Below are 72,089 nucleotides of genomic sequence, written 5' to 3'. Positions count from 1 at the left end.
GACCACCTGCACCCTCCGCCGGGACTGTGTGTCCCCTGAGGGGTGTTCTGGCAATTGCCTGGGGACAAGGACTGCGCCGAGGCTGCTGTCACCTCTTCAATCTCTGTCGCCGTGTGACCCCTCGCTGCCGGCAGCGTTTCGGCTCTGCCGGTTGAAGCTGCTGGTTGAAGCCTCGGTTGGTCGACGAGCTGCAGGGAGAGGTTATGATGATTTCTGTTTCTTTCAGTCCTCCCCAGTAAGTCTACTAAGGACTGCACACACTTTTTATAAAGCCCATGTTTTATACAATTTCATCGTTGGATACTTTTCAAAAGATATAGTATATAGCATTTAGTACCTAGTGTATTTCGTACGGCCCAAAGTGTTTGGGTAAATAAATTTGAAGTGGCTTTCCTGTTGCCATCCCCTAAAGCCTTTTTAAAAAGGCTGACCTGCCGTTTTCAAGGATGGGTTAAGGAATGCAACAACGAAAGAATAAAGAAAAGCCAGCAACCCTCCTCACCCTAAGCCTCCCACCAAACCAATGCTTAACGCCGTTTGCGCATCCCAGAAGTCAGGCTGGTGCTCTGCCAGCCTGGCAGGCTGGGCAGCGGGAGGGAGGATTTCTAACGACGACGATGCAAAAGAACAAAATCTCCAGCGAGATGGTGCGGTGGGAGTCAGAGCGGCCGCGCTGCAGCGATGCTGCTCTTGCTGCAGCAGCATCGGTACGGGGACCCGACAATCCCATCCCCAAATGAACCTGGCCATCGTTCAGAGATGCTTGGGTGTGCCGAGAAAACAAATACAGCTTGATGATTTTTTTACAGCTCTAGCAAATCCTTAATTAAATGGGTGTCGATCTAAAAATCTCTTGATTCACAGGGAAAGGGGGATGATTAGCATGCTCAGAGTGCAGCCCCAACTGCTCTTTTGGCAGAATGGTTGCAGAAAACCCATTCCCTAACCCTGGTCACCCCTGGAAACCCCGGGAAGCTCTTTTTTCCCAGATACCTGTGGGACCGGGTAGGGTAATCTCCGTTTTGTTCCCGCTCTACACTGAATAATTAATTTCAAGACGCAAAATGGAAAACACCGGGGATAAAAAAAGGGGAGCGGTTACCATGGCACCACCGGAGGGGCTGGCTCCATCCTTCCCCAGGCACGCTGCCCGCGCCGGCGGCTCCTCTCGGCAGCGACTCGAGGCCAGGAGGCAGCTCAGGCTTCCAGGTGGTGAAGGACCAGCTCCAGAGCCAGGCGTGCCCCCCGAAAGCTGGGCTGGGAGCTGCGTACCCCACGGCTGGGCAACGTCCCTGGACATGGTGTGGTACCCGGGGTTGGGGATGGGGAGGGGGACGATGCAGCGCTGGCCGGTGCCTTGCAGCAAGCGCAGGTTGGGATGCAGTCGGCAGCCCCCTCCCAGTTACGCAGCTCAAAAAACCAAAAAAAAGGCTGAAATTAAGCCTTAGAAGCCGACGCGAGGTCTGACATTTGAATTTCTCTCCTTTCCCTTCAGCTTTGCACCAGTCAAAGGCTTGTGCCTAATTGCTGCGCTTCATGCTGCAGCATGCGATATGTCAAGGGCAGGGTGCCAGTGCTGTGCGAGGATAAATTCGCATCCATAAATAAGGGCTGTGTGCTAAAATTCTGTACTATTAATATAGTACATTATACCAGTCTCTTAAATGCTGTAGTGCGTAGGTCTTACATACATAGCTAACAAATCGTACTCCTACTTTTCCATAAGCACATGTACTGCGCTTATTGCTCCTCCACTATGCCTTTTAAAAAATCCATCTGGTATATTAGCATTTCTTCTAATTAATGTCAACTCTAATCACAACCACCTACATAAAAACACAAAATACTGGGAAAAGCTCTTTTACAAATAGTGACAACATTTCAAATTGGCCTGGCTGTGCATAGCAATGCACCCGACAAAAGTTTTCATCGAGAGCAGAAAAAACTGGGAAGTACAAGTAACGTTTCATCAAATGTGAAACACTTGCTACTGCTTTCCCTGGCATACAGGTGAGGATGAATATAAGAAAACTGGACAAGAGTTTTAGGAAGTCAGATAAGGATTCATTAGTGTTTATCACATATTGATCACTTTTACCAGACATGTCCTGCGTTCCTGCCCTAAGTCCTTCATTTATATGTTATAACGTTAACTTTTAAAAGATCTTAGCAAAATATTTGTGGGAAATATCTACACAGGACTGAAAACTGCGGACCTATAGATTTGAAGCCTGGAAAGGATCTCGGTGATCAGGTGCCTCCTGCTGAGCACGTGCCAAAAATGCTGCCAGCATCTCCACGCTGAGCCTAGAGCTGCTGCTGTTAAGAATAGATGAGCCTTAATTTAAACACTTGAGGTCAAATTCTCAGGAAGGTTGTTCCAATGGCTAACTGCTTCCCCTACACCCCACCGGGAACAGTTTGCATTCTTCTACTCTGCTGATACTACACCTGGCAATGATTTTTGCCTGTCGGCCCCCTGAAAGGTCCATGCTGGGCACCGCAGAGCCGGAGCTGTGACAGGACCTGGGACAAACGCTCCCCGACAGGTTTTTTTTTGACTTTGCATTCCCCATGTGCTGTTGCAAAGACTGTTGCAAGCAGGGAAGCAGCAGCGTTAACGCACGTCCCCTGCTCCGGCCGTCGGGCAGTTCTTGGCAGCATCCCGGGCACGGATGCGCCTTCATCCCAGCATCCTACCGGTGATGAGGGTTACTCCTGCTGTTCCACCGAAACATCGAGACACAAATAGGCCATAGGAAAGGGTAAGGCAGAAAAAGGTCTGATCAAAAGAAATACAGTTGTTACTTGGTCAGAATAAACATTTTTTCCACCCCAAGTCTAGCTTATATAGGCATGTGCAAATACATGCAATTGTGTCTGTATTGTACTTCCATAAATGATGACGCTGTTATATATATATATATATGAATAGATATAGGACATTTCTCATTACAGCAGCTTGTTGCTTATCTACAATTGTTATTAACATCAAAACTTTCCAAAGCAAAAAGTGCTTCACTGAAACAGTTAAACATTAAATTTTACCTTTTAAAGACTGGCTAGACGTTACACAGCCCAAAGAACCGGCACCTCACATCTGCTGTTTGTGGGATCTTCGGCAGGCGGAACTTTGATGACAAATACCCTGTGTGAAGTGGAGATATTCCTTCAGCACACTGCCTTTGTTTGCTGCTTTGTTTTGGCTTTAATTGATAGAGTTCATCTTTGTACCTCACTCCAGGTAAGCACGGACACCTGCCACTGAAATAGTGAACTCTCCTGCTCCGTAGAACTGTAGTTTTCCAGTCACTCCGTGACTTTAGTAGTTCAGGGACTGAGTAATCATGCAATTCACTTTTCTATTATTTATTTCTTATTTCTACAAGTGAGGCGAGCGGTAAGCCAGCATTTGGAAGTGTAGCACATTTAAATCTTTCAATTCTACCTCAATCCAAAGGGCAATCCTCCTGAGTGCTACGCTGAGGTTTCTCCTATCAAGAAAGAGGTGTCTAAATATGCATTTGAAATACTAAAGATTTAGGAGAGGCATGATGATATCCACTGTGGCTGCCAGTTGTGATGTGAATCATAAGAGGATAGGAGGATAATCATTCGGTTTTTACTCCAGCAAAACTCACATTCCCGGATTTTAGATAACATTAAGAGCAACTTCAGTTCCCAGTGGTGTTTACAGGTGTATAAGGATTTGATAGTATTTCCATTTTAAAATCTACCTACTCCACAGACAGTGTCGGAAACGCTCCTGGTGGATGCACAGCTCCCACTGGTAGTGCTGGCCTTTGCATATTGATGTGGGAGCCCAATTTGGAAACGGCAGATTTCAGATCTAAGGACGAAAGGGGGACATTTTAGAGAATACATGCCTTTTTTTATTCACTCCCCCCCAAAATAATGTCATAGCTTTTACAACTCATGTCTGCATTGGCCTCCTTTTTTATTACTATGTAGGGCATCTGTGGATTTTCCAGTCTCTGATCTGCCTGTGACAATAGGATATTTCTGGCTCTACAAGACCAAAATTGAAAAACATCTTTTTTCATTTTTTTTTTCTCCCTTATAGTAATTCCTATGTCCCTGGCATCAGGAAGGTGGTTATTATTAACTGCGCCTGTACAGCCTATAACTTTCATATGCAGTTTTGCCACAGTGATTTTTCACGGGCTAAAGCTTGTGATCTTGTCCATAAGTCTCAGCTGATACTCTACGGGGAATTAGATGCTGTATTTTTACTGTTGATAACAGAGACCTTGCAGAAAACAGGCAGCTGAAGGCAGCCAGGACCACAACACATTTATTCCGATCTATCACCATAGAAACAGATAATCCACAAATGGTCCATTTCTACAAAACTGGTTTACAAGATGGAGCAGTAAGCAGGCTGCCTTATTAAACAGCACTTCGCACTCTGTAGCGAGTGCACCTGAGGGAAAAAAAAAAAACAACTGGAAAAAGGTGTTTACATATATAACTCACCTATGCATGGGTGAAGCAGGGCACACACACAGAGCTGGTGCGTTTTACTTGCACTGGTCACCCACTGGTGACAACAGGGACAAAGAAAATCCCCGTGATGTTCCCGTGTATGAATTTCTTTGTACGAGACCCAAGAAACTCTCGCAGGAGAGCGGCCGTCGCAGCCCAGGGCCGGTCCAGATCCCGGTCCAGGTACGTTCTGCTTTTCTCCTCGGAGCCTGGGGCTGTCACTGAAAGCTTTACTCACATTTTACCCAGATGCTGCAAAACCGTAGAGCCTGATACAAGGCATCCTTCAGGAGGAAAGTTCATGGGATAGGGAAGAAGGGACCTCTGCAGCCTGCACTGGCTTGTTTAAGCTGTAATACAGCCGCTTGCAACCTTACTAAAAAGAGGAAAAAAAGAAAAAGGCAAGTCTAGAGCAGGAAGGAGGGTGAGAAATTAAGTTACAAAATCTTTTCCTCCGCTTTAGAGAAATATTTTGTGGAGAATAAATGAGATGAAAGGAAGGATGCTCTGCTGGAGCATCAGGGGTTTGCACGGCCGCGGCCAGGCTGGGGGACCCCCCCCCACCTCGGCAGCCCCCGCAGGGCGGCCTGGGCTAATGGCATTGCAGAACGCTGCTTGTAACGTGCTTGTGGCACCCCAGACCAGCTGTGGAAACCTCACGGCTCGGACGGAAAGCCCCTGGCATGTTAGTCATGAGGTGTTAGGCTGGACGGGGTGGGCAGCCTGCCTTGAGACAGAGCCTGGGGAAACGCCGGCTGTCTCCTTCTCCAGCCTGAAGCAATTCTTCCAATTATTTTTAATATGCTAGCTCCTAAAAATTTGGAAAGGAAGTTCAGCTCTCATTAAAAATACCCTATCAACGCTACTACTAGTTCTTGACTCTTTAGAGGCAGCCTGTATGCTCCAAACTACTTAAAAGGCACCAAAGCCGAGAGCTCGAAATGTAATTCAAGTTTTCATCTCTTAAATCCCTTCCATTTTAATATGAAGATTAGGTATTTATGGAAGCAGCAGCAACCTGACTCCTACAGCAGTGGGCCTACCCAGACTAACTGAACTGTTTACCACAGCAATAATTACGTTAATATTTGCTTACTTATATAAAAGTAAGGAGCTTCACCGGAGACGCCCATGCCGGCATGTCCTGCCAGAGCGGAACGCCCGACCGCGGCTTGCCTCCTTCCCTCCTGGGGACCCTGTGCGAATATTTTTTCCTTTCACTGTAAAAAAGGGCCTTAATGAAACAGAATCTATTTTGTGCTCTGTGCCCTGCCTGGGATTGCTCACCAGCGATACGATGACAAACAGGACAGGAAACTGAACCCCACCATCGGGACACACTGACCCGCTGCACCAGCCTGTCCGCCTGTCTGACTGCCCGCCCGTCAAGGGAGGTAACACGGAAAATTTAAAAATATCTTTTTTTCACTTCTTAAGAAATTGTTAATTCCTACAGCAAGGAGTTTTATGAAAAAAAAATTTTAAAAAATCCAAAACCCCAAACCAAAACCCAAAGGGATATCAACAAGCTGATTGCATATTATTTAAAAAGGGCATTTCTGAACCAGGGCAGTATTTTGAGCTGAAGCTGGAGGAGAAAGCTGTGGCGACAGGCAGGAGCCCCTTCACCCCGGGGCTGCTCCCTGCCATCTACCCAGGACTCTCCTTTCTTCTTTTCTTTTTTAAGAAAAATTTCAATTGTATCTATTTGACTAGAAGCTCATTTACAGACTCATTTAAATAATTTTCTTTTTAACCACTCAGTACCCAAATATCGTAGAGCCTCAAGTCACTGGCATTCCCGAAGCGCCTCTGCAGAAGGAAGTGAATGGCTCATAATCTTATTACCATGCTGGGGTTTTAAGCCCAAGGCAGAATGATGTGCAATGCTTGGAGAGCGCCAGAAAGCGCCCGAGCACTTCCAACTCACTTACCGCTGGAACGAAAAGGCAGCCTGAGCAGAGAGGACAGGGACTGACAGCTAAATCAGCATTTTTTTTGCACATCCAGTTGTTTACAAGTTAAGATTTTGATGTCTAGATTTAAGACGACAATAAATTGCCTTCACAACACCTAGACCTACAAGCACTTAAAAACATTCTTCCACTGTTGTCTTTCTGCTCCATTAACTTTGGTACTGAAGCATCAGAGCAATATCTGACATTTCGTACAGAGTGTGCCATTTCCTTAGCATAGATTTCCTGGGGGCTAAGCAAACTAAGTATGTATGCACAAGGAAAAATATAATATAAAATACATAAATTATGCAACAGTATTAAGGTATCTGTATAGAGGCCTCGTGGTCTACTCGAATATTGTGTGTGTGCAGAATTGTAAATGACTGCTTATGAAATATTTGCACCGTGCAGGACCTGCAGTGGAGCTGACACACGGCACCCTGATTTTATAACAGATAGTTTAGGAATATTATATAAAAATTAAGAATAGGTCTTGTCAAAGAAACTGTTGTTTCTTGCTTTTTTAATATTAAATTCTGAATTATGCATTAGAAAGGGGCCATTGAGTTTTTTGAATGTTTATCAATGAAGCCTAGCACGTATTTTAAATTGTATTTTGTGTCCCCTGCGAAGCGATATTCCTTCCTGAACCCAGCAGAGCAAAGCTGAGTGCTGCCAGCTGTCAGGTGAGATCCTCCTCCCTCTGCGGGCAGGACGACGGGTCCCCTCCCCGAGAAGGAGGAGGAGAAGGGACCTTTCCTTGGAGAACGCAGCTGGCGTTTGTAGCCCTGCGGCATCACTAAATATTGGCGATTAAGGCAGTACAACTGTTGGCATTAGGGCACTTCTGCTGAACCAGAAGCAAAAGGTGCTTGAGCAGGGTAAGCGAAAAATAGGAGGAAATTCAGTACCCGGAGATAAAGGTGGCAGTGCTTCCCAGGGCGTAAGTATTCGCGATAGTTATAGCTGTGATATTGCAGCGCTGGAGATACTGAACAGCTCCTTCAGAAATGAGAAAAACCGCATTCGGACTAGTCGTTGTATGAAACGGATAATTTTGCGCGCTGCGGTTTTGCACGTGCGCTTGTGCGCGCGTTCGGAGTCTGTATGATCCGAGTACACGTACGCTCCGTGGGTCATTCCCAAAGGGCTTCCGCGGCCCTCGTGAGATCCCTGAATTCCCCTGAGCTGGTGGGAAAGCCTGGAATGCCCACAGGCCAAGCCTAAGCGTGCAGCTGATGGAGTAAAGGTGCCCCGGGCAGCATCCGCAGGGACGATGCGCTCGCAGGGCAGAGCGCTGAGCACTCGGGCGCTGGATCCTGGGATCCAGCCGGGCACAGCCTGGCACGCTTAGGGCATTTGGGTTTTGCCAACAGCTGGGTTCCCAAAGCTTTACCTGGTGCTAACCCTGTAGCTATCATGCATCATTTTTTCACCTCCATTTTCAAATCTTCCATGTCGCAAGTACCATCCTGTTTTTAGCTCCTCACATAAGGCAGTTCGTGTGTTGTCCAGCTGCTGCCCAATATTTAAAAAAAAGTTACTGTCTTGAGCTTTAGTGAGAGTGAGCTGAAGTCTGCTGCTTTTTGATTTTCCGAAGGGGGAAAACCACATAAATTTGATTTTCCAGGGAGCCAGCACAACATGGCTACCTTGACTTGCAGTGTTTAACCACTGCTCCATGTGCACAGCCTGCCTGGCTCTCCCCCCTTGCATACCATCAAAAGTCAGTTAAAGAGAAATCAGTTATCTTCACTTAAAGTTTTTCATTCACTTATGCCACAGGGAATGGCTGAAGCAGAATAAATGACTATATTCTTATAAACATCGATGGGAAATTATATTTATGCGCTCTTCAGATGCACATTTGTATTTTAGGATTTGATAATCTCATTACTGGGACTGTAAGACTGAACAACTTTGGTAGAAAGATGGAAGAGACAGACGTGTTTATGAGATTTTTTTGTGTCTGAACTCGTCTCTTGCAATGCCTTTGGCACCTGGTACCACTGCTGTGATGCTTTATGTCACGTTGCTGCCATTTTTACCCTCTGTGTCCCCTGGAGATGGCAGAAGCATTGCATCGCATTGCATTGCCTTCACTTGCAGTCACCCTGATGAGAGACTCTATCGGCAGGCTAGGGGATTTCTGCGGCCAGTTTAGAGCATGCATGCAGCAAACATTGCATTTACACAGTGCTCTATTAAAGCAATGTGGTTCGGGCATCTAAAGACATGGTTAAACTGTAATGATAGCCAGAAAAAACATTCCTACATTGACTCTCTAGCATTCCACATTTACTTTCAAACTGCCTCAATGTACAAGCGTTGCCATTTTTTCTTATTAGCAAGGAGAATTTTGTGACTAAAGGAACAAGGAATTATCAATTAATATATTTGAGGAAGTATGTTGAGAGTTTTCCCCAACTTGCATGAAATGAAAAACATAAATTTGCAATGTACTAATTAAAAAGAAGAACAAAATACTTTATCGTCTCAAAGGGGAGCTTTGCTAATTTATTTAAAAAATTAAATTAATTTTGCTGTAAGGCGTGGACTTATCACTTTTGTCAATTAGTATAAAATATTTTGTATAGTTCCTTCTCGAAGCGGGGTGTAAGGTCATGTTTATATTCATCCTGAGCATCATCCCAGCATAGGGCTTAATTTTGTCCCTATGTTGGGACATGCATTAATTTGGATTTTCTTTTCTTTTCTTTGTTACTGATGAAGGTTCCAAGAATGCTTAAGGAACCGATGCCTGGAGCCTTCCCAGGGAAAATCTGGAGGATGCCAAGAGAAAAGTCTCCCCAGGTTATTCCAACAGCAAGCGATGCTGCCGTGCCCGCGCTCTCCCTCGCTTTCTCTCTTTCACACGCTCGTCCATCTGTCACGAGCTTTCCATCGCACGCAGTTGGTGTGGAATGAGTCCAAAGACCCGATTCCCAAGGCAGTGCCCAAAAAGCTTATCTAAACCTACAAACATTGTAGACAGAAATAAATGTAAAAGTTTGGAGAGTGGAAACGGGGAATAAATCTGAATTAGCAAACAGCTATCTTGACTGCTGTCACCTTTAGTGTTATGGGTACAGAGACATCACAGATTATACATTTTCTTAGGAATGTATATGTAATTATTAGGTGCACACTGTATATTTGCTTACCTGTGTATTGCCTTACCTCCTGTACCTGGATACACAGACGAAGCTCTGCTGAGCCCACAGCATTTGCAGTCACCAGCGCATCTCATCCTCATGCTCATCCACGTCATGCTCCTGCTGCTCGTCAAACCTCCACCAGCTTGGCAAAGCCCCTTACTGGGGGGGACGGAGACAGGCACCGAAGCGCTAGCTGCTGCGTGGGGCTCTGCCGAGTGCCAGTGGACCTCCCTGCGTGGGCCGGCAAGCAGTTTTCAAAGACAAATTGCTTAACTGGTTGTCACGTGCGGTGTTCTGGTCGTGTCTCATGAGCACCCCCGTCCGATGGGAGGAAAAGTGATGGCAGCCTCCGTGGTTTCACTGAGCTGCCCAATTGTCACGACCATAAGCTGGGCTTAACAGTGCGAAAACGCCCGTGGCACTGGGGTTATCTCCATTATTCCCTTGGAGATGCCCACAGTCCCTGAGTGCTCTGAACAGAGCTACGGGCTTGGGAGAGGACTCTACATGGTGACAACGCTTGGGTCAAGGCAGACTTTCCCCAAAAGGGAGATGCGTGTGTCTGCTCCCGATGTGGGTCTCTGGTGGATGAAACGGTCTCAGCCGGTGGATGTATAGCTAGTTAATGCCTGTAGTCCAAATATATATAGGTGTGAAACGGGAGAACCCCATTTCCCTGCCTTGCTCGTAAAGAATGGCAGCCGGGGGGGAGCGACAAGCTGCCCGACCGTCCCCAGCCCGTCCCCAAACTGAAGCCCATTGCTCCCCCTCAGCCGCGGTCGGTCGGGTGGGCCGTACCGGGCGCGATGCTCACCGAGCGCATCGCCCGTCGGGTCTCAGACCGCACTCCCCAGCGGCAAAACTCATGGGTGCCGGCCTTCCAGCCTCTGATGGATGAGGCACAGATGTTTGTCTTGGGAATAATAATTCAAGTGCATTTCTGCAGCAATCAGAGAGCACTTGGAAGTGGTGTAAACAGATTAACAAAACCAGTATTGCACTCAGGCTAAATAGTACTTACAACCATACAAAAATTAGGCTGCCGTAAAAGGATGAGTGCTCTCTCTCTGCCCCTCTCCTTCTCTTTCTCTTCCTCACTCTTTCCCTTTTTTTTTTTTTTTTCTGTTTTTGTAAAGTGGAAATGTGAGAAGCATAACTGTAAATCACCTCAAATCCATGGAAGTGGTAATTCTACGTATCACACGTGAATACTGAACCACCCTTATTGGCCCCCCCCGCGCGCTCCCACTCGGTCACAGGGTGGCTGGTATAAGTGGCAGCACGCTCAGGAGCTGCCTGTCACCTCCATCTAATATTCTTAAAAAATATATGGATGCAGCTGCCTTCAGAGGTGACCTGATCCATAAATCCTGCCCATGCTGGGGTTTGCAGCTCAACCTGCCGGCGGGGCCAGGGCTGCTGTGGGGCTGCCAGGGCACAGAGCTGCCCCTCTTCCCCAGCAGGTATGTTTCCTATGTAGGTATTTAAAACCTACCTGCAATTTCATTTTCATATCTCCAAGTAAGCCCCGCAAATTCACTTTGTTTCAACCACAGCTGAGGAAATAAATTCAAATGTATTCTGCACCTGATGCTGCGGGATGATTGATACAGCCCCGTGCTGTCGTGCCTCTGTCCTGCCGCACGCAGTAATTCAATTACAGCAAGCGCAGCACCGACACCTCGGTTTGCAGCGGTTTTAACGCAGGCAGCAGCAGGACGGCTCCTCGATTCCCCAGGGATGCTCCTTGCAAGCCAGGATATCCACTGGCTGATACAGGCATTCCTGGGACTCCAGTTATGCTGGATTGGGGGATGTGGAAATAACACCGAGAATAAAACTGAATGGAAACCAGGTGCGGGAGCAAAGAAATCTCCAACTTCTACTATCTCATCCCTTCTAAAAGTATGGAAAAAATACATTTGTATTAGCATATAGGGAAAGTGTATGGTGGACCAGCAATATAAGGTCAGGACTGAGAGCAAGGCAAGTGGTTAACAGGGAAAAACAAAATACGGTTATGCTCTAGTAACCTTCATTCAGCAGCCTCTTGAGGGAAAGGAGTTAAAAAGTCAGCTATCATCACATATCTTTTGTCATTTTTTAATTATTTTTATTTTGTTAGCACAGAACATATTTTGCTCACCCTGAGTGGTGATCCCCAGGCACCAATGGGGCAATTTATAGTAAAAACCAAAGAGGAAGGTCTGGTCTACTCATGGGGAGAGACCTGATAGCCTCTATTGATTTCTGGAGCTTTAATTCCGGAGGCTGGATGGGGGAGATAATGACAAAAAAATCCTACTTCTCTATGCAAAGGGAAAGAGAGCTCCCCAGTCTCTGTGCTACAGAGGAAATGGCATTTCATAAATTAATGTAAAGTTCAGAAATTCACCAGGACATTGGCATATCAGGGGTGCCTGAATTACAGAGTCTACGGGTTTTCAGCACGTACCTTGGGCTCTGCTCTTCGCTGTCCCTCAGGAAGGAGCCTGCGGACTCCTGACTTGGATTTTCTGTGCCCGGGCTCAGCCAGACCGTCTCCAAAGACCCTGAAAATGCAGCTCAACTAAACTCAGGTTTTAGTTTTGCTGCTCTTAACAGCAATCAAGAGATTGGCCTTTTGCACACATTAAATGTGAAATCAGGAGCCCTTAAACAGCTTGAATCCATAGTCATTTATTAAAGTAATAAAAAGTGGATGGGATAAAAGACAAACACATTTAAACCGAACGATTTTTTGAAAGTTTAATATAGCTTTAGATAAAACTGAGCTTGCAGTATTAATGAATACAAGAGTTTGTTATTTTGTATAATTCAAATAAACTTGTACATTTATACAGTTATAGACTGCATGCCAGAAAATGCATTTAGTTTATTCTAATTTGAATATGTACAATTTACAATATAATTCAAGCATAAATTCAGCAGTAGAGAACACAGACCGGCTGTGCAATCAGTTACTTTTTCTTAGCATAAGCATTAGGGCTGGGCTAAATGTTAATTAGGAAAAAAAAAAAGTGGCCACAGCAATAAAAATGAAATATTAATCAGAAGTAACTTCCTAAAATAAATAACTAAAGAAAGTTATCATCCATGTTTGTACTTTCACTCTTATTAATGAAAGACTCATACATTGTCACCTTAACATACATAATGCATTGCAAGACAAGCCACAAGCCTCAGAAATCTTGCATCCAGCAAGGACAGGTACATATTTTGATTTAAAAAATCAAACTTTTCAGTTAATCATAACTTAATATTTTTTATGGCATTAATTTAATAAAAGTGAGGCTACTTCTCCAGTGTTTCACATACTTTCAGATATTTTTACACAGGCACTGAGTAAGCTGCAGCCACTCAGACTGCCAATATATTTTACAGCTACAGCACTTCTCCCTGTCACCTATTTTAAGTTCAATTTGTAGAAAACATCCACGCTGCTCCTACTTAATTCAATCTTGTACACAGTTTCCCAAAGAAAAACACCACTTGGCTCTCCTGAAGGCAGGACTTTGCAGTCACTGAGCAGCCACCTTGCCAAGGCACGGGAAGCCAGGCACCTTCCCCACAGTTTTCGGGAGGGAGGATGCTGGTGGCCCCAGGGCACGGCTGGTGAAACACCATTGCTCTTAGTCTGGGGACACGTCACATTTACTTTTCCATAAAGAAAAGTCAACCGGACCATGAGCCGTCCCCCAAGCTGATGGCAGGAGAACTCAGCAAAGATGGGCAACCCCCAGGGGACCCCACCTTGCACCAGTGCTTCCGTACCAGAGCCACAAAACTGGGGGTAGCACAGGGGAATAGAATAGAATAGAATAGAATAGAATAGAATAGAATAGAATAGAATAGAATAGAATAGAATAGAATAGAATAGAATAGAATAGAATAGAATAGAATAGAATAGAATAGAATAGAATAGAATAGAATATTTTCAGCTGGAAGGGACCTACAAAGATCATCTAGTCCAACTGCAGTGTCACAGCAGGGCAGTGGGTTGGCTGGGTCATGCTCCAGCCGCACCCCGGGAAGGAGGCAGTGGTCCCCCATCCACCCCAAAAAGGAGTTTTTGAGGAGAGGTCAAGCTGCTGGAGACCCTTCTTTCAAAACCAGACCAATCTGCTCAAGCCTGCTGGCAGGACTCATCACTCGGCTGTGGCACTAGCTGAGTGTTTACCATGCCAATTAACGTTCTCGGCTCTCTGGTTTGGACTTGGTGCGGTTTTTACTGTTGACACCTGGCAATTGTACATGGCTATTTTTGCTGTCAGTCAAGGACTGGTAGAAGAGTTACGTGTGGTACAAAAGTCAGCGGTATTTTACAAGACAACCTGAGGAAGTGTTAGCAAACAGGGGAACAGGAGTCCAGTTTTTACCTTGCCACATCAGCAATCTGCTCACTGCGCACGTAGAGCACAGGACCAGCACACAGGGAGCAATGCACGCCCTTCCCTTCAACAATAACGTGCAGAGAATTGAAGTATAGCCAAAGGTGTAAAAAGCATGCAGTGCCACTCAAAACCCACGATAAACCATGAAGAGAAACTTTGGAAGTTAGTATAAAGTCCTTAGGTGTACAACTGACGGGTCCTACGCTGCAACTTCCAGGGAAAGCACTGAGCCACAGCGGTGTCTGAGCCAACCCTCCAGCAGTGCTGAGTTTCTGAGTCCTTACTCCATGCCAACATTTATAAAAAAAACAATGTTTTTTCCTCAAAGATCATCAGACCTGTTGTTATGACTTACTGTAGCAAGCGTAAGCATTCGTGCAGGACAGTCCCGAGCCCGCGAGTCAGCAGTGCCCGTCCATGACCGCAGCTACATCACACGCATGTCCGCGTCTGGGACCACCTGGCTGTAGTCTCGAGGGTTTTACGTACAGACAATGTCATGCAGAGCCCTTCTCCTGGCCGCTCTTGGCGGTGGCTTTCGTACCTGGCTCGTCCCCCACATCACTCTGTCTCATCCAGACCCCCTCCTCCAAGAAGGAGCCCCTGAGAAGCCATCGTGACCTGGCCCCCAAACACAGACCACAGACCACAGACCACGGGTGCCCCTGGGCATGCGACAGCCGACCTTCGGCATTTTGGGGAGGGTCCGGGGTGGCTCGGGGTGCTCCAGCACCGCAAGCCACGATGACAGGAGGGGGGGTAACCCCCCAACACCCAGCCCTCCCGGCTCGACCCCGCCGGAGCAAAACAAGATGGAAAATGAAACCCAAAGACAAGCACAGAAGGATATCAAACCAAACATTTATACAAAGTATTACTCATTTTGAAACCCACAGGGTCAACTTCAGTTAAAGAACGTGTTTAAACATTATTTTCACCATAGAGAAAGCAGTAAGGAGCGACGCCAGCAGCCAGCGGCCAGGGAGCCATGTGCCTGCCCAGGCTCGGGACTTGCCACGACTCCACACAGCTCCGGTTGTGAGACCGCGGCTCCCGCAACCATCACCTGCATCGCAACTGGCCCAACTGGGCCATCAAAGCAAGAGGGAGCGAAATCCGGGTGCTGCGGAGTTAGGGGGAATTGCGATTCTGCCTTTGGAGTGCAGTTCATCCAGAATAAATGCCTGCTTGGCTTCATGGAGACATTCAGCTATTTTCATGTTTAGCTACTCTAGCAACATGAGAAATCAAGCACGTCCTGCTTATTTAAAATGGTTTTCTTGCACATATATTATAAATCACCAAGATTTTTAAAAAATTTTACTAACCGTATCTAAAGTGTGAACTTTATTCATTCATTTATTGTTTTGCCTAGGCTTATTCATACAAGTTTCTTCTCTAAACAATGCCTTATGAAATACATTTTAGTTTTTTTCTGGTAGCCTAGAGGCAGGAAAAGAAACCCCAAGAAAATGTTAAAGCAAAATAGAAACCAGCAGTTAATTTAAGGCTAGCAGATTTGCTGTTAGGAATTAACTAATACACCTTCTTTTAAGAAAAACAGACATGCACCAGAACTACTTTGTTGAACAAAACATCACGATCCACATCAGAAAAAAGAACCCCAAACCCATTTTCAAATCAAATTATAACTTACCCTGAAAGTTACCCACTCGCATGTTTTACCTACTACTTACTCTTAAGAAATACAGGGGAAAGGAACGCCCCTTTCCCTATTTTTCAGAATATACAGTATAAATATAGTAGGAGTCATGCCATAAAACTATATGCAAAAATTGCACACTATTATTGCATGCGTGTTGTGATACTACATGCCAATGAACATCAGCTCGCCGATCGTCCCGTTGTTCGTACTTACAGCGCAGCCACCGCTACCGAGGGGATGCTCCTGCCTCCCGGTGCGCCGGGGACCACAGAGTTTAGCACACATACGGCTGGTGGAGGGCCTGCTCTCCTGCCCACACTGCCCTTGCCAGTAGCAGTTCAAGCTCTAAACGGTAGCTAGAAGTCCCGTCGGGTTATGTAAAGCGGTCCGAATTCATCTTTCGCAGTTTGGGTGGAAGGTTCCCTTCCATCCTGCCACCGCCTGACAGCTTCTGCAGCTTGGGCGGCAGGTCGGCCACCGACTGGCTGATGGGATCCGACATCATCTTTGTGGTTTTAGACACCAGTTTCTCCTCCGAGTTCCCGGGGACCGAGCTGATCCGCTGGAGTTTCATGGGTAAATCCCCCATGCTGTAGGCCTTCTCTGAGGTGGTGGAACTCATCCTGAGGAGTTTTTTGGGGAAGTCTTCCCTCCCAGTTATTTTCTGCAGTTTTGAAGGTAGTTTTGTGCCAACTTCGTCAAGACCATCCAGGCACTCCACTGAGTTATTCCTTTCCTTGCTGTTGCTCACTGCGGGCGCTATCAAGGGAGAGGACATGAGCAGCATTTCCTCCTGCTCCTTCACGCTGTACGGTGGGGTGGGGACCTCAAACGTCGCGTGGAACTGGGAGTAATCGACTTTAAAGAACCCCTCTTCCAAGGAGATAACAGGGAAGAACCGATGACCCCAGAGCACCTCGTCCTCGGTATAGGATGTCCTGGCTTGGCACGTCATCCCTGCAACGAGCAAGGGAGAAAAACTTCCACGAGTTATGGACAATTGGGGATGCACATAAAGCTTGGGGTTTTTTGCACATTTCAATGAAACACATTTTATGTTTTTAAATGTATAAAAGAAAATGTATAAAAGAAAAGAATGCCTGCCATTTACATACAGTAGCTATTAAATTGTTATCCTCAAGGTGAAAGGAGCCAACAATAGAGGAAGGAATGTAACTGAATAATTCACATCTATTATTATGGTCACTTTTGAAGGTGCTGGTGACATAGGGAAACACAGGGCTAACCGATACCCCTGGCAGTAAATTAGCAAGAGCTGCTAACTGCAATGTAAAGTTGGACTTGTCAGGATGCTAAAGTATTACTAAGTTATTCCGTATTTTCATCATACTGACAAATGCATACAAACCCAGACCCTATGCTTTATGCATCTTATGCACAAACCAAGCCCATATTAGTGGATTCCAACCCACCAGCGAGCAGTAGGTATGTCCTATGAAATACATTTACTCCTCTTCAAGGGCTTCACCAGCAATCTGCTCACAGATCCATTGCTGCCAGGCTGAGATCCAAGCTTCAAAAAATTAGCAGGGGAGAAGAAATATGACTAAGAGGCACAACACTGCCCTTCCTCTTTCTCCACCGCCTCCCACCGTGAAGTAAAAGTCCTCCTCCCGAGCACCCAGACTTGGCCGTCCTGGTGACCCATCTGACCTTGGAAATCAGAGGGAAACAATGACCGTGGATTGCTGCAGGCTTCTAGAAAAAAAATCCTGCTGCTGCTTTTATAATTTTTTTTAAAATGGTATCTGTAGCAATCTGTAAATAGAATTACCCTGCCATTTTATCCTAGTATAGCAAACTGGAAATATGACATTTGGTTTTCAGGAAGCTAAATCTACCTCTGCAAACACATCCTCTGCTTAGCTGGCAAGAACGCCTTTAAGTCAGGAGAAAATTAAAGGAAACTTTGGAAGGCACAAGAAAAACAGTGGGGCTGTAGCGAGGGGGAGCGGGGGATGGATATGCGCCTGGTAACATACAGCCAGAAAAATAAAATTTTATTACTCTTTCTGTTACTGCTAATGGAATCGAAGTTTTAGTTTCGCATAGTGATTTCTACTGCTAATACGTCTGAATATATCACGAGACATAAATCTCAGTTTTCTGTTTTATCTCTTAGGAGAAAATTATGAACCCACAGGGTTTTTTGCACATACCGCTGCTCCCACTGCCTGTGATGGCACCTCACCTGAGCTCAGACACCTGCAGGAGCACACCCGGAGACCAAGCAATCCTACCCCCTTCCCACAGCCTCAGACAGGACACTGGTTTATACTTTATGGTGTATTTCCACTCAGTCACCATGTGTTTCAGTTCTGTTTACAAAGTTAAGTGGAAGCAATCACATACCTAATGGGTTTAGAAAAAAACATGCAATTTTTAGAAAAATGGTAATTAGAACGAGTACTTCTTCCATCTGTGTCCTTTAGTCTCCAGCCATTCATTAGCCGTACCTTCGCCGCGAAAGCCCAGACCTTTCCCCCTCTGCTTCTTCAGACCTGACTTCCGAGGGAGACCTCATTAGCAAACGAACACATCTAATAACGCATGCAAATGGTGAGAGCCGTGTTTGGAATTGGGTCTACGGTGCCTGTGAAGCAGATGGCCGGTTAACTCCGGTGACCTACGCTTTAGATAACAAATTGCTTAAAATGCAAATCACTCTGTATAGAAAAGTTGATAATTGTCGACCTCACTGCGCCACAGGCTTTGCTGAGGGGGGTGAGCTGCACCTCCGGCATCACCAAAGGGCTCCCGTGGGAACACCGCCACGGTGGCCACCACGGCCACAGCAATGCTGCTCTGCAAAGAGCTGACTGTTGGGTGGAAATCCCTTGCACGGCTTTTTCTTTGCATTGGCAACACTACAAAAAAAAAAATAATTAAGCTTTATTGTGTGCTATCAAAATGCTGTGGGGAGTGTAATAAGGGGCGTGGGGGGAATACGTGGGTCAGCAACGCTGCCAGGGCACGGGGAAGGGGACCAGTGCACAGGACCGGCCGGCACCTGCATCCACATCCCCACCTGCATCCGCATCCCCATCTGCATTCGCATGAGTTCCCACAGCTGATGCTGCACACCCGCGGCAATGCCAGGGCATGGGACCTGCCGGGTTAGGCTCTCCCATCCCTGCCAGCCACTGGGCTGCAGGGCTATTTCTACCTCCTGATCTATCAACCTGCCAGCTCCCAAACCTGCTGCTGCCCGTAGGCTTTCAAAGGAGGAATTTTATACTTGCTTCCTATCAAAAAATGTATCAGCTGAATCTCAGGAAAATCAGCGTCACAAGTTGTTCCATAGATGCAACCCTTTGTAAGCTCACTGGAGAGATAAATATTTGCAGGTGTATAATTTTTCTTTAAAATCAATCTGTCTTATTCACTAACAAACCCGAGGGTGCAAATTGTTTAATAGTCTCTCAGGATGAACAGCAGCAACTAATACACTCGTCATAATAGGGAATACCTGTCATGCTAAGCAGATGATGCTAAGAGGTGCTAACGTGCTCTGATGAGCCCTTGGACAAGAAATCAATTCTTAGGTTTTCTTCCAGCTCTGCCGCGTTTCCCAGCAAAGCCTCAGACTCGCAGCTATAAGCTCTGCAATGCCTTTCTGCTATTACATGCTTCGAGCAGCCAGCTCACAACCACCCCGGCTGAAACCATCTCTTTTGTATTATTCCAGCAATAACAGAGTTGCATAAGGCACTTGATGACCGGAGCCATTACCCACGTCCTTGCGCAGAACAAGCATCGGCTCTTCGCAAGTGTCCTAACACATGGCCCAGGCTCCCTCCTTGGGAGAGTTAAAGCTGACAACAGTGCTCTCCCCTTACTTGCACCACGATCTGCATCTTCAACAGGCTGCCTGGACAGCAAAGCACCAAACAGAAAATCAGCAGGTATTCCCACGTTTTCCCATAGAAAAAGCTGGAGCAGCTGGGTGCAACCCGCCACTGATAGCCCTTCTTGATAACTACCTCAGGATTATTTTCCATTAATTTATGCTCAGATAAATATAGGTCTTTTATTTTAATGCAGATGTAGTTTCTTTCTGGACCTTTAAAAAATAAGATGCATAAAGCAGCAGGAGGCTGGGAGCCATGCTGGGCCATGCCAAGGCACAGGGTCCGGCTGCTGCTGAACACCTACCAGGGGACCGCACGCTGCGGTGGGCATGGGCTCGCGCCCAATGGGCTCTAACAGATCAGGCCATTAACGTCAGGCTAATAAGTTTTCCTCTCCTGTTGGTATGAAGGGCTTTTTGGGTTTTGTGCTTTTTTTTTTCCCCTAAGAAGTTATTCATCAGCAGGGTACGCTGCCAGCAGATCCTTCGATGCCTTCATCATGTTAATGGGCCTGTTAAAATTTTACCAAGTTGTCTATATTATTAATATTCATTTGCAGTATAAATTTTAAACTCTCGTTTGGAAGCAAACACGCTGTATGCAGTGCATATAATTAAAAAGCCATCCATTTGTCAAAGTAAAAGGTTTCAATGCATTTTGTTCATCAGTCCTAACACACGCTTCCATCACGAAGTGCTCTCCAGAGCTGTTAACGGCCGGTGATTGCAATGCACATTAGCAAAGCTCTGCCTGCATACAAATCGCAACAACGCACCTGAAAAAGAGGTACCCTTACGCACATACTCCAGCATAAAACCCCAATCAAATGTCCAATAAACCCCCTCTCTATTATTTCGAAAACAGAGGCTGCAAAACCATTGTTCACCAGGTCCAAGGGAAGAAATTTTCATCCAGAAGCACTGCTCCTAAGGGGGCAAGCAATGCTGCCTTGTCTGAATACCCCGTACCTTCACAAACCTCACCCCTGCGTATTTGGGACCACCTCTACCCAGATTACCTCTCGCTGTTTCCAGGAGTTACATTCCTTCTGCAGAAACCAGGAGCTGACTCTGTTTTCAAAGTATTATGAATAATGAGCTTAAAGGAAGGCAAGGGGAAAGTTTTGGGACTCATCTCCTCACAGGCAGAGGCTGAAGTGGTGTTAGAGAGAGCTTTAGTATTAGACATTATTAGAAACATTGCTACTGATTAAATTCAGTCATTTATACCCACCCGCAGTGGTCTGGCATCCCTCTGTAGAGGCCGGTACATAATGCCACAGTTCGTAACACAGGAAAATCCCAGCCATGCCTATCTAGGAAAATTTTCCGTTAACTCCCTTGAATAATATACAGCAGAGCAGCTCTGGAGAATGAGCATGGGTTAAACTGATATATTTCTCTCCTCAAGTTTGATATGAAAGTATCTTTTTTTTTTTTTTTCATAATCATGCCTTCTCCTTTCAGCATTCGCTCTATCTGAAGCAAGTGCTATCACTGGAGAAAAATGCATCTATCTGTCACATCATGAGTTATTAATTACAAGTTGTTATTTCTAATGAGGTAGAACTCTTGGTTTTAGAGCCCTAGCTGAGCTGAAAAAGTGGATGCAATTATCCCAGCCTCAGCCAAGCAGCAGACTATTTAAGCTTTTATTTTTTTCTCTGTCTCTGGCTAGGGCAGGTTTAGACTCGGTACCCCATTTCCAGGAAACACCAACAAGAAACAGGGTTGTGCGAACACTTCGACACGGCGGACCGGGACCGGAGTTCCCACCATGCTCGCTCAGTAAGAACATAACACAGAGGAGGTATGGTGCCACTGGGATGATGCTGGGGTCAGAATTCCCCGGCATCTGAAATCCTAATAATTCAGTTAACGATCCTGATAGCTTCTAGCTTTGCTACAGTACAAGGCCAGTTCCCCAGGAAGGTGAAGGTATCCCAAAGGACAACAGCTGCTGCCACCAAACCCACCCAAAATCCAGCATCACGTCACATCACCCAAAGTCCTGTCCCACGTATGTTGGCTACGACGTCCCCATCGCTGGCTTTGGGTTGCCATGGGCACTGCATACCCCGCTGAAGTTACTGGACACAGGTGGATGTGGACAACCTGTCCTTCATCCCCATGCTGGGCTCTGTAAGCCTGAGCTCAGTTACAGTCATTACTGTGATTAATGCTGGCTTTAGACAATTAGATGTGTCCTAAAGTACCCAGGTACACGGTCCCTCCTGAAGCGACCAGAGAATGGTGAAAATACAAAGCATCCTACCGCTGTGACTCACTGTCAGCACAGCTGAGAGCTGCCTCCCCGAATTAATAAGGGGGCAGATGGAGGACAAAAAAAATCTGTAAATAAGTGCTTTGACTAATTCTATCCTATAATAACCCTCAAATTATTTCTAAATTTCTAAAGTACCCAGATGGAGCTGGCTGCATTCAGGCAATTTCTAGAACTCGTAATATATTGCCTTGATAAAAAATCACAGGCGTGCTGTTATTTATAGGACCCTCTTATATTTTATTACAGAAGTTGGCTGATAGTTGACAAATCATAGATCACTAATAAGCTTTTAACAGCCCCCCCCAAAGTCTTTAGAAGCAATTTAGGCATACAAAGGTTATATGGCTCTTTTCTCCTTCCAAGGTAATGCCAGAAATTTCACCTTAAATCTTTTTGTGTTTCTGGGCTGCAATTTGCTGGCCAAGGGCTGGGCACAGGGAAGCCAGGAGGTGTCCTTGTTAACATGGAAATGTTAACCTTAACCAGTCGGGGAGAGAGTTCATTATTTTGGCATTACGATGACTCAATAGCGCATCATCCCGAAGGCATCAAAAAGGGCATCTTGGCATCCCACCCTCCAGGACTGGAGCGAAGAGAAATCTTCCAGCAGAAGTTACTGGTAAAAATGCACAAATATGCTGACATTTTGTCAGATTTTTTCCTTTTTTCTTATTAAGATCTAGGGCCCTGCATGTTAAAATGCCTGGACCTGAGCTGGGTCCAAGATGCTACCTGTACAGCCAGGTGACTCTTCCCTTCACATGTTTCTCTGTGCATTTTGGGGGTGTTTACCTCCCTTAAACCTACACTTTATCTGTAAAGCCTCAAAAATATGTGTTAAAAATTAATCAGCCAGCAATGTTAAATCAATTACTAAGAATTAAGCTCATTCACAACTGCAATCTAAGGCTCATGAAGGCAAGAGTAAAGCTTGATGTGAGAATTGATATAAAAATATACCACACTTATCCTGCACTCTTGCAGGAATAAGGGAAGATACACTGCTGTAGAAAAAAGGAGTTGCATGATTTCCACAGCAATCTTTCCTCTTCCAGGACTGTGGAGAAAATACAGGAAGAGAAGCTGGTTTTGTCACATTTAGCTAAGTAACAGCGTGATATCCTGATGTTAACATCTGGCCCCTGCACCACCCTCTATCTGAAATGCCATTAGCTGTCTGAGTTCTGCGATAAGCCAGAAAATGGGTGCCCGAAATTGGAGGTCAGAACCAAAACTTGAAGTGAAGGATGCTCTCAAGCTTTTCCTCTCAACGTTCATTGCCAGATTATTTTTTTAATGTAAGTTAAAATGACAAGCTGTACTGTGCACGGCTGAGAAATGTACAGCCTGATGGAAGGGTTTCTAAGCAGACAGAAAGCGTGGTGTCTAAACTCTAACACTTCCCATCTATTTGGAAAGAACACCTATTTTTAGCATTAACATTTTCCCATCATAATTTCAGGGGGTATTTTTTTTATTAAACTGATGATAGTTTGAAGTGCAATAAAACTTTGTGTCAGTTTATGGTTGCCAGCCTCTGCTGCTGTCTGCTGTCAATGTCTGCTTTAATGTACTGGTATCTTTGGAGCCTGATTTTCTTTAGTAGAAGGGAGATGGGCAGCCACCTTGCTATCTATGCATTTAATGCTTCTGATTACTTTTAAAGTAATGTTTCGATAAAAAAACCTTTTTGTTAAAGAGAAAAAAAATATGGCATTTCCTGAAATGCAAGAGACAAAAAGAGTCTTAAAGGTAATAACTGTAAAAAGGTGCTCTGTGAATTCATGAAAATACAAGTGTGTGAATTCCAAGCCCTGCCTGAGGCTGCTGGGGGATGTTGCGGGATGCAGGCAGTGACCGAGGAGTGGTTCAGCAGACGCGGGATTAGGGAAAGGCATGGAACACAACCTGCTCACCCTGCCCCTGCCAGCACTAGGCAAGGACGTTGCCCGTCGCCTTCACGGCCACAGCCCGCTCCGAAGCCAGCAGTGGGAATGCCACAGAGCCAGAGGAGAGAAATGAGAGGGGGATGACGGCACTGGTGAGAAGAAGAAAATAGTTTGGATTTTGGTAATTGTGGATAATCTGAGTTTGTTCTTTCTGTAACAAGTGAACAGATACACTGCCCATTTTGTTCTTTAAGCTTATCACTGGTTTCTTACATCACGACACAAATAGGTCCTGGGATGAGACACAAAGCAAAGCAGTGGCCCTATGGATCAGCTCCACAAGAGCCGCATCCCTTTTTCATAGCAGAAAGAAAAAGTGGGAAAAAACCATGGAGAGCCTGCCGTTGCCCACAAGCTTGTGGTACCAGTGCAGAAGACGGTGGAATGGAGGTCCACACGTGTCCCCAGGCACCCACTCAACACACACAGAGCTGGGACAGACTGCGGGTGACGGGTAATTCAGGGTGTCTGACATACAACAGGACAGGGTCCAGTGGCCAACTCAAGTGAGAGCATTGTTTCTCTTGAAATTTCAACCTGCAGCAGGCCTTTCTAGAACACTTAATGCTTAATCACCATTTATTCCTGAGATCTAGAAATTGCCCCAACAAGAGGAGGTCAGAGATTAAACAAATTAAGCACATATGCAAAAGGGAACCAAGGGAGCAGAGCAAGCCAGGGAATGCAATGCACGCATTTATGCAAGAGTCAGACATCAGTCTTATGCTAAACATTTTAATTTCTCATCACACTGAATAGCAAACCCAGGCTTCTGCTCTGCTACTCAATTTAGACACGTTGTTTATGCTCTGGCACTAAAAATACCTCCTGGTTTATTCAGACTGTGCTGTTCTCCCAGGAGCTATCTTGACACTTAAAAAATAGCGGTGACAGCCAAGGTATTTTTCTTATCAGCCGGTCCTCTTCTTAGGGCAATTTTTAATCACTCATACACACATAGTTTTCTGACATCTTGCAGACAGCTCATCTTGATGCTTACCAGGACCACAGCTACCCTTCATTAGCACGTATTATAGCAGGTTTCGAAAATGTCATAAAACCCGCACGTAAAAGCAAGGCACCACCGCACATATTAATACTGTTCCCATGTAAAGGAATGCAACAGGCTATTGTCAGGTGAGCTAACCTCCCCTCTCTTCTATTACCCCCTTACCCAAAAAAAGGGGAAAAAATAAAAGCACTGCAGCCTTCAGTGCTGCCCTCCTGTGCTCAGCCCGTAGATGTCTGCAGCAATATTTTCCATTCTTTTGAAAAAACAGGACCAGAATCTCAGTTATCTGAACAAAACTGTCCAATGTACATTTAATGCAGTGACAGAAATTTATACTATCTGAAATCTGGCCTGATATTTTCTTATGACCCAAACCCCCATATTATTCTGAAAGACTCTGATCTGCTCCCTTCTACCTACGTGCAGGAGTGCGTCAGGGCTGATTTCAGCCCCTTCAGCTCCTTTCTTTGAGCAGATTTTTTTTCCAGAGCCATCTGCCACATTCCCATTTTTGCATCATTTCCCTCCTACTGGGATGTTATTGAATAAGCAGCCGCACCGCCAAAATGGAAGTATTTAATTCTCTGCTCCATGCCGCTCTCCACTAGGATGCATCAGGAGCGCTGCCGGCATCGGGCAGGGGCGGGAGGAAGGGGCAGGAGGAAAGGGATAGAGGGAGGAAAGGAGGATGGTAATGGGGAGAGGCAACGCACCCATTCTCACTGGATGGGGGTATTTACAGGATGCACATACACAGAGGTGGCGATACTTACAAAGTAGTACTCTGACAGAAAATAGAGAAGCCCATCCATCCCCTGACAAAGTGCAGCAGATGCTGTCCAGAGCTCCCCTCCAGCCTCAAGTATTCTGTAATTTTTAATGATAACACAGTCCTATGATAACTTTCCTCATGCTAATAGCTGATAATATTTTCAAAACCTTGGAGCAGACAGAAGGTTCACTGCTGGCAGCAAAGCACACTAAAGCCCTCCCGCTTTGGGGACACAGCGGCTGGTGGCAGTGCTGGGGAAGGTCGGGATGCCCTTGTCCACCTCCTCAGCCCCAGCCCGGGCACCACACACCACATAAACAACTGACATTCTGCATGGCTGCGGACATGTTGCAACTGGCAAGGGGACATCTTGGAAAATAAGGAGGTGATTGGTGACAGCCAACATGGCTTCACTAAGGGAAAATCATCCCTGACAAATTTGGTGGCCTTCTACAATGGGGTTACAGTGCTGGTGGGTAAGGGAAGAGCAACGGACATCCTCTACCTGGACTTGTGCAAAGCATTTGACACTGTCCTGCACGACATCCTTGTCTCTAAATTGGAGACACATGGATTTGACGGGTGGACCACTCGGTGGATAAGGAATTGGCTGGATGGTCGCACTCAGAGTTGCAGTCAAAGGCTCAAGGTCCAAGTGGAGACCAGTGATGAGTTGCATTCCTCAGGGGTCGGTATTGGGACCAGTGCTGTTTAATATCTTCATCAATGACATAGACAGTGGGATCAAGTGGACCCTCAGCAAGTTTGCTGACAACACCAAGCTGTGTGGTGCAGCCGACACGCTGGAGGGAAGGGATGCCACCCAGAGGGACCTTGACAGGCTGGAGAGGTGGGCCTGTGCAAACCTCATGAAGGTCAACAAGGCCAAGTGCAAGGTCCTGCACATGGGTCAGGACAATCCCAAGCACAAATACAGGCTGGGCGAAGAATGGAGCAAGAGCAGCCCTGAAGAGGAGGACTTGGGGCTGTTGGTTGACGAGAATCTCAACATGACCCATCAATGTGTGTTTGCAGCCCAGAAAGCCGACCGTATCCTGGGCTGCATCACCAGCAGCGTGACCAGCAGGTCGAGGGAGGGGATTTTGTCCCTCTACTCACTCTGATGAGACCCCACCTGCAGTACGGCGTTCAGCTCTGGGGTCCTCAGCACAGGAAAGACATGGACCTGCTGGAGTGGGTCCAGAGGAGGGACACAAACATCATCAGAGGGCTGGAGCACCTCTCCCATGAAGACAGGCTGAGAGAGTTGGGGTTGTTCAGCCTGGAGAAGAGAAGGCTCCGGGGAGACCTTACAGCAGCCTGCCAGTACCTAAAGGGGACCTACAGGAAAGCTGCAGAGGGACTTTCTACAAGGGCATGTAGTGAGACAACAAGAGGTAACGGTTTTAAACTGAAAGAGGGTAGATTTAGATTAGATAGTAGGAAAAAAATCTTCACTGTGAGGGTGGTGAGGCACTGGAACAAGTTGCCCAGAGAAGGTGTGGATGCCCCCTCCCTGGCAGTGTTCAAGGCCAGGTTGGATGGGGCTTTGAGCACCCTGGTCTGGTGGAAGGTGCCCCTGCCCATGGCAGGGGGGCTGGAACTAGAGGATCTTTGAGGTCCCTTCCAACCCAAACCATTCTATGATACTCTATGATATGATTCTATCTTCAATAATCCAGTAACTCTTTCCAGCTCTGGACTCCCCAAATTATTGTAAAGTAAAAGTGTTTTTTTTTTTAACATTAGTCTATGCATAACTCCTGTCATAGGAGAAATAATTTCTAAAAATAAAAATGAATACTTACCATAAACCACACATTTCAACATAATGCGATGCTGGAACTTCCCCACCGTGATGACCATTTTCTTTGGCCATAAGGAAAGGCAGTCTTCTCCGGGACCTCCCCCAGACCCCAGCTCCCGTGGCGGTGGTGGCAGCAGCACCGTGCCGGGTCCCACATGACAAAGTCCCGTCGTCACCAGGCTCAGGGCTGATGTGCCGTGGGGCGGTGGGGGAAGACTCGCGGCAAGCACCGGCTGCTGCAGCTACAGCCATGACCACGGGCATGCCAGAGGACAGGGATGAAATTACCACTCTTCTTTTGTTATTTCATGCCTGCTCCATCAATAGCAAGCTTTAATCTTAAAAGCAAGAAGTTCTCAATTATCCTGAATTAATATCAGAATAACCTTCTTCCCTTGTTTAGTATCAGAAGTGATTTCCCTTAACCTTGAAGCTGCCTGAATCACCTCCTTTCCTCGACAGCTTACTGAAAAGCCCAGTGTAGCTGCCTCTCTGCTGGATTTCCTTTCAAATTGCAACTACAGTTCTTCAGTCAGAATTAAAAAGCTGGGTTCTGCAATTTATGGAGTTTTGGCTCCAAAGTGCAGCCAAAAATGCAGTGTTTTTATTTGTAGCACAATGTAACCTTCCATTGGGGATGCTGGGGAAGAGACATGGGACGGACGGACTGTTTTGTTAAATCAGAAGAAAATTGTTTGTGGTCAGAGGATGCCTCAGGAACATATGGCTAAAGTGAAACCTGAGAGAAGTCTGCCAATCAGTCAGTTAGAAAAGGAAAAAAAAAAAGACAGTTAAAATAAATTATCCTCTTCAAATGAGAACATTTTAATTACAAGGCAAGAAACACAAACCCAAACCCCAACCCTTGCCTTTGAATACACAATTTCTTCAGCAGCCCTATGCTTCTCCAAACACCCACCCAGCCATATGCTGCTGAGCACCAAAATAGAGCACTTTAATCTTCAGGGCTTTGGCAGGCCTAAAAAATATCTGAAGAAGTATTTTGCGTTAGAGACTGCCTTCCTGGGATGGAAAAACTATTTCTCTTCATATTGAAAAGTACCGTTCGCTGGTGCTATACAATACGGCCACATAGTTGGTGCTCTTTTTGGGGCTCCAAGTTACATGGATGTCTCCTGACCGCTGCCTGCAGCGAGAGGAGGGAGCACGGCAGCGGCAAGTGACCTGCTGCAGCACCGGGTCTTCCTTCACAGCTTCCCTGCCTGCATCCACGATACCGGGAAAAGGCTCTCAGGGGATGGCTGGGAGACTTATTTAAATATACCATAAACCTGGCAGCCAATTTCCAAGCTGAAAATAATGTGCCATTTGGTATGAACTATATCAATAGAAGGATGAAATACAACACGGAGCTGTGTTTGGAAATAAACTTTCCTTATTTAGCATTGTTGGTCTAACATATGTATTAATTTGTTGAATATCTTTGCAACACTAAACATTTAGAGGCAATCAATTCATCCCCAGAACTGCTTCAAACAAACCTGCTCCCGTACGGTGCGACTTCTGCTCCTGACCTGCAGCCCCAGCTGGCCTGCGGCCGCTTAACACAGAAAATTCAACGCGAGACACCCCATACAGACCACAAGCCTCCCGTGAAAGATGGAAAATCTCATTTACCATCTTCTCTTGGTGTACTAGGATTTAAAAATTATGGTGATCACCGACTGCCCCAGCATTCAGACATACCCCAGAGGTATCTCATGGCTAGAACCAGGGGTGACGGAGGTCCTCAGCCGCTGGAAACCAGGGGATGGCCCCCAAATAGAGGGGAGATGGGGGACAAATGACCTCCTGCTTTGGGACAGGGGCTGCCTACAGCAAACCCACAGCAAATACCTGGAGAAGGGGACTGCCTAATGCCAGCAACCCTAACAACCCTAAACCACTGACTTCTGTTTTGAGGGACTCTTCTGTCCCTTTCTGCTACAGACAACTTCTGACGCTGTGTTTAAACCAGCTATTCTAGCTACAGCTCTTTCACCTGCATCTAAGAGTGCATGTCTTGCACTTGAAACATTCGTAGATCCCAGCTCCATCACCAGCATCTCCCAGCCTGGTACAGCTTCTGTCATGTATTTAGAATTAATGCGCAGTCCTTAACTCAAGATCCCTTGAACTAAACATAGCATTTGCCGCACAGTCTTCGGTTTTAGCTGACAAACATTTCTTGCAAACACATCAGGCACACAGAATTTCCTAGGGAAGAGATGCATCAATTTTGTCAGTGCTGGGGGAAATGAGTATCAGGCTGGACTTGACAATTTCTGGGCTGTAAAAGTCTCTTCAGGAAACCAGACACCTTGCTGCACCACATGTAAATTTACCTTTTTTATATATATATATATATATTTTTAGAAAGCAAATTATGCCCTTTGGCACAGCACTGCATGCCCCTTGGGAGGAGAGTGGCCTCACAGGTTGCTAAAGGGACCCGAGTGCCAGCATCAATTATCTGTACTTTTTTTTAAAGTCAAGAATTACACTTATATTACAGCAAAGCCGTGAGAGCAATAGTATTTGTACAGCTTTTCAGAAGCGATATGCGAGAAGAGCATATGTGCAAAAGCTGGGAGAAATGGGATGCTTTGCCTGGAGAAGCCAACGCCCAGCCAGGTGCCCACCCAAAATACGCAGTTTTAAATAGTGCTCTTAGTCCCAGCAGCTCCCACAGAAAATAAACACAGCTGCATGAAGATGAGTGGAAAACCAGGCAGTATATCTTTGCAAATACACAGTCATTCATTAGGCTTCATTTCCTGAGAGCAGTTTCAGGTTTGCATGAAAATTGTATATGTATATATGTCCAGAAATGCCTCTGAGGGTTTCAAAATAATCGAGAACTTTAGCAAGGAGAACACCTTTAAAACCAGGATTGTCTCATCTTTATGCAGTAATTTGTTGATGGTATTGCAGGTAGTTCCTGGAATATGTATTAGCGTATCCATCTAGCCCAACATCTATTTACATTTTGGGAGGTAATGAACATTCATTCCAGGTTTCTCTCCCTCCCTGGCGTGTTGTACATGCTTCACCACAGGCTCAGTACAAGCTTAAACAAATCTGCTGTGCTCCCTTTGATCAGGACATTTCACTTTTTGGTTTAAGTCAGATGCTACATGTCTCAGCTGTTAGCAAGGAGGCAAAACAATGCTCTTACTTGTACTTTCTGTGCAAAAAGTTCTACCTAGATGTGAGTCCCAAATATCACCGCACACCACTGCTTGCCTCTGTTATCGGCTGTGCAGGCTGCTCAGCCTGACCAGTTGGGAATGCTGCTAAAATATAAAGTTGAAATGGCAATATTTTTTAAGTATGTTTTTTAGCATTAATTAACAGGAATGCAATTGCTTTAATTTTCCTAAGAGCCACAACTGAGCCCCAGACACCCAGTGGGACATGACTGGGTTTTGTTCTTCCCGTCTGAGCAGTCCCTGGCCATAAAGAACAGTGAAATAAGTTGCCCATTACCTTGCGTTTTCAGCCTTTGAAGATGGGGCTGCCCAACCTAAGGTCTCCCCTTCCTGTGCAGGGAGCAGAGCATCTCAGCATTACCTCCCCAACCTACCAAGCTCTTACTCTAACTTAGGCTTCCCTCCGGACAAACTTCTAAAAAAGCATCTTCATGCATTCAGTAATTGTCTGTTGTTTTTTTCCCCTTGGTAATACATTTGACTGATCTCTATAGATTATACAGGTGCATTCATATCACCAGGTGCACTTCAGAGCTGTTCCTTCATTGCAGCGTCATCAAACCTCTCCCGTATTAAAATAAAAATCAAAATCCCAAAATAAAACAGGACCAACATTTCCTGATGCAAAGGCAGGAAAGGCAGATAAGGCTCAGAGTTATTGAATGCTGTTTTCTTCATATAGCCCCATCTTCCATTATGGTTGATATACAAAGCATCAAGAAGATAATACAGCAGAAAATAATTTCCTGCAGCGTGCACAGGAGTGAGACTATTACAGCAGTCAGCGAAGGTTAATTAGTGACTATATATATTGCAATGTGATGTCATGCAGTGTACTTGTTATTTCCATGAGCACCCCAGGAGAATAAATAAGCCACAACCCAAAGCTGTACTGTACAAATAACCATATGCCTATGAGGAGTTTCTAATTTTATATACAAACCCTCTTCCTTACATGAGAATTGCACTGATATTAAGTCTCACCAGGCTAGTTTAAAATCCTGTAAGCCTGGGCCCTTTTTGACATCTGGGGAAAATCGTGACTTTTCTTTCTGAAAATTTCCAAAGCAAGTCAGTATTTTTGACATTTCCTCATGAATTTTGTATGGCACTCTTTTTCACTTCTAATCCTAAATGTCAGTGTACTGCTTTTCTTCCAGAAAAAGACCTATTGGGCTGCAGAAGTGCCTCCGCACCTTCATGTAGGCTGAGGCCGAAGGAGTTAACAAGAAGTGCTTTGAGCTGTTTTGATCGCAATCACCACGAAAGACCTGTTCAAGCTCAAGAGCAGCGTTCACCAGTTTCCATCACTTATTCAGCTTTAGGTTAAATATGAAAAATAAAATAAATCCAAGAAAGTATTGAGAAAGCCTTTGATAACATCTAGCAAGTATTTCACAGCAAAATAGTTTTCCCAGTTCAAAGATTTGCTAAATACTTCCCAAACTATACTGGTGGAACTGGTCAAATCCTCGGGGCTGGGCACCTGCCACGCCACCACGGGAAGCCGGCACGTTGGCTTTGCCCACAGCTGCAGGAGAGACCTGCGTGGGCAAGGGTGAGATGGAGGAGGAGGGCAAGAGATGGAGATGGATGGGCAAAAGAGATGGAGGAGGAGGAGGAGGAGGAGGAGGAAGAAGAGGAGAGGCTGCGAGAAAGTACTCAGTTCACCAACAAGTACTCTGAAAAAACACCACCACTGCGAAGCACCCCACAGCAAAGTACTCCTCCTTCATCCCCCACCCCTTTCGTGACACTGCTGCATGTGGAAATTCAACGCAGCAAGCACAAACGCCACCAGGACTGTGTGAATTACCATTCTTCGCTATAGAAAAGTCATTTAAAGGTGTTGTAGTTTTTTTCTGTTGGGAAATGCAGATTTTTAACCCACTGATGGACACAGCTCTTTGTGCCAAATTATAAACGCGCTACTTCCATGTCCAAGCAGGGCCCCACACCCTTGTGCCAGCACTGTGGCACCTGGTCTTTTTCCCCTTTCCACAGCACTGTCGAGTATTTCTAGCTGCTGCAACCTTTCATCAAAGCCCGTTTGATAGGGGCAGTTTTGTGGGGTGTTGACTAGCCCCCCAGACATTGCTTTTCAATGCAACAGCAGAAACGCTACGCAGAAATGAGTTAGATTTCCAACAGAGACGTTACAAAAAAAAGGATGATGTAAATGTTCTGAATTCTTGGGCAAAAAAGGGTGACTTACAACAAAACCGAAGCTTCTCTTTTCCTCCATGTGCTGGAGCCAGTGAAGATGGGCACTCTGCTTCATTTTTGAAGGTCAGGGACCTGCTGCTGAGATCTTTACAGCTCATCCCCCTTACACAGCCTGCCGAGCGGTGCCTGTGCTCCCTGCATGCACAGGAGCAAGGCACAGGGGCCAGCACTTATCTCCTTTATGTACCAGGGAAAGGGACACAGCACTTCTACGGCAAAATTCAGTGATTTTCGTAAAAAACAAGATGAGAAAAAAATTAATAAAAACATGCAATAAATACACCATTTATCAGAGTAATTTAAAGCAAAGGGAACCAAGAAAAACGTTGCTGCTTGCTAGCCTGGCATCATGCACATATAAAACTGCAACTGCCCTTTTGGTTAAATGCCAAAGCCAGGAAACACGGCATTAGCCTCAGACTAGAAAAGCTGATTTTATAATCCCAGACTGACTTACAGTAAGAACATTTTTCTAGCGATACGCTTAGTTCGAAAGGTGTTGGGAGGAGGGAAGGAAAGAGCGCGATGCACACACATCCCCAAGGCCAGCTGCTTCCAACCTGGCACCGCACTTGGAGGACTAATCAAGATTTCACTTCAGGAAAAGATAAATCCGTGTTTACCTATATGTTAGGGTTTATGCTTGGAAGCTGGAGGCTGAAGTGGAAAAAACCTCTCTCCAAATAAACACTGTGAATAATTTTGCCCTTGACACAATCCCCCCCAAACCCCTCCAAGGACAAACAATCCATTGCCACGCAGGTGGACTGCTATAGTGGCTGAGGTGTAGCCATTAGCAGATCAATTTACTTGTTTATAAAGTCCAATTTGCAGCTATATTATTGTTAGGAATACGTAACTTTCCAGGTTTAATAGAAAAAAAACATTTTAACAAATAATCAGTGTCCTGACAGGTAATGAAGCAAGGGGTATTTGCATATCCTATTCCCATTTTTCACCACTTCCTCTTTCTTACTGTATTTTTTTCCTGTATTAAGAGAGTTATGTACAGCAACTTTCAAAACACAAATTATAGCCAATAGAGGAAAGAAGCCTATTATTTCCCAGGACAAATACACAGACTGACACGCTCCCTGGTAATTCCTGAGGACAAACCTTCCTGTAGTCAATCTCAGCAGGTCTTTAATGAACACAAGGAAGCAAGAGGGGCTTGGGGAAGAAGGAGGGGAGTTTGAAGAGCCCGAGGACGACGACTGCATCCATATTCCTCTTACCATCACTCCTCGCTGTAGTACCACCAGTGGCAGCAGTAGGACGGCTCACGGCCAGATCCTTCTCACCAGCCCACAGTACTACACAGGCTGCTGGTCGTCGCTGGGTGCAGCGAGCACGTCCCTCCTGCGCTGCCCCGGGAAAGGGGCGCGTGGCCGGTCGCCCCTTTAGACCCAAAACCACTCCAGCAGCCGCCACTTTGGCCCAGACTGACTGTTTTGCATTAGATAGCATCTTTCCCCTGGGGATTCTGATTCTTAATGACTGAGATATTCCATCACGGGTTTTCCTTGCAAATGCACTGTAAAAAAAAAATAAAAATCTAAAAGCATTTTGCCAAGAGCCAAAGCGCCTGCTGCCTCGTGGGCTGCCTGGGCGCCCTGAGCATCCTCTGCCTCAGCCCGCCGGCACCAGCACTGGCTGGCATGCTCCTCGACCCACCAAGAGTCAAAAACATGACTTAATCCAGACTGAATATAGCCAAGGATAGTTGTGTTAAAAATAACCCTGGGAAAACGATTCACAGTGAAATGCAGTGGCCACATTAACTGGAGGCATGATTTGGTTTCCCGCTTGTGTTAATGTGTAGAATGTATAATATTGAATACAAAAGAAGGAAACTGCGAAAGCTGTGCTCCCCCTTGGGTTTCCCCTCTGCTGTCTCAGTACAGACAGGCAGCAACGTCTCCCCTGCGAGCACCCTCAGCGTGCCGGCTGTTACGGCACCAGTGCTGCCGCTTTTCAAGGTCCCGTGCATCAGAGGATGTGTCTCCACCACAGAGGACAAGGTCCCACCTCATGGGACACCACTGTCGGTGCCTGTCCCCAGCCAGGCAGCGCGGCTTGCACCCGAACACTCACCCTGACTCAGGTATTTCCCCTCGGGATGAAGCAGCACGGTACAGCAGAGAGTGCAGAGAAGTGACTGCTTTATTTGGTGGGGAATACATCAAGCGGAGAAAAAAATGAAAGAGTTTCCAGCTCCTGTATGCACACCTTCCATTATAAAGGCATGGTCATTTGGAGTTTTTCCCCACAAACTCCACATGCCAGCTTCTCAAATATGAAAAGTGCTCAATAAAAACGCCATTGTTCAAAGCTCCCATAGTTTTAAGTAGTAATGTTACACTTAATATACTCAACTTTGTAATAATCTGGATGCTTGCCTGGGGACAACTTGAAGTACCATTTGAATCGCCGTTGTTTAGTGCAGGGCTGGCACCAGGCAAACCAGACAGGACCCTGCGCAGCTGCAGATGCTTAACAGTCCTTTCCACTTTCTTGTGCGGTTGTCTCTGGGCATGCAAAGCTGGGGTTGCACCTCCCGGCAGGACAATAGCTCACTCTCACTGTTCGTTTTCTTGCAAAGTAATAATAATAATAACAACAACAACAATAATAATAATTTAGCTTTAAATTACACTGATAAATGGTGTGTTTATTGCTTTTTTTTTTTTTTTTTTAAGCAAGCCCAGCCTCATGGCCCAAAATCCCAGCAATGCCACAACAGGCTGTAGGCACAAGCGCTGCCAGCACAGCTCCTGTCTGCAGCTTGGAGAGGGAAAACCCTGCTCTGCAAGTGCAAAGCTAAGGGAAAATAAAGAGCCGAGCCCACACTGCAGACTGGTCTAGCAGGAAAGCTGAAGCTGAGGTTTAGCCACTGCTTGGCTAAGGACAAAGGGGTTTGTTTAACAGCTAAGCTGGAGCACGGCTGTTGGCACTGCCCGAGGTCGAGCAGTTTGTGCTGAAGCAGGGACCCACACCAGGCAGGGCAGAGGGGCTGCTGCAGCAGGGCAGCAGGCTGGGGGGGTCAGGGCTGCCCCTAGGGAAAAAAAAACCTTCCTTTTTCCACTCATAGTCAGCAAAGGTGACTCTTTCTTCTGGAAGGCATCCAAGGATGCCCTTTCCTGGCTGCCAGCGCCCGTTGCTAGGCTCTGCAGCTCTTTTACTCTCTCTCCCCCTGAAGGACTTTCACCCTCAATGTCAGGCTTCCTATGTGTATCTGAAAAAAACAGTTACAATTTGCAGAAATGCAAAGCAGAGTTGTTAAATTTAATCAATTTCTAAGGCAAGTCCAGCTACATCTCAAAAATCCTGGCTTCTAGCAGGAACAGTCCACTGATGTGACCAGATACTCTCCAGAGCATATTTCTTCTCCTTTCCATTTGCAAAAAAATTAATAGTCTTTTTTTTTTCCTGTTTTTTGGTTTTTGGGTTTTTTTTGTGTGTGTGTGTCTGTTACTCACTTCTCTGTGCACTGAGGTATGAAAAACCATTTTGTGCATTTTCAAGCTATTATCCTTCTCTCTCTGGAAGATGCAATGTTCCTGAGACCAAATAGAGAGATGGGGTTTTCTGCTGCTGGGCTGCTGCTGCTTTTCTGTTGCAGCCCCTCACATAAACCGTGACGTGTACGTGCCCTTCATGGACAGCATACAGCACTGAACACAAGCATGAGCATCATTTCATGTAGCACTGGAAAAGCCCAAAGGTCTGGGTCACCCCACTTGGCTGGTTTCACCACCTCAGCCTCCTACCCTTCCCTTCATTATCACCAGCAAACTATCTCACATTTATATTTTTATTTTTTTATAACTTTCTGGATAGCAGCCACTGCTGCTCCTTTTATACATTTTTTTTTCCTAAACCCCATGTGCCTATTATTTCCATTTACCTAGTTTGAGTCTAACAGGGAGGAAGGTGCCTGTGCAGCGCTGCAGGCACCCAAGCAGACAGCGATGGCCATCCTAACTGAGCTGTGCAGTGCCAAATGTGCATCACCTCAGCACCTTCCACAAACCCCAGGGAAGTTATCTTTTTAGTAGAAAACCTAGAGTCCCCCAAAACCGGCTGTTCTGTAGCGCACCTGGGCCAGACCTACCTCCGTGTTCACAAGGAGCAATCGCAGCAGCCGGAATAGGGTATTACACTACCTGAAAGTCATTAATTATTTTGTTTGTGTTTACTGATGTTCTCAGGTTGATCTGTTCAACACTAATGAGCCATTTACTCTCAATTAGAAGCCTCTCTCAGAACAGAGCTCTAATTCCAGTGAGGTTTGCTGATGAATTAATTACAATGTGAGCTCAGCCTTCTGCAGGAGCCTCTCCTCCCCTCGGAGCCAGGTCCCCTGAGCCATGGCACCCAGTGAATATTATTTACCTTAACGCTACTGTTAGTGACACATTCGCATGGGTAATACGTACCCACAAACATACTTAGAGTGGAAAGACAGGATGGTTTCACGGGCATCATGGATCAAGCAACGTCTTGAGGCATGTTTGTTGGGCGGGATTTAAAGTCTTAAGCTCTTCCAGGTTAAAAAACCAAAAATATCCGTTTTTTGTTATGTATGAGGTGCTTAGTATAAAGCATGATATGAATTTCCTACAAAACCTGCCCAGGTCTGGCTGCTGAGCAGTACTGCGAGAAACAGCCACAAGCAGAGAAATCTTGCACTGCGATGCCTGCTTGAAAAGAAATATTAAATATAAATCTGTGCTATTTCATCACGCAACATTAAGTCAGCAATGTTCCACTGTGGGAAATTTCATCCCCATTACTGCGTACCGCGTGAATTTAAAGCATCTGCAGCATAATGAGGAAGACGAAAGGAGCTCCAGTGAAACACTGTGAATATGCTTAGCACTACGGTTTGCGTCCCGTTAGATGATTGCAGCTAATATATGTGAAGTGTCGCACTACAAAATAAAAAGGCAAAAAAGAATGAATAATTAATAGGGCTCTGAAGGGTAGTTTGGAAGATAGCTATATTTAGAGAGAGGCTCTAGGGTCTGCTTTCCATCCAGTACCTGGACTGCAGACGGAGCAAGTGCCCCGGACCCCCTGCAAACCGCAGTGCTGCAATGCATTGCCCCCCCCCGCTATTAACACCTGAGGTTTTACAAATGTACGTACAACTTTGGATACAACCAACTTGTAATAAGATAGTGCCAAAGATATTCTTCAGGCACCGAGGCATGTATGAGCTAGAAGCGATGCCCTTTTCCTCCATGCCGAAGCATTGCTCCTCGGCACAAAGCACCAGGTACCTGGTCGGATGGCTGTAAGCTGGCTCGCGGGCACCCCAGCACAAGAGGAGAACGCCCAGGTAGCCCCAGAGGACACCGATAACCCCAATACGTTTCCAGTGAAGTTTCTATCCTGTAGACATCAGCGTCTCCCAAGAGCTGAAATTACCATTCTGAGATGCAAAGTACTTGGGAGCAAATTCTGTGTTACCTGGAAGGTGATGAACTGGAGACAAGGAAGTAAGAAGAAAAAAACCTGAATTGTGCTGCATAACCTGGCTGTGAAGCAAAAGCTGTGAGATACGCTTGGCTTGGTCGTGTCATGACAGCATGCAAAGTAGATGTACATGGAAAATATCGGAAAGGATTTAATAATTTAAACAAGACAGAAGGTTCAGCTACTTGGAGATTAAGGGAAAGACAGATGAAATCTGTTTCAGAAAACTGCCCACTCCCACCCCTCGGGTACCCCACAGGCATGGTAAAGCATCACTTTATCACACCTTGCTGAGCTACAGCTGCAGTATCGCTGTGAGTATTGGAGCGAGGGCAGGAAAACCAAAACCTCAATGGATGCTCACAGCGGCTTTTCTGTTTTACTGTTATCGTAGGTTAGTGTGCTTAAGCTGTCTCCAGAAGCTCTTAACAGACTACTGAGAAGACATGTCCCTGCCTCAATCCCAGTCCGGCTCTTTGCCAGTTACATAAAATAAGGGAGCCAACCAACACTGCTCAGCTTTTCACAAGGGTTTTTTCATGACTGAACCTCATGTAAACACAAATAGTTCTTTAAGGGCAGAAAAGCATAAACATTTCAAAGAGCAACTTGTTGGTGAACATGGATTGCTCAAGAATAATTCCTATGCAATGCATTATACAATTTATCGGAAAAGGAAAAGATAGGGCAATAAGGCAGGCCATGGGATGGAGATGCAAGCTTCTGGCTGTAGTTAGATATTAAAAGCTCATTTTAAGTATTCACCCCTGTGGCCAACAGCTATTTAAATGGGAAATCCTGGGGGCAATGACTGCAATTTGCACACCACCGCAAAGTAAAAGCCAACAGAGAATCTCCTTCCTATCCCTGCCCCACGTCTTTCAGGACATCCTAATAAATCTCACATCCCCACACCTGTCAGCTTCCAAAATATTAAAAAAAAAGAGTCTTCACCTATGTCGAGTGGTCCAGTACACATAGAGGCGGCAAAGCAACCCCTGTCCCCCACTGCCCGCTCCGTCCCGGCCGGACCCCTGAGCTCTGCCGAACCAGCCCATTCTCTGACCCACCAGCTGAAAACATCGGCAGCCATGAAAATCCTCCTGGAATATTATGGCTTTAAATTTTAAGGCACCAATAATAATTTTTAGAAAGCATTAGTGTCCCAGGTGCCAAAAGGCTGTTTCTATATTGCCCTGATAAGGTGTTTGTATGAAGCAACAGAGGGGTTTCAGCTTTTCTTGAGCAAAGTCTCTCTATGTTGTTCTCCTGAACAGACAGGAGGTGAAGAAAAAAGTTGTGTTTTCAGAGGTGAAATAGAGGAATAGCCTATCACAAGAGAAAAGAGAATTCATATCCAAATGAAAACATCAATAATACCACTTTGAAACACAATTTCCCATTAAGAATAATGGTAATAATATGATTTGAACAATAAATCTTAACGCCAGAGCAAGCCACTTTAGAAACACAGCAATCTGTGTGCACCAAAATTGGGCTCTTTTATGTTAAGAAAAATATTTTTGCTATTTAGTTTGTTATGTATTATTCCTCCATACTCCTTTTGGTTTTAAACATTCTTCTAATTCTTTTCTCTCTTTTTCTTATGCCATTTCCTTCCTTCACCAGCAAAATACTTATTGGCACGTTCAAGCTCCAATCTGGCAGCAAAACTCTAAGAAAGGAATTCAGAGGATGACACCAGCTACCAGCTAAACTAAGGATTAACTACTCCATGGCCCCGGGGCACCCTCAAGCCAACCACTTTAGGATATTCTTTGCCTAACAACACAGCAGTAACTGGGGAGAACTCGGTGGGATGTCCACCCTTCTGCTGCTGGTCAGTCACGTCTAAAAAATTGGAGTATTTGAAATTAAAGCCTTCTCTGTCATACCTTCAGCCATAGGAATAACAAAACACATAACAAAAAATAGTTTACTTTAGACAAACCTTTTCTAACAAATCTTGTTATTTTTCAGTAATTACTGAAATTTCTATCAAGTCTGGTGTGGTTCTGTATTTCTTCGATAACTCACAAATACTTATTTGCAAAGCAGGTTAAGCGTGACGAGGGGGTACAGAGCCAGAGCCCCTCGGGCTCTCCACGGCTGCACATGCACTGTGCAGCTGGATTACCTCCGTACCAATTCTGGCCTCTTTACTGCCTCTTATCTAGGGTAATGATTCCTAAATTAGAGATCTTGCACTTCCAGTGCTGTTACAGCATTTATCACCGCAGCTGTGAACTTGGTGGAAACACAGCTTTTAATGTGGGTACTAAAATTACAGCTCCAGGGGCAAAGGTGAAACGGGGATGACCAGTGGAAAGAGCCCAGGTGGTTGATGGGCTGGGAACACTGGTCTGCAGTTCTCCACATGGAAAGGAAACCAAATTCAGCGCCGAAAGAAGCACATTATTGATTCACAGCTCTATCCAGGCATTGTCTTTATTACCCTTGCACCTTCCTATACTCCGAGGTCATAATTTTAACTTTAAAGTTGTTCTAACTCATAGTTACTCCAGTCCCAAAAGCACTCCAGAAGCCAAAGTCAGCCAGAAACCCACATCCGCCCAACATTAAAAACACCGCAGAAAGGAGGGAAAGCATCGTGGGTTTGCTGGAGAAGCCACTCTGCAATGCAAAACCGTGAAATGGCTAGCAGCAATCGACAGAAAAAAGATTGAAAGACCTTAACACAACACAGCCTAGTCGGACACGGTGGCATACACATGTCCTTAATCACAAACAATTAGTCATGCCGTGTCCTCGGTTATTTATGCAGGAGATTGGAGTGCTCAGCTTTGTCCTGAATTGTCCTGCTGCAGACACAGATCAATATCCTAATGAGGAGCAGAGGAAATCTTGTTAGAAAAATTGTTGCTCCAAGAGGCCGCCTCATTTTTACTACATTTATTTCTGCATTTCTGTGTTATCTTTCCTTAGGCCTGCCCAAACTAAACACGTGGCGGTTCCCGATGGGACTGGGGTGCCCGACTCACAGCTGAGCAGCCGCGGGACTCCACAGCATCTCAAAGTCATCGCTCCACAAATATCCCGTCAAATCCATTCTCTGCCTGTGGAAAGCATGCAGACACTACCTCCCACAGCAGCAATACCAAGTGCAGCTACAGCATTCCTTGCTCACGGGCTTACCCCAAAAATGAGTCCCCCCCACGCTAGCGCTGCCGTGCCGCAGCTCCGGGCAGGGGCTGAGAGCAGCCGGGCAGGGCAACGCTCGCACCTCCCAGACATTCTGACCATTTTGTAGGTATCTTTACAGCCCTGACTGCTACCTGTGCGTATGTATCTCACCTCCAAGCCAGCGCTCCTTCTGCAGTTCACAGTACCGCCCCGTTGCCAAAAATAGCTGTTTCAGTCAGTGCCTGTGCTGGGGGAACCCATTAGGGTGAATGACTTCAGGAGGTGATTACTTTTTTAAACCTTTGCCTTTTTAATAGGTAAGTAGGCTTTTTACATCGCTTGCTTAGCTCAACCATAGGTCATTAATTTTATTTTTATTTTAAGCCGGCAGAAGCCCTGCTGGGTCTGCAGGGGCAGAGCCGACCGCAGACGATGCACATTAAAAAAAAAAAAAAAGAGCTGTTAATCAGCATCCCCTGTTAGCCCTCAGTACCTTGAGGTGTATTTCCCCTCCTTTACTGAGCATGACCCCACATCACCATGCCCTGCAAGAGTGGGCATGCAGGGACCGCGAGGGTGCTGCCGCAGGGGGGTCAGCGGTGGCCTGCAGATCTGCACCCCTGTGGGTGTTCCCTGTGCTTACACAGGGCTGCAAAAATCTTTAGTACACGTCACACCTCCTGATTAATGTCCTGTCACCAACACATGCATTCTTGTAATTGCTAGTGATATTTAGTCCATATCATGTTCAATTCTTTTTTTTTTTTTTTTTTTTACCTATGTCAAGGAGTTGACTTTCTGTCAATATACAAATTTTGCAAGCACATTCAGTGCTGGCAGAACAAAAAACCCCAAAGAAACAAGCAATTCCACCACCAGACAGTAAAATGGTCTATGAAGTCTATTTATCTGGAGATTTATTGATTGTGGGATTAGAGCTTGTTCAGCGTGTTATCTGTGTGAGGCTGTGGCAGACAGGACGCAGTCTTGGCTGGAAATCATCCACTGTTTATTCAGCTTCAGGATTTGCTTTACGCATGTGCCCTACCCATTGTGTTAAAATTCTTTCTGTTGTTAGAGATTTATTTCATTACTTTCCTAGAAAGATTCTTTGTGCTCAGGTTTTGTCACAAATGGTAAAGATTCAAGGAACCGCTGTGTGGCAAGGATGCTAAGACCTTGGCAATGAATTTTGTGTGCTTACATGACTGTAGCACTACCTGACACACAAAATACCAATAACGTGTCTGGTTATCTTGTGTCCAAGCACAGCTAGCAACAGTTTAAGCATTAGGTCCAGGCACTCCTTGCAAAGAAAAACTCAGTAGCATCAATCCCAAGGCTTCACAGTACAGACCGGCCGAGGAGTTCTGGACAATGACATTTGTGGGGGCTGATAAAAAGAAATAAACAAAAATAGTACATACTGTAAAGGACTGGTTGGGGGAAAACCCCAAATGCTGACTTTTTCTGTTCTGCAATATTTTAGTGCCAAATCACCGTGCTGGAGCAGTGTCCATTCCAGTGGACAGACGGCGTTTGTACCCAGACTGCCTCCCCACTGCCACGAGGCAGCAAATAAACCCCACGGTTCTTCCCATGATTCCCATTTTGGGGCTCAAGGAAGACCAGGGCCTGAAGAAGAACATGCCATTGGCACCCCAAGGTACGGCATCTACAAAGAGCATCGCTGGAAAAAGTGTGCAGGAGCTGCTAATTAAATAAGCCATAGATGTGAGGAAGTATTTCAGCCATGATGATCAGATCCAAACTGAATTCCCAAACTCCCCAATAAATGCTGACCTTTGTTAATAAACTACAAGAGCAGTTTAATACCTTTGTGATAAACCACCCCAGAGTGGCGCAGGGGCTGCCTGCGTTGCAGGCAGCAAGGATGCTCCCTCCTCCCCGCAGCTGCTGCTGGATAGCACTGCCAGTGAATGCTGCTCCTGTGATACCACCACAGGCCTCAAACAAGCAGATAAGAAATAGTAAAGGCAAGTCATAACTCTTCCAATGGCTGTATTTAGCAGGAAAAATCAGATCAGGAACCTAACAGCACATCAGTTACCCAATTACTGTATTTATCGATGTTTTGGAACGCAGCAGCAATTACAGTACGATGATCAAAGAGCCCTCCGAAGCCCCTACAACCATGCATCACCGTGGCAATGGCTTGGCACATTGCATATTTATCTCTCAAAAATCAATATATTGCATAAAGCCCCTTAATAAATAACTGGCCAGCAGCAATGTGCGCCATCACCTGAGCAGGGCACACAAAGGTGCCACATTATATTTTCTTTACGTAAGCAATCCAAAACAAGAAATCCTATCAAAAAGCATCTACACTGTGGACACTGAATATCAAACAACAAGCAAGGCTCTTCCTAACTTTCACTAAGAAATTAATTGTTAGATATCAGACAATTTTTTTTAAGAAAATTGAAACTTTCTGGAACTTCAGAGGTGAATTCTGTGAGCTCCTAAACATCTTTCCACAGAAATATATTGGAAATTGTGCTTCATGATATGAAATGCCTTTCAGTATTTAGGGATCCTCAGGCAATTTAGAAACTCTTTAGCAAGTCATACGTGACAGGAGATTGAAATCAGGTCAGATTAAGGAAAAAAATTCTTTTAGCAATGTTAATTCTACCTCTTTTGCTGCATTTCTGCTCCTTGCCTACCAAAAGAGCCGTCTGTACTGGCCAGGAACGTGCAGCTGTGTACCATGAATGTATAATCCACAAGATGCAAATATTTTTTTGTCTACCAACTTGCCAAAATATATTTTCCTCCAAGCAAAGACCAAGCATGAAAAATTCCAGTCTTAGAAGTTAATTGACTGGAAAGTTATAAATAACTGGAAGCAGAGAATTACAGCTAAAGTACACTTCTGACCCTATCAGGGAGGCAGGCAATCAGTGAGGACGCAGATCTCCCAACAAGAATAGAAGTTCCTAACCTTGATTCAGAAAATGAGAATTTACTGAAATAAAGGGAAAAAAAAATGTACTTTTTGGCGTTTGGCGTGACTGTCCTCTGAAAGTCAGGGCTGGCAGCCTGGTGTGCAGTGCTCCCTTCCCCACAGCCATGCCATACCCCAGCACTCTCAGGTCCACGGCGGGCGGGGGGGAAGGTCTGACACCAGTGGGGACCAGTACCCTGCCAGCCCTCCTCCCTGGGTGCTTTTGGTCACACCCGGCTGCCCCCCCCCCCCCCTCCATGGCAGTGTGCCCCCCCAGCACAGCTGCCGGAGGCACCCGGATACCCTGACCCAACACCTTGCTCTTGGTGACCATCTCCTACCACCCTTCACATCAACTTACCCAGGTTCAGTCTGAAATAGCCAGGGTTTATACACCATTACTCAAACCAGAAGGGTTGAGTTTGCTATGCAGCGAGTTTTATGATTTATTCATCTACTGCACAAGTAATATGTTGAAGACCTACACAGAGTTAATAAGTAAGAAAAAAGAGACAATGAACCTGTAATAAATAATGCAACTGGAGGAAGCAGCTGTTCCCAGGATCCCCAGCATCTTCTACCAATGCCGTGATGACATGCACGGATCAAAAAGTTCTTTGCACCTCCATGAATCCAGCCTACCTGAACTCTTTTAGTCACTGTCAGGTGAGATGCCAGCAGCAGGTCAGATCAAAAGTGCTCAGTTCTGCAGCCACTGCAGATACCCATACAGGCAAGTTTTCTCAGTACCTCCTTTATTTCTAGTGTAGCTGGAAATTTCGTACAAGCAGAACAGAAAAGGATGGAGAATTGTGGGTGCAATATCAGATGCCTGTTTTTCACCTTCCTTTCAAGGCCAACTTTGAGCAACCTGGTCTAGTGGAAGGTGTCCCTGCCCATGGCAGGGGGGTTGGAACTAAATGGTCTTTAAGGTCCCTTCCAACCCAAATAATTTTTTAGGATTCTATGATCCTATGATTCTCTTCAACTTTTTTTTTAATAAACTTTTTCTGCAGCCATAGTTTGCCATTTAACAATAATGCATTAATGTTTGAAGCAAGCCGCATCTGCTAATGGGTTTATTTTTGACTTCAAGATTAATTCAGTATAACAAGCCAAGATAATAATCTTTATTGGATGCTTCCAATACCAGATCAATCTTAAATAACTTAGTCAAACCATGTCTCCATAACGTAGGATGGCCCCTGCATGCGGAGAGCCAGCAGGCAGGCTGGAGCTGGGCTTCGTCCCATCAGCCCCTGGAGCATCATGCCCGCAAGGATGCAGGGATGCAGCCGGCGGTACAGCCGGCAGGTTGCCCCATCCCGGGGGGGCACACAGGCTGTCCTCCTCACCGCTTGCTTCTCTAGCTGCTCTCTCCAACCCCCCCAAAGCACCATAAACGGGCAGGGAAGGGAGGCAGGAGGAACAGCCCCCACGAGGGAGGGTGTTACAGCCTACCACAAGCTGCCTCCCAGCCTGCGCCCCGCAAGCACAGTGCCTGCGGACCGCTCTCCTCTCCCCCAAACCCAGCCAGCGGATGCTCTCCTCCCTGCGCTGGAAAAGCTTCGGGACTATTTTCAGCCCAAGCACGGTTTTCCCCTCCGTAAAATCCAGGAGCTCCTGATTACATTTTGGATGACTCTCCCCAGTACTCTCCTGAAACATCCCAGCATCTTACCCACGACAGGCTTCTTCCCCTTCTTCCTGCCAAACAATTTTATCATAATCTAGTTAGTTAAAAGTAGCACTTAGTGAAGGTTTGATTTTGTTAACACACGCAGCTAAAACAGCTGTCCTCTTTAGCTTAAATCTCACCTTGGCTCAGCAAAAAAAAGCAGACACATAACAAGTCTTTAAACAGAAAGTACAACTATTTTACGTGTGAGCCCCGCAGCTAGTACAAAGCAGCAGCAGTGGGCTGCAAATTATCCCTCTGTCTCCGGGCAAAAGAACGAACCCTTGCTGAGGTTCTTCCTTCGTAGATGAACCCCCAGGTTTTGTGACCCAGTTACGGATTGCTAGGAGGAGTCGGAGGCTGGAGTTATTTACTCGGGTAGGATTGCTTTGCTTGATTTGCTCTGGGATATAACTGATGCTCAGCTGTAAGGGTCCGCCCTGCCACGGCACAGAAAGCCCCTCGCTCAGGCCAGTGCAGCCTGCTCCCCACACGCTCCCCAAAGAGTCCCTCGTGTTTCAAAACTTCCAAAAGTCAAAAGAAACAAAGAAGTTAATCACAAGGAAGAAGTCGGGATTACATGCCAATGAAGTCTTTTTCAAAAACATACATCAAGCATTGCCGCTCAGTGATTACCGTAATTGCACTGCGAAAGCCATTTCAGCCATTTGGAAATGCAATATTGGGGTTCAACCAGTTTTCCACCTCAGGGAATGGCTGCAGTTTGCTTTCACTACCTGCCAGCCTTCTGAGGGCTCCCCGTGCTGCTCCCCACACAAGCAAGCCTTCACAGAGAAGTTTTGGGGAAGAAGGTGAGAACTACGGTCACTCAAAATAACCCCATTTAGCGCACCAGCGAGAGATGCTGGGGGCACGGCATCCCCCCCGCGCCTGGACGCTCCTGTTTTCCGCAGAACCGGGGCACCGCTTCTTCTTTTAGTGTGGCTCTAAGATTTCATCTAAACACACCTTTTGCTTGGCGATTACGAGTTTTGGCTTGACAATCAATCTCCACACCGACGACAAATCCAGCACGCAGGTTTCGGATGGGGAGAGCTTTGCTATAATTAGCATTTGTAGTTGTAAGCAGAAAAAGCCCTGGGCGCACGACCACCCAGGTGGGCTCTCCAACACTGCCTTCCCCAAGCAGCACATGTCCCAGTCGCATTTTAGCCAACCTCAACGGCCCAGTAAATCACGTTAATTCAGAGCAAGCAAACCCGAGATAAGCTCTTTAGAAAAAAACAAGTGTCCTTCAGCACTCTGAATGCAGAAATGATATTAGAAGGGGCCTCGTCTCTGGCTTGCAGAATGCTGATGGGAGAGGTTTCTGGGATATTTAACGTGCTTTTTTCTTGGATTGTAATTCATGATCCCTCAGGTGAGGGAGTGTATGAGGAACCACCTGGGAGGGAGCGGCTGGGAGCTGAAATATTTAGTAAAAAGTCACAATTGTGCAGTACTCTAAATAAAGAATAGTGAGCATAAATGTATCCAGGACAAGTAACAGGTATCCATGGAGAAGACAGCTGGGCATGTCTTCCAGGTTTTAAGCACACAGAACATCTGCCAGAGGCAGGTACCCTGCTGAATATTATTTAAACAATAGATAAATAAATAATACTTAAGAGGTATCAATTGGCTGCTGACAAAAAATACTGACCATGTCATTAATAATTTAATGAGGGTAACCATCCAGGGAAAGTCTGCATTGCCAGTTGATACGGTATGTTAACTAAGGAGAGGAAAGTAGTTGCTACATAAAATTAATGGCTAAGACTTCAATACAATAGAGAAAATAAGTCTCTTTACAGCAGAGCAGCCCCAGCCCCCCGAGCACCACGGGGACCAGAGACCCCATCGCAGCCTGGGAGAGAGACATCGACCACTGCCACAAAGGTGTTTTCTCAGCAGACCTTCCAAGGAAAGCCTGCTCCCTCCTGATTACAGAAGTGTGATGGAGTGCAGGAAAAAAACATTTCTGCCCCCCACCTAGCTATGCAAAAATCAAGAACAACGTATATTAAACTGTAAAACAAGAAAAAAAAAAGCTGTAAAACAAAAGTAAACACATTTCTGCCCCACACCCAGCTATGTAAAAATCAAGAACACCATATATGAAACTGTAAAAGGAAAGGCCACCTGGGTATTTATAAATGTAAAGAACATAATGCTTACTAAGCTTTCAGTATTACCAAGGGGTTCTACTTTCAGTCAAGCACAATTCTCCATGTAGGTAAGACTGCAAATACCCTTGCCATAGAACATGGCAGCTTGCATCACCTACTCCGATTCACCACTTCTTCCAGGTCTGAAGGAAAAAACACATTTAATGACACTTCGAGCTCTGACCCAAACCCTGAGCATCCCCAAGGCTGACACGATGCACGGCTGCCATGAGCCATCTCACAAGCACTGGGCTTGGGGATTTCCCTTTCGAAACATCGAGTGAGCTGCATGCCCCCAAACTGAAGATATTTCCTTTTTTTTCCCCACCAAGGTTTGGAGAGAAACAGAGAAAAACGTGCACCGCTCGCTGCGATGAGGACACTGACAGGTCTTGTCTTGCTGCCAAAGCCGATGGCTTTAAAAAAAGAAAGCGGATACGTCTTCTTTTATGTACTTGGACTCAGATGCCAAAGTCAAGAGGACAGGGAATGTTCAGGCTTGTTTCCACAGGGTGTTGCTTCAGGAAAGGAGTCTTTGTGTGGGTCCTGGTGCAGAACCATGGGTGGGATGTGAGGACCAGCACCTAACAGCCTCTGTCCAGTACGAGGGGTTACACAGGGACAAGGAGCTGCATCACCAGCTGCCACAGCCACACCAAACCATCGGAAACACATGGGTACAGGATATCGAGCCTGATCCTCACACAGGTCAGGCAGAGATAATTATGGCATTAATGCTAACGGCTATACCAGACCCTGCCTCCCAGGAGAGGTGGGATAGCGGCTCTTTAAGCAGGCTTGGGATTTTGGACAGCTGTTCTCCAAACAGAAAACCAGGAGATCTTTTCTGGAGTCTTTTTTTTTCACACAAAGCAAGCAAACAAACAAAAAAATGCAATAATAGACCATAACTCCAGGTAAGTGCAACTGTTACACATCAAATGACAGGTATGTGATGTGGGACACAAAACATTAGAATAGGTTTAATAATGAAGTTCACTAAAGACAGTACTTTTAATGAGTATCTAAAACTATGAGTAAATAATTCACAGCTATATTAAAATATTCAGCAGCATGCAGAAAGTGACCTCGCTCCTCGTCCCAAACATCTACTTTATTATGTTCTCCTAATCCCACTGAATTACATTTTCCTCTTCTTTTTAATAAACACACTCTTGTAAATATGAGCCCACTATAAATGGTAATATGCCTCCATCTGACCACACATCCTAAACCTTGATGGGCGTTCAGGACCACCCTGAGTCCCTGCTCTGCCCCCGAGCATCAGCAGCAATAAACTGCCCCAAGTGCCAGCAGCAGCAATCACCCTGCCCAGACAGACCCAGCTTTGCAACGGGGTGAAAAACAAGACAACTACACACCTACTTTACATCTGGGCTAAGCAAAGCAGACCAGAACAGACTGCTTTTTGACAGGCTTTTACTGGCTTGCAGTCAAAAAGCACAGAATAAGCACTGGGAAACAGTGCAAAATGTTAGGACCAGTCCAATGTGCCAGCTGGGCAGACAAATTGCAAATGGTTTCAAACCAGTTGCCTAAAGGTGCACTATTAAAACAGAAAAGTGCATTTGCTATTTCAATGAACAACGATTTAGTCATTTGCTGTAAAACGTCATTCTTAGTTTTAGGTTTTTTATTATTTCTATTTCACATAAAGGCAGAAAAATGAATATTCTACAATTTGACGAACACATATTTGTCTTTTAATCACCGCATTTATGTTAAGTTCATTTTTTGAGCCCAACCTAAATTTGCTCTTGCTCCCCAGCCTTCTGCAGATTTCAGGATGAAAAACCTCAGCAAATTGTGATACAGATTGTGCCCACCACCCCAGGAACATTTAAGATGATTTTAAAAAGAGCAAAACACGCATAGAAAACCTCCCCCGCTGCTCCGAGCAGTGTCCGGCTGCCTTTCTGCTTGAGGAGCCTTGGCACTGCAAGAGACACGGGGCAAGAATTGTAGAAGGAGCCGTGGACGCGCCCCGAGGAACCAACCCAGCTGCACATCCCCTGCCTCAGTGGATGCACGTCTGGGGAAGCGCGCTCGAACAGTGCTCTCCATCCCAGGAAGCCGTCCACTGGTGCAAGTATAGGATGCATATGCTCTGCCCTGCACACAGCATGAGGAAAATTCATGCCAGTGTCTCTCTGCAACTCTATTTCCATGCCATAAGCGTATTTTCAGAATAGGAAGGGTTTGCTGTTCTTCCTCTCCTGTGGGACACATTAGTTTACATATAAACAAAGAGGGTATGGGTGCTTGCGTTCACAGGATGCAGAAAAAATTTATTAACATCAGGTTCTTAAAATGAGGACATTAGTGTGACAAGGTAAAATGTTTCCTTTGCTTGACTCGCTGTGTGAGCTGGTATCTCAGACAACACAGAACTGGGGGAGAAGTTAGCACACTACTGCCCATTCAGTATTAAGTTAAAAAGACAGTATTTGGTGTTTGAAAACCATGCATAGCAGAAGGTGGATGCTCTGGGATACATCTAAAGGGCTACCAAACCAGCAGATGTATAAATACCAACCACAAACACAACCAAGCTCTCTTCTTGGAGAAGGTACTTAATGGTGAAGAACAACATTGTGCATTAAAGCAGAAAAAACACACACTGTGTTCAGGACAACGGCACTCCCCATCAGGCAGATGCTGCAGCTGCTCACGCCGAACCTTCCCCACAAGGCTTGGCTTTTGCAGGTCCTGGGGACTAGAAGGAAACCTCCCTCCTTGTCCAACCGGGCTTTGGAAATTTTACAACTGACTCAGTAAGACTTTTAAATATAAAAAAATACTTGCAATCTCAATCTCAACCTAGAAGACAGAATTTTTGTGACAAAGTACTTGTTTTCTGAGATGGCACAGTGATCAGGAAACACTCGCTGGCTCATTATTTTTTTCTTTTCCAGCTAAGTATCTCAAAGACATATTTTTAATTCTGTGAGCCCCAGGACCTGTGCCCTTGATTTCCAACACTGAAATAGTTTCCAAATTGAATTCCAACATCCATACAGGACATGTAGGATGCAGACTTCATCTCTCGCTTGCAGGTCCTGTCTTCCTTCCCAAAAGGAGAATTCCTTTCCCTTCCCCATCCCAAAAAGAGAATTCTTTTTCTAACAGGGCAGCTCTAGGGACTCATTTCAGCTCTGATGATAGAGACAAATGGGCAATGGGACATCCATCTGGTCTGTGGTCTCACCCAGGGGATGCCCCAGCCTCCTCGCTAGGACTGTCCCAGCAAAGGCATCGTAGGATTCAGGATGACCCAAACCCCACCGTCCTCCCGGGCAGCTCCCCAGCAGCTACAAAACCAGGGAAACGCCAGGCTATACAGACTGAGTTTTCAGGAGCAATGAAGACAAGCAAGTCCATGATTAATAAAATGCAGCCTAACAAGAAACAGAGTCAGCAGACAATTCTTTATCTTAACTAAGTTTAATGGGTTTAATTTAATTTAATTGTTTGTCTTCTCAAACGGTCCTGCCGGCCATCCCTCCCCTCCTCCCTCATCCCAGAGGACTCTTCCCTCCATCCTTCCCACTGGGAAGGTCACAGCCCTGCACGGCAAAACCCACGTCCCCTTTTTGCTGCACTTCATTTAGGAGCCCAAGTTGGGAGAGGCTTAGGCTGAGTTTAAAAAGGGTGAAATGCAGCTACTTATTTCTTTTTTTTTCCCCAGCATGAAACAAATTCTAGATAATGGCCATCTATTTTTCCATCAAATAACCTCTCTCTACCTAAAGCAGAAATTAAGATACATATACAGAATATATCATTGAATGCTTTATGCAAGGTACATTATCAATATGCTTGGAGACATGTCTTTTTTAACAATCTGCTACACATTTGTCTTCTATTGTGTACCACAAATCTTTTTCCTACTTACTCCTGGAAGCTAAATTCTCACTGGTGCGCAAACGAGTTATTTTAAAGCCTTTGCTGATGTCTTAAGACTTTATTTGATGCCTTCCCAACCATACTAAGACATGCCACCTACAGTGAAAATACGAATAGCTGGGTGGTCCTTCAGAAAAAAGTGATAACTTCAGGTATCTCAGGGCACTCCTTCCCTGCCTCAAAGGCACAGCCCGATTTTGACTGTCAGTGCCGTTATGAGAAATGCCGGGTTTGCCTGGGTGCAAAGGGCACCCAGATAAATGGCAGTCCCTGTCCTAGCAAACAGAAACATCACCCACCCGTGGCACGGTGCATGTGCGGACAGGACCGGCACGTGTGCAACATTTGAAACAGTGGGGGAAAAAACCTCCTTTTTTCTCTTTCCTGACACTTTTCTTAGTATAGTTTCAATATCAAGGTTTCACTATGAGAAAAAACTTAAAACAGAATGCGTCTTCAGGGACTTGGCTGCAGCAATGGAAAATAAGAAAGAAAATGCATTTCTGTACCTAATGAAAGAAACAGATCTTCACAAGAGCCTTCTACCATAGTGGTTAACCAGGAGATCGTTAACAGTACAGGTTTCCTCTGCACTCCAGATTTCAACTTACATTCTTGACATAAATAAAAGCAGCATCTTTTTGGCGAGAGGCTGTACAGGTCTGCTTCTCCACCTCCACGTACTCTTTGCTCCCATGGCACACACACATGCGCACAAACACACACACACACTCACGCCAGCAGCTAAAAGCCTGCCATGAGGACATGGCATCCCTTTGCACCCTGCCAACACCAAATACACTAAATACACTATATGCTATGGACCACAGCTTTGTACATCAGCCAGAGGTGTCCACCTCCTCTACAGCTCTAAAGGACTGAATTTACTATGCTTATATACTTATACATATGTTACTTATATATACTTAAATAGTATATTTATTATACTACATTATCACCCTATGATCTGGCCCAGTATCAAGCAACAAAATTGACCAGATAAGCATAAAGAAGCAGCAAGAGACTCTCTTAAAAGAGTTGAAACTCATCCTAGTGCCTCCGTGCCATCGACAGCCTTCGGAGGGGTTGTGAAATATTGTCACTTTAGTAATTACAATATAGAATAAAATACCTATAAAATTTTTAACAAGTTTAAAATTTTTAACAAATTTAAAATACAAATTTAAAAAGCCTACATAAGCGATTATGCAAAAGTTAAAGGGAATGGAAAGTCTTTGTTAATAACCAAAGCAGATAGAGAATGAGCACTTAGTTTCTTCTTGGGAACACATGGAAATCTTTGATGCTTCAGATGCATCCTGGAACCTCCTGAAGGGTATTTTTGAAGTTTTTCATTAGTATTAAAGTGAAATTTGCACTATCACTCTTCCTGGTAACAATTCATAGTGAACTCCACAAGAAATCACATAAAAGTAGGAAATGTTGGAAGGTCAGGCTCGCTCCTTCCTCCTTCCCACCATCATGTACCCCTAACACCCTTAAAAGAAAACTGCTACCTGATTGATAAAAGTGCTCATTGGCTGAGAAAATCCCAAGGAAACTCCGTGCAATGCAGACACACAAACCCTCCCATGATATCCCTGGGCAGATCATTCCTCGTCATTGTACAAGTGCAGAATTTAGGAAAATCCTACTAATAATATGATAGTATAGCTGTATGCCAAGGGGCTGGGGGACTGACACACGGTATGGCCTCACCTGCTCCATGCCCTTCTGAATTAGGACAGTTTACTTAAAATTTGTGTGTATATACTATGACAATCAGAAGGATGTAAATTGTAAGCTGCAGTAGCTATGCTTGCAAAGATTACAGCAAATCATGAGCCTTGATCTATAGGGAAAAAAATGCATCTGAACAGAAAAGGTAAGAAATAGTTCATCTGATTGCTGTCACTTTACAGCCACTCCTGAGGCAGCCCCTTGCTCCTAAGGATAGTTCTAAGAGCCCACTGTACAGTAGGATAACAACAGTTTTGTGCTTATTTATGTGAATGGCTTAGGATTTCATTACTAGGTCTAGCTAGGGAGTACTCGGTAACAAGCAAGTCTTCATAGCTGAATTCTCAGGCAAAAGAGTAAAAACCTTTGGGTTTGTAACAAACAAGATTTAATAGCAAGAAAAGCCATCTGAAGACTGAAGGATGCTGATGCTCAGCAATGACTCTCCAGAATTTCCAAGTAATGAAAAGGTGCAAGGGATTTTTTAACTCTGAAAATAAGAACACTTCTGATTATGTGAAAGAAAGGAACATGGCAAAGTACAAACTGCCCTAACCCCTTGTTTTGCATCAATGCAATACTAATTAATCCCAGTTTACAAACTGAAGTCAAGCTAGAAGGGCTTCACTGAGCTGGCTACCAGCTGCAAGCCTTTTCCAGGAACTATCAGTATTTCCATCTTTGCTTTTCACCCCTTGATATGATGAAATCTGTTTGCTGATTTGCCACCCCATCGCTCCTCCGCTGCCTCAGAAGCGGACGGTGCGCAACGCACCCACCACCCTTCATTTGCACAGAGCAGCACAGCAGCACGCAGATCCAGAGGCCAGGCAAGGGACGGGTAATTACGCCCCACCAGGCTAACTTCAAATCACGGGAAAACACCGCACAAAGTAATCAAACAGTTTTCATCAGCTAGAAGATAGCAAGGTTGCAAGCAAGGGCGAAAATGGGTTTGTCAGAGCAAATCAGGTCAAATGAACTTAGTTTCCTTCTAAGGCAGAGGAACAGGGCTGCTGAGTAGAACACTGGACTGCCTGCAACAATACAGTTTTTAAAATTTATTTTACAATAATATCAACAAACTAGAGGAAAAAAATGAGAAAGATGCAATATATGAGGAAATGGCTGAAAAGTGCAGCTCTTGGAAGTAGGAATACATTTGCTCCACCAACAGAAAATGGAAGATTGTCCATTTATTTCCCATTAAATCCCACTGAAGGCGATAGCCTTGCTGGAAGCCCCAGCCTGGTCTCCAGGGTGGTCCCTGCTGCAGCACTGCCACTCAGAAATTAACCCCTCTGTCCTTTATACTGACCACCCCTGGAATGTCAGAGGGGGTCCAGGACCAAAGGGGCCCAGTCCCCCCAACGCCTCAGGCAGCCTCATTCGGGCGTTAACACCACGGACCCTCAGGCACAGGGATTTCCCGCTGCTGCTCCTGACGCTGCTCAGATGTGCTTGTTCTGCGCAAATGCAGCAACAGGAACTGGCAACTTGGCCCACCTGGATTTAAATTAGATCAGTATTAGCAAGTGACACTTTTGCGGGCTTCATTTGGGCAGGGTTAAAGGATAATAAAGTCATTTAACGCAAATGACAGAAACTTCTGAGACAGCTGTGTCCTCCTCGGCGACCACCACCCGCACTCGGCCCAGGAGGAGCTGCTCGTCTCAGGGCAAAACCGCTTGGTACTGAACAGAGATTTGGGGACGACCCCAAGCAGAGCTACCATGGAAAGAGCCATTATAGAAAATATGGACACAGCAAAACCAGTCCTTCCAATTGCATCAGCAATTAAAATGTTTCCTGAATTAAGATCAAATTAGCCATCCTCAGATGAGTTTTTTCATTCTTAGCTCAAACTATTTTGGAGGAACCTTCTTCTTTAAGATATGCTGTGCCCCACTTCCAGATCTGGGCAAATAAAATGTCCCTCAGATTGATGGGGGCTCAAATTCAGATCCTGGCACAACCCATACATGCACATGAGTTAAACAGGTCTTTAAGCGCAGATCCACAACAGCATCCTTGCAACTCCAATACCAGGGATATTGTAGCCAAAGATTTCTTCTATCCAGGAATACCGAAAAATCACTAAATCATTTATACAACCCAGTAGGAGAGGCAGTGATGGTAAGAGGACAAGAATAAAATGAAGACCTCCATTTTATGCTTAACTGAAAAAAACCAGGCTAGAAACAGCACAATTTGAGCACTGTAGAGTTTTCTTATTCGTTCATGAATTTCTCAGAGAGGAGCAATTCGGGTCTATATTTAGCAAGCAGCATCTCCACGTCCCTGCCTGCTGGTGGGTTTACAGGAGTGAAGTATTCCCTGCCCAGCACTGCAGCATGAGAAACCAAACACCCCGCGCGGCCACATCGCATTTGCTCCCTGAAAAATTCAAGCCCTTCACCTCCCACACGTTTCCGACCAGCACTCGGGCAACAGCTCCAATCTTCCAGGGCTCGACGTGTGCTAACACTGTCCTCCAGCCCCACCGGGGAGATCCTGCCCCTCCGGCACCCCCATAACCAAACCCCCATGGTTCCAGCTGCAGAAGGGACATAGCTCGCACACTTGCAGGGAACCAGCTATTCGTAGTTTTTCTTCTTAGATACGTTCACTTTCCTGGAGGCATGGAACAGATTTATATCAGAGATCAAGTTTTAGTGCTCCTGAGTTTTCTGGATGATTGCACATGTCACTCCCCCAGAGATGACTAGCTCATGCTTAGCCCTCCAATACTTATTCATGGAAAAAATTGAACTAGATGTATAGACTGACGGCACAAAGTCCGCCTGTGCTAGCACGCACAGCACAAGATCAGCACAAGAAGGCTCGTTCAAGGAGCCTGTATTTTGTTTGATTAAGCGTGAACAAGTATTTTTTGCAAAGACATGACTTCTGATGAATCACCAGTTATTCAGATTATATATGGTAAAAGGAAAGCTCCTGCAGAGCTCCAGATTAAAACCACTACCGTTTTTCTCTTCTATATCTCCAAAGAGATCTAAGGAAAAAAAAAAAAAAAAGGAGAAAGAGCCACACAGGCTTTATGCAGTGAAATTCAGTACTTCGGGGAATTGCTGCCTTACGCAGGAGGGGGGATGCGTTATCCAAAATACAACGGCTGCAAGTTACGTAACGGATGCAGTTACCAAAACTGTTCTTTCCCAGTTGTGCCTCCTTAGAAATAGCACACAAACCCATACACTTTTGCTGCATTTTCCCAGAACCTTACATCTTTTCATTAGCATTAAAAAAAAATGCTTTTTTCCCTTTTTTAGTCCAGCTGAGCCCTTTGGCTGTGCTGCACCTGAGCAGCAGCTGCAGGGGGGGCAGAGGGAAGCTGGGCGATGGAGGTCCCAACTTCAGCACATCCTTGCTTTGACAGTGACAAACGTGTTTGCCTGCATGACCAACAAATATTGTTTTTTCCACTAACAGATTTTGTATAATGGTAGCACTGGAAAAAGATTTGCTGAGCTGCTAAGACCACAACTTTTTAAATGGCTATTTTATCATGTTTAGGTTATGCTCAGAAAAAAAAGAAAAAAAGGCACTTTTGTTATTGTAGAACTGCTGAATTGTTCTTTTCCTGTTGCCTTCCCATCTAACACGCCTTACTGATGTCGTGGTACTAAAATAGTGGTGGAGTTCCCCTCCTTAGAGGTATTCGAAAGCTGACTGGACATGGCCCTGGGCAACCAGGTCTAGGTGGCCCTGTCTGAGCCGTGGGGTTGGACCAGATGACCTCCAGAGGTCCCTTCCAACCTCAACCATTTGTGATTCTGTGATATTCTGCAGACAAGTGGTTCGAAGAGATGATTTCTAAGCAAATTTAGCCATCAAGTTATCCCTGGTGAAAGCTGGCTGGGGGTCCCCAAGACCCTGGTCCCCTCCCACCGATGCAGAAGGTGAGGACTCCCCTCATCCCTTGCCAAAGACCATGACGAACAGGTCCATGACACATGTGCAGGTCCATACTCCACCAAAACCCAAGCTACTGACGGGTTCGTGCCATCCTCACCCAGACAGGCAAACCCAGAGTGAACAAGGACCCGTCCATGGTGGAGCAACGCCGGCATGCACGATGCTGTGCAAGAGTCTGCTCTGGATCTTGAGCTCCTCACTCTACCTCTCCATCCAAATTTCTGCCCTGTCAATACAATGAGATTGATGATATCTTATGGACACCAAGACCTGGTCACAAAAACTAGTGTAAGACAGTGGAGAAGAAGAGTGAGAGGATGAACAAGGTATAATTTATGATAGCATATGACCGCATCAAGTGATGCAATGTTTTGATTCTGGTAAGCTCTTCCATTAACTGCAGAGTATTTTCCCTCTCCTCTGTCCTCTGCCCACAACACTTTGCCCACATCTGCACAAAAACACCCAAATCTGAATGGTAAGATAAAAACAGAATAATTTTTTATGCTCCACCTTTAAAGCTGCTAAATTTGTATTGGGTTTTCTTTAAAGCTAAGCCACTTTGAGAATAACGCATAGGAAAAATATTTTTAAATGTCCCTAGAAATTATCTGAGTCACATTAGCTTTCAGATCTGTATTACAGTTCTTCGTTTGCTCAAGTTGTTTTGGTTCTGAAATCATTCCCATGTATCTGTTTCTGAGAAAAACCTTCCTGTGGAGACGCAGTTTCATAATTCAAGCTATTCATGTTTTTAAAAGTAAAACTAGTGGAATATGCCTTTGATTCCATCTCTACTTATTTAATTAAAAGGCCTGGAAGGCTGTTTGATATCTTTAATCAGAAAATGATGTTAAAAGGTTTCCAAAATAACATTTAATGAGTTTTGAAAGGGGATGCATATACCATTCCTGCCAGGTTTCTGTATGTTTCAGGTTCTTATTAACTGTTCATTTTTTTAGCAATTTCAGCAGCTTATCAGTAAGTCGCAGGATACTACAGCAATTGTAAAAGGCTATGTACTCCTAAATGCATGCAGAGGCTAAGCCCCAGCGTAAGAGTCAAAACTTGTTCTCCCCATGAACATCACCGGGAAGGTTTGCTGACAACAGAGCTTAAAATTCTCCATCACAATAGTGTGAAATCTGGACAATAGGTTTCAAAAATAAACACTTTGAGTGTCCTTCAAAATTATATGTTATCATAATAATGGAGGGGTTGAATATATATCAAAAATAATCCTAAATGATTAGCAATTACCCTTATGAATCATAAGCATCTTCGGCTTCTGAAAAGCCGTTTGAACATCTCAGCTGTGGAACTCTCCCGTCGCTGACTAACACTCCAAAAAATGGAAATAAACCAAGCCCCAGAGCCAGCGCTGAGCATCCTCCAGCATTCCCAGGGAAAGCTCCTGGGGTCTGGCTTTGGGATGACCGAGCACTCCCCACGCGTGAGTTTTATTCTGTGGGTCATGCAGGAGGTAGAGAGGAGAGTCAGGAGCCACCTGTGGTCATCTAAAGCATCCGTGGCCGTGACCCCTCCCGTGACCATCTAAGAAAAAAAAAATCTGTCTGCTGAGATATTTTGCTTCTATTTCCTAAAAGAAAGGGCTAGAAAGGGACACCCCTGCTCTGGGAAGGGAAGCCAGGCTCTGCTGAGCTCAGCCCTGCTGCTCCCCCCAGGAAGGGTCAGAAGACCCCGGCTTCCTTCCCTCTAGAGATGCGCTAGATCCGCCTCCCGCTTTCCACGTGGTATTATCTAAAAAACCTAAAAGCTGTAATTAAGGAAGGCAAGGAAAGCATAAAGAAATGTTTATATTTCCAGAAATTAAAATTTCAGTGACGAGGCAGTAAATTAACTTAATCAAGTTGGGAGGCATCTATGAAAAATCATTTTTATATGATTTAATGAGAGAAGGCATCGGAAACGGTGATTTTAATCAGCCAAGTGGGATTTATAAGCAAGAAGATCCTGCTTCAACAACTCATTAGACTTCTCCAAAAAATCTGTACTCTCCCTGCAGACAGTCAAAACAAGATTTATTGTATATATTTACTAATTCTCTAAATCCCTTGGTAACATTGCATATCACAAGTCAACTGATTAAAGGAGAAAACAAAGTCAAAGAAAAAAAAAAAGTCTTCATAAGCATCTGCTAAAGAAAACCAAGAGGCTCTAAGTCCCTATGAAAAGACAGAGCTGACTCAAATCAAATGCTATTAGGACTCCTAAATCCCTATTTATTATAAATACAAGGGCTATATTAGAAATACTCAATACCTTCTAATACTTTTTATAATTTGTAAGACACGTGCACCCTGGCCTGCACCAGACGGCAATACTGGAGGGCTAGAACAGGAGTAACATGGGAAATGGCAAAGTAAATGGGATCCTTCAGATGACTTACCCTTAAATTGTGCTGCCCTGGCGTAACCTAACTGACATGATATGCCTCCCTATGGCACCATACGATCACATGTCAATGCAGAAATGCGACAATATTGCTAAATATATTTTGAAATCATGATTTATAGAATAGTTCAAGGTTGAAGCATTTCAAAACACGTCAAAGAGCGCTGAATCCACCCCACTGATCCTTCCAGTGACTTTAATTCTCTCTTATATTTATATGTTGAGCCAGAAGCCTGCATTTATTTTTCACAGGTATTTCTGCCTCCTTCAGTTCCAGACTAAAGGCCGCTTCTGTCATGTCAGTACAAACAGAAGAAAAAAAGTGCTAAGAGTATTCCCGGAAATAAATATTTTTGTTAGTTATTATCATTCTCTTGCTGTCTAATTCCTGATGTTGCGGCAGGCAGATCTCCACAGGACGCAGGAGATGCGCATGAGTAACTCGGTTCTTTACAAGGGATGTTGTAGATCTCAGCGCAGTTTCACAGCGCTTTTCACACAGACACAGAAAATAATTTACTTGGAAAACAAACTAGGAGTGTAGGCTGAAAGCACTAGCTCCCCCTTTAAACTCTGCAAGTTGAAGAACTTTGATGAATATCAAAGCCTTCTCCATTAAATATGCTACAAAATACCATTAGCAAAGAGGCAGGGCAGGACACTCACGCAGGGGCTGCTCCGCTGCGGTACGCTGTACGGACCTGGCAGTGGGGAGCAAACCATGCAATTTCTCTGCGCTCCATTTCTGGGGCAGGTAAGAAAACAATCTATCTCCGTGGTATTGATGCTCTTCAAGTCAATTTTACAAAAAAAGAAAAAAAGACAGCAGCTTTAGAAAATAGGCTGTGTTATAAGGTTGCTCTAATGACTACGTGCAGAAGCCATGGTACTTTACCAGATCCTCTGAAGTGGTTGTCAAGTCAGGAGACACAGCACAGAAGCCAAGCAGCGCATATAGCGCTGGGGGAAAGTTTCTCCTGAAACTGCTGCTCTGCTCAGTACACATTTCCCCACTTGGGAATGAAGACATCCTAGTGAAATTAACTACTTTCATAGGAAAACATTAGAGCCAATTTTAAACTCAAAAAAGAGTTCCCAAGTGGGGTTTCCCAGAAGATGCCCTAATGGAGAATGCTGCCTTGGTCTGCAGCAGCACAGGGATACAGCTGTCACGACATCAGCACGGGAAGGGGCACGCATCGCTACCCGACTTCGGTTTGGCTTTTGGACCTCTTGCCTTTGGAAAGAAACCAAATGCCAAGACTGCATCAAATTAATCCATTTTCATTGCGTTCTAGCATTGAAATATAGTCTTCTGAGTTTTGAAATCCAATTCAACTTCAGAATTTTTTTTAATTAATGATATAAAACTATGATGATTTTTTTTTCATGCAGTAATTGATAGGAGGGTAACGGATAACCACTACAAAGGCAGCTTTCTAGGCTGAAAGGTAGAAAGTTCTTCACTCTGCAGTAAACCTCTATTTTACCCCTGGGATGCAAGAGAAACCCATCCTAAGAACAGGGTTGAAGAAGAGACTTGCTCTCTGGAGGCTGCTGTCCTACCTGTGCAGGTTTCACTCGTAATTAAATTAAATACCACTCCCAGCAGGACTACCAGAACATTGTGATTGTACTTTGAAACTCAAAATATAAGGCAACACAGCCGAGGTTTAAGACAGCAGCCATCAGAAGGGACTTCTGTACCAAGTGGGAAGCTGGAAGGGCTGAAAGGCAGGTAGGAGCACGCCTGAAGTATCGGCTGGGCTGATGCCGACAGCACCAGTCATCCCATATATAACTCAACCTTCCCCTCCACTCAGCCTTGGCTCTGACCTCTGCCTGGTCCTTCTGGGCTCGACCAGACCAGACACAAAAAGAAACCCTAAACCCCTCTCCCATTCGGTTCAGATCAGTCCCCACTTCAAACACTTGCAGCTGTAACTTCGGCTCATTTGCAAATCAACCACAGTTTATTTAATCTTCCTCCAACCTACTTCCCGCAGGCTACATATTCATCATCCACAGGACTCTCCTGAACCACACGCAGATCAATCGGGCTCGCTCAGCCCCTGTGAGACCCACCGGCACCACCACCGCTCTCCCTCTGGCCACACGTAATCGAAATTAATTGGAAAAGCCTTTTCAAGTGTATGACCTACTCGCTGATCTTCTGAGACAAAAAAAAACCCAAACAAAAAACAAGCATCGTTTTTACACCTAACCAAAAATAGCACCCTGGTTTCCAAACAACTGGAAGTTATTTCTGTTCTTTCCACGCCAGCAGACATTTCAGACTTGTATTGCACTTCTGACATCATGTACACACTACAGTGAGGGCAGGTAACTGTCCTACACTGAGGAGGAAGAAAGCACAGACCGAGTCTCTTACCAGCTTTATCTACAAAACAGCCAACAAAGCACGCTGCAAACTACTTTATAGTATTTCTAATAATCCCCTTCAAATTATTGCTTCTGTTCTGGGATGGCTGTGGGCTGTTAGATGCAAACCATAAGTCAAGATAGCTTAGATGGAAGATTTCTACAACATATTCTTTCCACAAAGAGAAGAACCCTGTTTTGCATAACATGTACTATCAGTGCTGAGGTTGATGTCTCCTGACCTTCAGCCAGCCCAGCTCCAGCGGTCACACTTCATAGTATCAGACTCAACTTCTCAGAAAACTACCCCTGAATTAAACCCATTTTTAACCTTAGTAGAGGTATTCAGGTACATAACCCATACGAAACGTTCCCCATTTTTCTTGATATACAATGTACATTCATAAACACAAATTGCACATGTTTCTGTACATAGGTTACTGCCTGTTCCCAGAGCAAGACCTCTGGCTTGCCAAAAGTGTTTTGGCTTTAAGGTGAATGACAGGGGAGGTGGAAACTCCAATAAAGAATCTGCTGGGAGAGCACCAGGATAGAGAGATGGGTCCTGACTTTCTGCAAGCTTTAAACCTACTAAGTGTCCACCTCTCCTGAAAAAAAAGGGCATCCTTTAGATGAGATTGCCCCTTCCCTCGCGTCTGTTCTTGTCTTCCTTACCTGAGCCAGGCTTAGCAAAAGCTACCTGCTAGAAACCATCAGTGAGAATGCTGCAGCTTATAATAAAGCCCCAGTGCTTGCGCCAAAGGCAGTGCCACAAAGCAAGGCTTTTTGCCTCCTCGCTCCCACCTGAAGCACCTGCCTTTTTGTATTTACGTGCTCTTGCCATCACTGATATATCTTTGTATGTACATGCTCTTGCCATCGCGGATATTGGTTCTCCTCCAGTCCAGCTGCCCTCCAGCTCTATACTCTCCTCCTCTCCATTTACTCACATTTTTAAAGATTTTTTAACTTTAAAACCCTTTCATCCCTCCATGTTTTATCAAGATAGAGCACATTCAGCTCTATTTTACCCAATATTCATCTCATCTTACGAAACTAGGTCACAAAATCTGCAAGCTTATATGAGTTAGGCTTTATAGATCCAGAAAATACCTCTTCTTTTTTTTTGTTCTGGTCATAATTTCTAAGTCTGAAATATTTACAAAAATAAACTCAGAAGTATACAAACACACCACTTTGTTTTAAAATTCTAATGAGCTATTTACAAAATTCCTTTTCTTCAATCATTTCTGTTTGAAAACAGTTTTGCTAGGGAGAAAAAAAAACAACCTGCAGTTCTCTGGTCTGCATGTCAGCCCCAAAATCCTTACACAAGCCAACTATGCTAACAGCAGGGAGCTTTTCTTGAAATATCAGGGAGCTTTTCTTGAACAGCACAGATGATTCACCTCTGCTGCCCTGAGCCTCGCTGGGTACCCAGCTGAGTAACTAAAATACTGCAGCCCGAGCCTCTCGGGCACCAGCATACGGACCGAAAAAACGATCAAAGAAATTCTGAATATCCCCAATAAGCATTCTCACGCGGCAGGCAGCAGCCTGGGAAGCAAAGTGAGGTGCTCGCTGCCTGCGGGAGCACCTGCCCCCCAGCCCTGGCCGGAGCTGCAGCATCGCTGCCGGATGGGCAATGCCATGGGGATCACAGCATGCCCGACCCCGCCGCGGCGACCCCGCCGCGGCATCCCCGCGCAGTGAGGGAGGTTCCTGCCGCTTGCTGGGAGCACCGAAGTGCATCGCCTTGGTAACAGACACATTGCCAAAAATCCCTCAAACATTTTCACTTTGGGGGAAAATACGACTTTGGCCATCTCGAAGCATTTGCAAAATGTGACCGTGTGGTTGGACTAAGGGGCAATCTGAAGCACCCAGTTTTTCGAAGGCGGACGGTAAGACCTGCAGGGCGACATCTGCTTTCACGGAGCATTTGCTTTCTCTACTCACCCGTTGTTTCCACGATGCCCTCCAGGATGACGACAATCTCAAACTGCTCTGTCTGCATGCTGCGCTGGGAGAGGTCGTAGAAGGGGCTCTTGGCGTCTATCACGTGGCAGATGGTGAGCGGGGACACGAGGAAAAGCTGGTCAGCCCCTGTGCTGAAGCCCACGTCCAGCTCCAGCTGATCGAGCGGGAGGAACTCGCCCTCCGGGGTCTGGCGGGACTGGACAGGCAGCGAGGGGAGAGGTAAAGAGAGAGAGAGAGAGAGAGAGAGAGAGATCACCGCTGGAGCAGCCATCACCGAGGCACCCCGACAGCATCCTACATCCCTGCCAGCACTCTGCAGCACCCACCACACGAGGCAAACCCCAGTCCAGCCACATGGCCATGAAACGCGTGGGAGTCCAGCACTGGCCGCGCAGAGCAAGGACGAATTGTTTCTAACACACATCTTACTGCAATTGCAGCTCACTGACATAGGAGCCCTGGAAAACCGCCGGCCACCGACATGAACGATGGCTCTGCCACCGACCTGCAGCATCACCCACCAGGAGGAGAAGATGAAGCCGGCGCACATCCAGCCTGCCCTTCACCCAGCTTTGCACACCAGCCCTTGTACAACCAGTGTGCCCAGACAGGGTCCCCTGCCCGGGGGCTCAAACAAGGGGACATCTCCCCTTGAGATACCCCGAACCTCACCAAATCCATGCAGCAACACAGTGACCACAGGTGAGGGCTCACAGCCAGCTCCAGGGTCCCTCCCACAAGGGACTGTCCATGAACTCCTTGCGGAAAGTGGCAGCAATAAGATTAATTACCAGCTTTTCCCGTAAGAGTGGAGGCCTCAACGCTGACTAAGAACAGCTAATGTCGGCCCCACATCAGCTGAGCACACAGTTCTCCAGGGAAGGTTTTGGATCACCACCCTTTTGACAAAAGAAGCCCAGCAAAGGGGATGCTGTTACCGCTTTAGTTAGAGCTGCCTGCTAAGACACTATAAACGACAATTTAACAGCTACAGAACAAGTCCATAAGATCACACCTAGAGCTGAAACCTCAAATTCAGCGCTCCGGCTCGTGTGCCTGGCTGGAAGCTACGCTTTGCAGCCCTAGTCTGTGAGGAGCACTGTAATCAGCACAGCCCTGCCCAAACGCTCCCTCTCCGGCTTCTATTTCTTCTCCCTGTGTTATGAATAGGCAGGAACAGAACATTATAGCCCTTCCTGGTCATTACTTTTTATTATAGAATTTTCCATTATTTGTTACTCAGATTTTAAAAAGAAGTTTTACAAACTGTTGTAGTCATCCTACAGAGCCAAAACCCAACGTTAAATCACTACTTGAGATGCATTTCCATCATTCCCTATGCTTTGAGCTGATGTAAAACTTCCCATACTGAGCAATACCACTGACTTGAAATAGGATTTTTTTTTTTTTTTTAACAGGAGGGCGATTATGCTTGCAGGAAGAAGCATAATCTTTCCTCTAACTTCTCCTTTCTTTCCATTCTCCTCGTTATTCAGATCTGCCACACTACATGCGTAACTGGGAGTGGCTGGGGGGGAAGATGCCCCGTTGGACAGGGACCAGAGCAGACATCACCTCTGGACTATCAGGGTCCCTACGAGTGACACCAGTGGCTCCCAAAGAAACCCAGTCCCGTGCCTTCCATAAAAAAGCCCTGCACTGGCAGCTGTGAGGGAGTGGGTGGGAGGATGCTGGGTGCTCCCAGGGTGCAGGGCAGCCCCCAGCGAGGGCACGAGGGGTATAGCTATGGCCAAGCCCCCCGGGGTCGGAAGCAGTTGGAAGCCTAAAAGCAAAAGGCAGCAGACAGAGCAAAACCGGATTATGCGCCTCGCTTAGGATTTGGTTTCTATTTTTAAAATTTTCCCTGAATGGTGGCTGGATTTGAAGATCTAATCCCAAAAAAACAATCATGTGTTTCACTGCCCTGAAGTTCCGGCTAAGAGATGTGCTTCAATTTTTGTGTGTGAAAATTCAGATTTATCACACCTGCCTCTGCTACTCCATCCCAGCATACACCATGCAGTTTCAGATAAAGCCATCAGAGCCAAGAAACATCTAGAGCACATCTGCATAAATATCCTGCCTGCAGGGTTTTGTTTGTTCTTTCTTCAGAGAGAAGTCTACTTTTCAATGAAAAGGCAAAAAACACCAGCAAAGCACCAAATAAGACCCGTAAGCAGGGCAAGGAGCAGCTCTAGGGAGGGAACCATGTCCATCAGCCATCCCATGCCCCTACAATATTGTTATAGCCACAGGGGAGGCGAAGGCTGGCTCATTTCTGGGTGACACTGTCGTGCTGGGGACACCGAGACCCGTCCTCCCAGCTCGCCTTTGGGACAGAGGAAAAGGGTGGCCCCGGGTCAGAGCCAACGAAATGCAATCAGGAGTTGGCACGCAGCAGGCTTCATTATGAACGCTAATGGTTTGGGGAAGTCCTCTCAAGGTCTGGCTGTAAAATCGTTGCGAGGTCTGCTCGCTGGCTGCTCTATTTAGGTCTTCAGCTACCACCGCGACTGTCCAAAATGTTTTGGCTTTACGTGGCACTTCTCCACGGATGCTTTCCAAGGAACACCCAGTGATACCTGCCTCAAAATCTTAGTCTGACCCAACCAGCCAACCCCCCTACCAATGCACAGGAGAGGATGAAGAAGCAGGGTGAGCTATTATTTTGCAAAAAATTTCTCTATAACAGACATCTTAACAGATGGAGTAGTGATGGAAAAAAGGGAGTTAAAGACAATGGGGTACTTGAGGGACACGGCAAAGGACAAGAACTCCAGAGAAAGAGCCATGAACTACAGATGGGGGAAGAAAACGATGGGGAAGGTTAAAAACGCGTGGGCTGCTGCCTGGGTGCCATGAGCTGTAACTGCTGCTGCAGGGTTAGGGAGGACCCTGCTTCCACTCCCACGGCACCGTCACCCTACCACCGCTTGCACGGGAGCACACAGGATGCCCAGCGAATCTATCACGTCCGTCACAAAACCCTCCTATTTTACAGCTGCGGTAAAAATCAGGTGTTACATTATCCAGCTGTGAAGTCATATACACAAAGTATGATTGCTTCTGCTCTGAGGGAACGGAGATAAAGATTGAGAGCTAAAAAACCCAAATATTATTTTACAACTACCCCTGAGTTACAGGCAGTGTTCAACCCAAGGCAGGGTGCGAGAATTTGTACCATTGACTATTTTGCTATCTGAGCCAATACATTTGCAGGAAGAAATGACCTTGAGTGACTCTTTTTGACTCAGTGTAACGTAGGGAGGAAAGTACAGAGCTTCCAAGTTTCATGCAAGTTCTTTGCAATCCTAGAGATTCATTAAAAAAGTGAATATTACAATGAATGAGTCTTTGCATTAACTTGCCACTTTTCAGGTTTTGTATTTGTTTTTTTCTCCAGTATGGTCTAAGCTTACTGGGGAAAAAAAAATAATTAAAAAATTAAAAACAGTGTATTGGGGTTTCAATTTTACATAGATTTTGCCAGCAGAATAACCTTTTTACCAAAAAAGAAGCGTTTCAGTAGAAAACCCTACAATTAACTCCTCCCTCCCCATTTTGCAATAAACCTGCAATAAAGGTTATATGCAAACCAAAGCAGAAACACTGAAGCAGCAGTTCCTCCCCGCCACACACTCGCGCTCCTGCAAGCCGGGAAGGCTGTCCATGCGTGGCAGCACCCCAAGACGAGAGATTGCTCTCCCTGCTCCAATCCTTTTTTTTTTTTTTTTTTCTCCCTCTTTTTTTTTTGGGCCAGGAGGCCAGACCAAGCACTGCTGCCCCACAGCAGCAAAAGGATGCACTATGCAGAGCCATTTGGTGGGTGATGCGCAGAGCCAGCTATAACTGTACCACAGAACAGCCATATTTTACCCCTTTATTACTCTTCTCCCTCTCCCTCCACATTTATAGCTGCCCGTGTATAGAGGTCCTGCAGGCTGGGGCCCAGTGGGATGCCCGCAGCACAGCGTGCCACCACGGCCACGACGCAGCCGCCAGCGCCGACAGTGCCCGCATTGCTGGCGTGCCACACGGATGGACTTTTCCTTTTCCGAAGATGAACGATGCCCCAGGATGGAAGGACAGCTTGCTTTGTTTGAGCTGCTGCTACGGCAGAGTTCCCTGGGCTCCTCTCGCTTTCTTGCTATTTTTAAAACAGCTGCAAAACCTTCATCCTTCTGACTCCAGCTCTGCCGTCACAAAACCAGAAGAAATGATGGCTATGAAGCTGCTCTTTCACATATTTAAAGTTCAGGACATTTTTGGGAGCCAGGCTAAGTTTTAAGCTCCAACTTTTAAGATTCCCTCTGCGGCACCTCTGGATACAAAAAGGGCTGTTTTCAAAATTTGGAATGGAAATGGCTCATTTTGATTCTTTAAAGCTATTAAAGAGCTATGCTAAATGTGACAGTCCGACCTCTCCTTAGTCAGGACAGCCTCGTCACACAAGGCAGTTGGATGGGTCACCGTGGTGCCCTCTAAAGACCGGACGATTACTTACCAGGCTAATTGCACGTCACTCAATTTACCCATCTAAACTTGTGACAGGAGGAAACAATCAGGGACAGCTCATATCAGGGAGAAGCGTAACTGAGATTCCAGCTGATTATTGAAAAAGAGAAGAACAGGAATAGATGCCTCCAGGTCAGCTGCAGCGAGTGCGTCTTCACCGATGTCGGACCCAGCTACAGAAATCATCCAGGCACAGCAGGAAGGAGACAAGCGAAATTATGGAGATTCTTTACATTCCTTTTTCCCCCCCCACCCAGCTTGTGGGGTGCCAGCACCACTCCTCCTTTTGGCCACAGACTCCCCCACAGCTCAGGGTGCAGTGGGGGTTCTGCAACCCTCACTGAACGCAGCGACAATCCTGCCTGCAAAATCCCCATCGGCAACACTTATTTGGGCCAAAACACGACAACTTCAGAAGCCTCCGAGCAAAACGCGTTTCTGCTTCGCCGGATCCGGGCACGGCAGGCGAGGGATGAGCATCCCTCCACGGGGGGCAGCCAGAGGAGCAGGGAAGAAAGCAGGGCAGCAGTCCAAGGCTGGGTCCCCCCCCTGGCAGGGGGACCCTGCCTGCCCCTGCAGAGCACCCACATCCCCTGCCAGCTGCAGAAACATGCGGGATGCTCTGCATGCGTCAAACGTCACCCGAGCCATCCCCTTCCACCCACTCCACATTTATTTCATCTCCCCGATGTATATGCAGCCGCTGTAGCGAGTCTCAAATAAACACCCAATTTTTCCCTGGATGCACGGGGCCATTAGCACAATTTTTAAATATCCAACCCTGGCATTCTGCTTCCCATGAAGTTCACGCACTGTATAAAGTTCTGCCTGACTGGACTCACTGTTGCCCGAAAGCACAGAAATATGCCAGAAGGGCAAGCAGCTTTCTTTTAAAATGCACACCAAGGAATTCAAGCTACAAAGTATTTACTTCCCAGAGAAACCTAGCATTTCGTAGAAATCTATAACTACGTGTGTAAAGCCAGTGCTGAATATAAATATTACCCTACAAGGCTGCTGGTAATTCAGAGGGCTGAGAGTAAATCTGGTGCCCGACGGCTGAGCCTGAAGAGCGTGGCAGGGAGATGGGGGCAGCCCCGGGTAGGGGCGAGGGTCAGCAAAGCTCTCCTGCCGAAAGAGTGCTCGGGGGGGCCGGAGGGGGCCGGCAGGACGGGGGCACGTGTGGCGGGACGGCACTTACTTTGAGGAGCTTGCAGCGGATCTGCGCGGAGACCATGTGGCTGTTGCGGAGGTTGCCCACCCTGAACATGAGGGTGAGCTTGCCGTCCCGCATGGAGATGGCGGCGTGCTCGCTGAACATCAGGGTCTCGGCCCTCTTCTTGGGCTGGGACATCTTGATGAACATGCAGCCGATGAGGAAGGCGTCCACGATGGAGCCCAGGATGGACTGGAAGAGGAAGAGGATGATGCCCTCGGGGCATTTGTCCGTGATGTAGCGGTACCCGTAGCCGATGGTGGCCTCGGTCTCGATGAAGAAGAGGAAGGCGGAGGGGAAGTTGTAGACGTTGGCCACGCAGGGGGTGTAGCTGTCGTCGTGCGCCTTGTTCAGGTCGCCCCGCATGTAGGCGATCACCCACCACATGGAGGCCATGAAGAGCCAGGCCACGGTGTAGGTGAGGATGAAGATGAAGAGGTTCCAGCGCCACTTGAGGTCCACCAGGGTGGTGAAGAGGTCCGACAGGTACCGGCTGGTCTCGCCGCCCAGGTTCCCGTGCTGCACGTTGCACCGCCCGTTCTTGTCCACGAACCGCTGCCTCTTCCCCCGCGGGGCCGCCCGGGGAGGCGGCAGCCCCCCGCCGCTGGCCGAGGTGCTCACCACCTGGTACTCGTCCCCCAGCTTCCGCCGCAGCGCCGACATGCTCCGCTCCGCCCCGGTACGGCACAGCCCGGCCCCGGCCCCGGCCCCGGCCCGGCGCCGCCGCCGCCGCTCTGCGGGCGCGGAGGCACCGCTCTGCGCGGCCGCCACCCACGCGGAGCCGGCGGCAGGGGCGGCGCGGCCCCGGGCAGGGCACCGCCCGCCCGCCCGCCCTCTCTGTCTCCGCGCTCCGCCCCTCTCTCCCCTCAGGGCCGCGCCTCACCCCCGTGTCCCTCCGCGCTTCTTCCTCCGCGCCGTGCTGCGGCTCCCGCCCAACCTGGCTGTGAGGGGAGCCGGGGGGGGGGGGGGGGGAGATCGCCTTCGTGCTTCGTTTTATTTTTTTTTGTAATTTCAGAAGCCTTGAGCGCCGCGAAGAGCACGCGGCGGGGGCTCTGCGGCCCTCAGTTGCTGAGGAGGGGGGTGTCGTGTCGGTCCCCCCCCCCCAAAAGGACGACCGACCTGTCGTCGGCAGGGATAGTTAAGGGGATTCAAAACACCCGTTAGGAAGAGCGAAAAAATTCTGCAAACTCAACCGCCCGAAATAACGCGCGGAGGGCTGAAAATTTCCCCTCGTGTCTTTGTGGGAAAGCTTGGCCTTGCGGCCGTACCACTGGGCAGGTTTGCCACGTAGAGGTCGTGCGGGTTCGAGGTGGCTAGCACGGGGGAGTGTTAAAGTCGGTGGATTTGAGTATTTCTCGGTCGCCAACAGCCGTTTTTCGTCACCCTGAAAATAGTGGGCATGTTTCAAAAGCACAGAAGACAACCAAGCTCTTGAGAAGAGTAAACAGCATAGTTAGAGACTTTGCCACAGGCGATGAGTGCAGGCAAAATAACCGAATAGTCCATCAGCAACTATTTGTGAGGCATCGAAGGAGGGGATTGTAGGGGCTCATCAGCTCAGGTTTACGGAAAATACGCATTTATGGAAAATACCTTGTGGTTCAAGGAGCAGACCGGTGAAACGGAGCCAGCTGTAAGGGCGGGTGGGATGAAGGCACGCCATGCTTGCTGCTCGGGAGCCCGGGGCTGAGGAGGGCTTGGGCAGAAGTACGGGG

The 72,089-nt window shown here is 46.1% G+C and overlaps 1 protein-coding gene across 1 annotated transcript; it reads right to left on the bottom strand.

Annotated features, from left to right (window-relative positions):
* Positions 1-12,285: 12,285 nt before the first annotated feature.
* Positions 12,286-71,147, bottom strand: KCNJ3 (potassium inwardly rectifying channel subfamily J member 3). The gene is made up of 3 exons (XM_075029093.1): positions 70,360-71,147; positions 64,623-64,839; positions 12,286-16,639 (listed from the first exon to the last, which is right to left on the bottom strand). The coding sequence occupies exons 1-3, from the start codon at positions 71,035-71,037 to the stop codon at positions 16,056-16,058; spliced, it is 1,479 nt and encodes a 492-aa protein (XP_074885194.1). The 5' UTR covers positions 71,038-71,147; the 3' UTR covers positions 12,286-16,055.
* Positions 71,148-72,089: the final 942 nt, after the last annotated feature.

The sequence above is a fragment of the Buteo buteo genome, chromosome 5 (genome assembly GCF_964188355.1).
Source record: "Buteo buteo chromosome 5, bButBut1.hap1.1, whole genome shotgun sequence".
Classification (NCBI taxonomy): domain Eukaryota; kingdom Metazoa; phylum Chordata; class Aves; order Accipitriformes; family Accipitridae; genus Buteo; species Buteo buteo.
This window is presented reverse-complemented; position numbering and strand designations above follow the sequence as displayed.

Coding starts and splice junctions, on each gene's coding strand:
- KCNJ3 (XM_075029093.1), bottom strand. CDS start 71,037: ATGTCGGCGCTGCGGCGGAAGCTGGGGGACGAGTACCAGGTGGTGAGC. Junction 64,840..70,359: donor TCCGCTGCAAGCTCCTCAAA/GTAAGTGCCGTC, acceptor CTGCCTGTCCAG/TCCCGCCAGACCCCGGAGGG. Junction 16,640..64,622: donor GGGCATCGTGGAAACAACGG/GTGAGTAGAGAA, acceptor TGCTCGTTGCAG/GGATGACGTGCCAAGCCAGG.